We start from the raw sequence: 51521 nt of genomic DNA, 5'->3' as shown, positions 1-51521 counted from the left end.
CGACGCCCAACTCCCAGTGGGCCCTTACCCCCCCTCCCCCCAGTCTGACACTGACAGTTCATATACACATATGATACATGATAGACCCCAGCGAGTGATATTTGTTCAACTTTCCATTATATGACAGCTCAGTAAAAGATTAATTATTAGCAGGTGAGAAGCAGGAAAAGGTGCAGTGTACACAGAGACGTCTGATTCTGCTTATCTGGCACATCAGAGGAGCTGCTGCATTGGGTTAACTGCTGGATGGTCAGGTGCGATGAGAACAGGGCAGCCAGGTGCCCCCCCCGCCCCACGGCCTGGCATCCCTTAGCCGTCTGTGTCTGCCCCTGTTTGTCATCCCATTCTGAGTGGAAGGGGGGGATCGGGTCACATGCTGAGAGCCAGCCCAGAGAGCAGAAAAGAATGAGGTTGTAATGAGATCCGGGAGCCCCCTCCCTCCACAGCCAGGAGTCATAAAGTGCAGCAGACACTCACAGAGGAGCTCCAAAAAACTTCTGCTCTTCAAGAAGGAGCCGCACAGAAAGGGGGTCTGAGACGGTTCTTATGGGGGACCTGGGCTGACTAAAAGAACATTTCATTGTGAAGAATTCACTTTTATCCTGTGCAAGTGACGGAGCCGCCTGCTTGGCTGGGAGTCATCATACAGCAGGGGAACACGCTTGGGAGCACAGGATTTCAAAGTTTGGGGAATAATAGGAATTGTCACTTATTCTGCACCTCCATTGATGGCCAGCATCAGGGTGGGCATCATGGTGGAGAGCTGGGTAATACCCTCATTACTGTGCCTGCTGGTCATGAGTGCGACGGGCCTATCCCTAAACCCCCAGGTGAATACCTGTGAGGCGAACGGCAGTGTGTATTATGTTGGAGAATGGTACTTTTTGGATTCAGATCACTGCACACAGTGTGAGTGTACCCCGGAGGGCCCAGCCTGCACCAGGACAGAGTGCACAGCCCTACCACCTGCGTGCATGCATGTCAGCCACTACCCCACCGACTGCTGCCCTCGCTGTGAGAAGATTGGCTGTGAATACAGAGGAGAGGTGTACGAGCTTGGGGAGCACTTTCAGGTACCATCACTCTGCTTTCATAGTGCCCTAAAAATTGGGCATCCTCTGTGCATTCTGCACTGTACCCTCTGCACTTTTTACATACTGGGCATACTCATGGCACTGTACCTCCTATATACATGAAATCATCTCCATACACTGCACCTACCGTACTTCCTGCACACTAGGCATCCTTTCCACACATTACACTGTGCCTCCTATATACATGGCATCCTCTCCACACATAACATTGTACCTCGTATATACATCACACACATAGTACTGTACCTCATATATACATGGCATCCTCTCCACACGCAGTACTGTACCTTATATATACATGGCATCCTCTCCACACACAGTACTGTACCTCATATATACATGGCATCCTCTCCACACATAACACTGTACCTCATATATACATGGCATCCTCTCCACACACAGTACTGTACCTCATATATACATGGCATCCTCTCCACACATAACACTGTACCTCATATATACATGGTATCCTCTCCACACACAGTACTGTACCTCATGTATGCATGGCATCCTCTCCACACACAGTACTGTACCTCATATATACATGGCATCCTCTCCACACATAACACTGTACCTCATATATACATGGTATCCTCTCCACACACAGTACTGTACCTCATGTATGCATGGCATCCTCTCCACACACAGTACTGTACCTCCTATATACACAGCATCCTCTCCACACACAGTACTGTACCATCTATATACATGGCATCCTCTCCACACGCAGTACTGTACCTCATATATACATGGCATCATCTCCACACACAACACTGTACCACATATATACAGTACATGGCATCCTCTCCACACATAACATTGTACCTCATATATACATCAAACACATGCATGGCATCCTCTCCACACACAGTACTGTACCTCCTATATACATGCATCCTCTCCACACGCAGTACTGTACCTCATATATACATGGCATCCTTTCCACACACAACACTGTACCTCATATATACAGTACATGGCATCCTCTCCACACATAACATTGTACCTCATATATACATCACACACAGTACTGTACCTCATATATACATGGCATCCTCTCCACACATAACACTATCTCCTACATGCATGGCATCCTCTCCACACATAACACTGTACCTCATATATACAGTACATGGCATCCTCTCCACACATAACATTGTACCTCATATATACATCACACACAGTACTGTACCTCATATATACATGGCATCCTCTCCACACATAACACTATCTCCTACATGCATGGCATCCTCTCCACACATAACACTGTACCTCCTATACACAGTACATGGCATCATCTCCACACATAACACTGATCCTCATGTATACAGTACATGGCATAATCTCCACACACAGTACTGTAACTCATATATACATGCATACCCTCCAATATGACCCATTCCATTAGGTACAACATGCTCTGTTTCTGGACTTCCCTGTCAGTGGCAGTTACAGAGGTGGGGCTGCAGCACAGTCCAATATGCAAAAAGGGGAGCCACACCTACTGCCATCTTAAACATCACTGTCCTGGACACACTGGCAGTTGATGTGACCCCCCCTCTTTGCATTTTGGACTGTGAGTCCAACCTCTGTAACTGTCACTGGCAGGGAAGTCCAGGAACAGAGAATTTTGTACCTAATGGAATGGGTCATGTTGGAGGGTATGTACATGGCATCCTCTCCACACATAGTACTATCTCCTACATGCATGGCATCCTCTCCACACATAACACTGTACCTCATATATACAGTACATGGCATCATCTCCACACACAGTACTGTAACTCATATATAAATGGCATCCTCTCCACACATAACACTGTAAGTCATATACATGGCATCCTCTCCACACACAGTACTGTACCTCATGTATGCATGGCATCCTCTCCACATACAGTACTGTACCTCCTATATACAGTACATGGCACATGGCATCCTCTCCACACACAACACTGTACCTCATATATACAGTACATGGCATCCTCTCCACACATAACACTGTACCTCCTATATACATGGCATCCTCTCCACACACAGTACTGTACCTCATATATACATGGCATCCTCTCCACACTCAGTACTGTACCTCATATATACATGGCATCCTCTCCACACACAACACTGTACCTCATATATACAGTACATGGCATCCTCTCCACACATAACACTGTACCTCCTATATACATGGCATCCTCTCCACACACAGTACTGTACCTCATATATACATGGCATCCTCTCCACACTCAGTACTGTACCTCCTATATACATGGCATCCTCTCCACACACAACACTGTACCTCATATATACAGTACATGGCAGCCTCTCCACACATAACACTGTACCTCCTATATACATGGCATCCTCTCCACACATAACACTGTACCTCCTATATACATTTCATCCTCTCCACACATAACACTGTACCTCATATATACATCACACACAGTACTGTACCTCACATATGTATGGCATCCTCTCCACAGATAACACTGTACCTCCAATATACAGTGCATGGCATCATCTCCACACACAGTACTGTAACTCATCTTGGGCCAGATTCTCTAAGATTCAAAAGTGATAAAATGGAGAGTGATAAACAGCCTGCCAATCAGCTCATATATACAGTACATGGCATCATCTCCACACATAACACTGTACCTCACATATACATTGCATCCTCTCCACACACAACGCTGTACCTCACATATACATGGCATCCTCTCCACACACAACACTGTACCTCATATATACAGTACATGGCATCCCCTCCACACATAACACTGTACCTCATATATACATGGCATCCTCTCCACACACAGTACTGTACCTCCTATATACATGGCATCCTCTCCACACATTACACTACATCATATATACATGGCATCCTCTCCACACACAACACTGTACCTCATATATACATGGCATCCTCTCCACACACAGTACTGTACATCATATATACATGGCGTCCTCTCCACACATAACACTGTACCTCCTATATACATGGCATCCTCTCCACACATAACACTGTACAGTACCTCATATATACATGGCATCCTCTCCACACATAACACTGTACCTCATATATACATCACACACAGTACTGTACCTCATATATACATGGCATCCTCTCCACACACAACACTGTACCTCATATATATACATGGCATCCTCTCCACACACAGTACTGTACATCATATATACATGGCATCCTCTCCACACATAACGCTGTACCTCATATATACAGTACCAGCGATTTTCAACCTTTTTCAACTTGCAACACACTAAACAAAATTTAGGCACAGCATCAGTCACCCCACAGGAAAAAAAAAAAAACATTGGGCCCCCACAGGAAAAAAAAACACCCATTTGCCCTCAAATAAAAAAAAAAAAAAACCCATCACACTGGTCCTGAGTAAATGGGATCCACTCCACCAGTTATTCCCCCCTCCCCCATATGGGGTTCAGTCTAAAAGTTGTATACCCCTCCCATTGCAAAATGGGTGCCATCCAGAGGCGGAACTACCATTGGCGCAGCAGGTGCATTGCATTGTGGCCCCTGAGGACTAAGCGGCCCACTGCTGTGTGGCATGTTGAGAACTTAGGTTGGAGTGGAGGAGTGGGACCCAAATTATATTTTTGCATCTGGGCCAAACACTCACCAAAGTTCTGCCACTGGTCCCGTCTTATATACCCCCCACCCCCATTTCAATCAATGCCCGCTCCACTAATATATAAGCTGACTAGCAAAAGAAAATGTAGACTAAAGAGTAGATAAAGCCAGTATAAAACCTGCCTGTACAGTAACTCCAGCCCAGAGCTTTATATGACTTTTTTATGACTCTAGAACCACAAAATGCAGTCAGTGAAAAGCTGATTAGTGATCCACGTAACAACAGTACAAGGGACATCCCCTCCGCAGTCTCCCAGGAGGAATGCAGCTATGTACGTTATCTTGCCAAGACTGCTCACAGTAGCCACAGTTCATTGATATGCAAGATGTATATATTCTATTCTGGTACAGTTATGGGGGCGCATTTATCATCATAGAGCGATGCCGGCGCTGTGACATCGCCGGACATCGTATTGCGCTATTGTGCAGTACTGCCGGGATGTATCAATGTAAGGGCGCAGGGAAAGGGCTCCGAAATCAGCCCGTCCCTGCGAAGCCCTGACCCGGAAGCCGGGGGGTCTGCGCATGCGCGGTTATGCGCTGACCCCCGCCGACCCCACTTACCGCACTGCCCAGCTCGGCAGTGCGATCCCGCAGCCATAGGCTACAATGGGCTATCGCCATCCCAGAATGGCGATAGCCCAGGGATGCGAAGCCGGGCTGCCCAATGTTAATACATCGGGCAGCTTCGCATCCCCCATAGAAACCTATGGGGGATGCTGCCGGCGGCGCTGCAGGGGGGATCGCAAATATGGTTTGATAAATGGGCCTGTTAATGAGATGGGATGTTGGAGGGTGATTTAGATGTTGCTTCCCATTCCCTCTACCACCAGTGTGCATTCTCATTATCCTTATTACTATGACATTTTCCTAGTACAAGAGCGGCGACTTGTAGTACAGGGTTCCAGCAATACCAAGTACTTGGGCACAGTACGGAGCAGGACTGCCATTTGAACGTGTGTGGCCCGACACTGACAAAAAAGGCTTGTGAAGGGTGTGGGTCAAAGGCTCAACACAACTAAGGTCGACATGCATTGGGTCGACATGGGCTTAGGTCAATACCTGAAAAAGGTCGACATTGGTTTTGTTTGTCCCAAATGCCGACACGGACATTCACTGCGCTCACCCTCACTTTGGGCACGGTGCCTTCGCTACGCTGGGCACACTATTTTATTCTCCCTTCATGCCCTAGTGCAGGGGTTCCCAATCTTTTTCGAATCACGGCACCCTAGAGTATCAGAATTTTTCCACGGCACCCCTAGAAACAAAAATATATATAGAAAATTAAGTAGATTGTGTTTATATTCATTTCTTAAGTTCATTTATATAGTAAAGGGCAGGATTTGCTTCTGATTGTACACATATTTATGATTGACAGACACCAGCACTGGTTTTGTCCATAAATAATTGATCATAAATAATTTGAATTGGTTCTGGACCACCAACCCATGGCACCCCTGCAAGTGTCCCGAGGCACCCCAGGGAGCCACGGCACACAGTTTGGGAACCACTGCCCTAGTGGATGGTAGGGCATGAAGTACCGCCTGTCGGCACATGTCGGCTCAAAAAAAAAACCCTGAAAAACCCATGTCGATCTTTTTGATTGTCGACCTTGCCCATGTTGACATAAAGCTTGTGTCAACCTAATGCCCTGTCAACATAAGCCCGTGTCGACCCAAGCCCATATCGACTGTCGGTGGTTGATCGAATGCATGTCGACCTTAGTCTGTGAAACTGCACTGGCTTCACTGTGACTGGCAGTGACTTCTTATTGGCAGTCCGACCTGCCAGTCATCAACGTAGTACCATTGGAAGGTGTTCCCTCCCTCCGAGACGCCTCTCTAATGGGCTGCTGAGCGTAAACCCCTAAACCTGGGGATTGCGTGTGCGTACTGCACACACACCAGTCCCTGTACCTCTCATCTGTATTATACAGGCACCGGGACCATGATTTCACTTCTATGTGCTGTTGCCGAAGCAGCCCATAGAAGCTGGCCACATGCGCAGTACAGAGGTTTGTACTGCACACAGTGTCAGACTGGGGCATGTAGGGCCCACAGGGGAATGCACTCATAGGGGCCCACCAAGGGGCGTGGTCTTTTGGAAGGGGCGTGGTCTTTTTGAAGGGGCGTGGTCACTCGACCAGAGAGGAGTGTCTAAATTTCCAAGGAGCCCCATTGCATAGTATATAACTAAAACTAAATGTGCCTTTCAAACAAGACCAGTTTCACTCATGCAAACATGTTCAAATAACTACAGAGATAAAGTGGATATCAATAAAATATTTTATTTATACCGGCAACCATATATATATGTATATATACACATATACACACACATACATATATACATACACAAAGGTACAAAAAAATTATAAATGACAGCATTTGAATTTAAGCACACATTAACCATAATTGCTGTTTTATCTCACTGTTTTGGACATATTTCAAAACAGAATGGCTGATATAAAACACTGCATGCAACTCCTGGATAATAATAAGATTAGAACCTATATATAAAACTGAACATTGACTGTTCTACCACTAACACATGAACCCAGCAATGAAAATCCTGTCGTTACCGATAGGGAGTACAAGGTTTATTGCTATCCTGTAACAAACAGTAGTACCCTGAATTATGAAAACTGACTAATTGGTCACAACAGCTGATGGCCCAATAGGCCAAATAAGTGACTAAAAGTCCCCTAAAATGTATACATTACATTTATTGAAAAAGACATGTGGACGGTAAAGAAACTTGCACTGCACTACAGTACTGAGACTATGAAACTACTCGCATATCACCACTTTGAGGAAGCTGCGGATATAAGAGGTCAGGCGTTGTAACGCATAAAAAGTGATAGTATGATCATGGGAAAAAAACAAGACACTTATGCTCCGTACCTGATCACTATGAGACCTGCAGGCCGGAAAATCTCCCCAGGAAAAAAAAAAAAAAAAACAGCTTTGCACAAATAAGGAGGACACAGAGCGTGGACACTGGCATAGGCGAATCTAGGGGGTGGTCCGGGGGTGCACAGGACCACCCATTAGCCCATGTTGTAGCTGAGGACCAGGGCTTTCCAACGAGCCCAGCACCGTGTCTCTAGCCCCCTGGGAACCGGAGATATGGCCAGGCAAAGCTGGAACGTTTTTCCTATAGGATAACATGGGACACGCTAATTCCGACCCCCACCCAGTTCAACGGCTACCTGTTCCCCCTTCGGCATCACTGAAGCTCGAGGTTGATCTCAGTCGAACCCAAATCGCTGGGCCTTCAATCTGATACCAGGCTGGATTCATATGGGTTAATTGGTTCCAGGGATATTGAGGTTAAACCGTTTTTTTTTTCATTTCTTAAATGTAATTTCATGGTTGTTTATGTTCTTTGAGGGCAGATTTCTCTGGAACCAAACAGCCCAGTTTCACGGGACCAAAATCATTCGAAGCCAACTCAAAAGTTCTTCAATATGATACTGGTCTCATGTAAATGGGTCAGTTGGTTCCGAAGATATAGCTGGTTGGTTAAAGGGGAGTAGGGAGAGGGGAGTGGTTGTCTCTCCCCCTCGCACCAGAAAATGCAGGGACTAGGCTGGTGTATAAGGGGTCAGCGTGGGAATGTCCCTGCATAATCCTGGGACCATATTCCCGGGGAAATCCCTGCATTTTCTGTTGTGAAAGGGGTATTATTTCAAACAGCCGTGACCTGCAGTGCTCTGAATACAGCCGGGCAGCCCCCTGCTCTCTGCCCAACTGTCAATGACAGTCACCCCTGCAGCTTCACGCACAACAACAGCGTGCACAATATTTAAAATGTCCTCTCGGCTAGAGGGGACACCAGGAGGGGAGTGGGAGCGTGCTCTGCGCTGCGCTCTGCTCCTCTTCCCATAGAAGCAGCTTCACCGCTCTCCATCTCTCCCTGCAGCAGCAGTGAAGGCTCATATAAAAATTTACAGTAAGTGGCACTTTTGGGGGCATTGCTTAAGGGATGCTACAAGTGGCATTATGTGGGGGCATTACGCATAATGTGTGGCTTAATGTGTAAGGGGCATTACGGTGTGCAGCATCATGTGTAAGCGGCATTATGTGTGCAGCATCATGTGTAAGGGACATTATGTGTGCAGCATCATGCGTAATGGGTACTAGTGTGCGCGGCATCATGTGTAATGGGTACTATGGTGTGCGTCATCATGTATAATGGGTACTATGGTGTGCGGCATCATGTGTAATGGGTACTATGGTGTGCGGCATCATGTGTAATGGGTACTATAGTGTCATCAAGCAAGAACCCCCTAGCAATGAGCACGTAGGTAAGCAGCACTTATGTGGCAAATATGTAATGGGCATTACGGTTTGTTATATAGTATGTAATGGGCATCATGATGTGTGGCACAATGTGTAATGGGCATTATGGTGTGTGGCCTTATGTGTAATTGGCATTACGGCATGTGGCTTTATGTGTAATGGGTATTACGGAGTTTGCTAAAATGTGTAATGGGCATTATTACTGTGTATGGTCTAAAGTGTAATACCACACCCCTTTTTGTGATGCCACGCCTCCTTCCCATGAGGCCACGCCCCTTTTTTGCACGCGGCTGCGCCGCGCAAAGGTCCCCCTACTGTTATATCTAGATCTGGGACCACCCATTACCATAATTCTAGATTCGCCTATGGACACTGGACAGTATGCACCAAAAAGAAGTACAGCATTGTTGCCATTTAAAGCCTGGCCAGACTACAGTTTAGGGTGCTTTTTATTCTAAGACTGCATGCAACTCCTGGAATATAAAACTGAACATTGACTGTTCTACCACTAACACATGAACCCAGCAATGAAAATCCTGTCGTTACCGATAGGGAGTACAAGGTTTATTGCTATCCTGTAACAAACAGTAGTACCCTGAATTATGAAAACTGACTAATTGGTCACAACAGCTGATGGCCCAATAGGCCAAATAAGTGACTAAATGTCCCCTAAAATGTATACATTACATTTATTGAAAAAGACATGTGGGCGGTAAAGAAACTTGCACTGCACTACAGTACTGAGACTATGAAACTACTCGCATATCACCACTTTGAGGAAGCTGCGGATATAAGAGGTCAGGCGTTGTAACGCATAAAAAGTGATAGTATGATCATGGGAAAAAAACAAGACACTTATGCTCCGTACCTGATCACTATGAGACCTGCAGGCCGGAAAATCTCCCCAGGAAAAAAAAAAAAAAAAAACAGCTTTGCACAAATAAGGAGGACACAGAGCGTGGACACTGGACAGTATGCACCAAAAAGAAGTACAGCATTGTTGCCATTTAAAGCCTGGCCAGACTACAGTTTAGGGTGCTTTTTATTCTAAGACTGCACGCAACTCCTGGAATATAAAACTGAACATTGACTGTTCTACCACTAACACATGAACCCAGCAATGAAAATCCTGTCGTTACCGATAGGGAGTACAAGGTTTATTGCTATCCTGTAACAAACAGTAGTACCCTGAATTATGAAAACTGACTAATTGGTCACAACAGCTGATGGCCCAATAGGCCAAATAAGTGACTAAAAGTCCCCTAAAATGTATACATTACATTTATTGAAAAAGACATGTGGACGGTAAAGAAACTTGCACTGCACTACAGTACTGTGACTATGAAACTACTCGCATATTCTGCCTCATTCACATCCTTGAGTGGTATTGCTGCAGTATTTAGTGAACAGCAACTAAAACTTAAAGAAGGAGGTTTTTGAGGAGGGAAGAAGAGTGTGCAAATTTGTCAATGATCTCATCACATACAAAGCTATTTGCTATGTCCCTTTCTATATTGAGAAGCAGAAATGATTCTAACAGTTCTTGTCCTATCATTGATCTCAGTCGATTTTTGACTATTTTAAGTTTAGAAAAAACTCTTTCACAAGATACCTGTGTACAAGCTAATGTAAGGAGAGTTTTGTAAACTACAAATAGATTTGTATATGCAGCAGAGTGCAAATTATGATTATACAAAAGCCTGTAGCAACAGATCAGGCAGTTTTCACATGCATTATTTTTAATATCCAAGGGCAATATGTCCTCATCATCGTATTCTTCTCCAGTAACATGTGTTACCTGTGGAGAATCTGGATTTTTAAGCGCGGAATAATTCTCCACAAAATTAAGCAGCTCAACTTTAAGTAGAACAACGTCTACCTCGGCCAAATCAGCGACTGTTTTCAGAGCTTCTGTTGGGATCTCTCTCTGCCTCACTTGCTCAAACTGCCTAGGGTCAAAGTAGTTTAAATCCCGAATGATACTTTCATTCTTTGAAAACCTTCTATCAATACTCTCAGATGCTTGATCAAGTACAACATAGAAGGTCTTAATTTCAAAAGCTCTAAGGGAGTCTGCTATAGGATCATCTTGACATAACTCACCAGGCATCATTTTTTTTTTGTTAATCCTTTTTTGTGGCAGACTATTCTCAACTTCTGCACTAACAGAAAGCCTATCAAGAGAACTATCCATATTTTCAATAAATGAATCTACTATTGTAGTGAGTTTAGAAAATGAAGGTCTAAGCTTCTGAATCTGATTTTTTGCAATGCCAACCATTCGCCAAGCCTGTAAAATATCAAGACCAGCAGTCTGCAGATAGTCTGAAACTGGACTCACAATTTCAAAGATCTGCATAAACAGAAAGGAGACAAGTAGTGTTTCGTATCTTGTCCAAGCATGGAGCAAGTACTTTGCCTCACTAGTGATTTTATTTTCAAACTGTGGAGATAGTGAAATGTACTCCAGACAATAAAGTAAGATGCTGTACAATTCATTAGATTGATCAAAAGATGACCCAAAAATTGTACCTAATGCCCTAGGTTTACTCCACCAGCGTGTGTCACCAATTTTCTTTAGCCTGGAAAGTTTTTCCTGCCCATGTCGTTGTTTGGATACCTGTTCTGCCCACACAGATTTTGTAGGATTCAGAAAAAAAACATGCTGTTTTCTCCAGAAGCCCAAATAACGACTTAACAGTAGTGACACATTGAGTAATATCTACAATTACCAAATTTAGAATGTGTGCATAACACCAAGTGTACACAGCCTTACATGATTCATTTTTGATGTGTGCCTGTAATCCGTTGTAGCACCCACTCATGTTAGCAGCACCATCAAAAGAGCACCCAATTACGTTACCTATGGTCAATGAAAACCTCTGTAGTCGCTCCTTCAGAGCTGAAAATAAGGCTTCACCTGTTGTACTTTGGACACTAACCAGACCAAAGAGTCTCTCATAGACCATACCATCTTTGGTATACCTTAAAATAATGCTACATTGTTCAACAACACCTATGTCCTGTGTACTATCCATTTCCACACTGTATTTCACAGCATCTTGTACATAGTGGCTAATTCTCTCCTTTATCATATTTCCCATTATTAGGATCAATTTGTTAATGGTTGTTTTGCTAAGAAATGTTACGAGTCCTCCCCTTCCTTTAGACCTTTCATGACGTTTTTTCCTGGCCTTGCTTTTTGCTACTGCTATCTCAATCTGTTTTTCAAGGACAGAATCAAATTTGGCTAGAAGTAGAACCAATTCCAGAAAGTTACCATGGTTGACTTCACTGTCAAACAATGTATGAGCAGCCTCATCCTTCCCCCTATAAGCAAGGCATTGCCTAGCGATGTATAGTATGATAGCAATCAATCGACAGATTACCATGCGATTGTGCTGTACTAATTCTCTCTTTTTGTTGGCTAAATTTACATTAATTAAAGTTTCGATGTCACTTCTTTTGTCAGCAGATAAATATGCATTCACAGCTACATGGTGCAGGTTAGATTCCTCATGTTCCCTAACTCTGTCATAAACATGGTCCTTATTAACCTGCCATCCAATAATAAAATTACTCTTCCTATTACCACAAAATGCCATACATGTGGAACAAAACATTTTTTCACTGTCAAGACAATAAGACAACCATTTCCTTTGAATGGCACTTCCTCCAGGTACATGCCTATAGTAGACCTTATGTGCCTGGAATGGCAGTGTATGGGTAGCATCTGAAGATGGCTGCACAGGATGAGCTTTCATAAAATGTAATTTAACAGAAATACTGCATGATACTTCAGGCGCATCAAAAACATTACAGTTCTCAGATAAAGATGGAACAATGGTAAATGATATCTCACAGTCTGTCGAACCGTCTGAATCCTCAGCCTGGGCTTCAGTGACGCTGGCAGTACCGATGTTTTCTCCGGAGCATTCAGGTTCACTTGGCTCAAGAGATGGCATTTCACCGGCACTTAATACTGATGCTGCAGCTTCCTTTTCTATTGTTCCTTCAGAAACATTTTGACCCGTTGATTCTCCAGCAGCATCTGCACAGATGTTCTTTGGCTGCCATAGCTTCAGTTGGCCTGGTGCATGTCCTGCTTCTTTAAGACTCTTTTGTGAAGCCTGCAGTCTTTTTACAGAGCCACTTTTATATTTTTTCTTTTTTGCCAAGTCCTCTTTGTCTTGTGAAGAACTTTTCTTTGAACACATTTTATAGTGCCTAGCAAGAATACAAACAGTGTTATTTGTCATATGAAATAGGCCATATGTAGATACATTGACAGATATCCAATGCTGTCCCCCATTAACTAATTCTTTATATATCTTCTAAATATCCACATCACCCCTTCCTCCTTCTAGAGCAACTTATCTTGACAAAATTTACTTAATTAATGCAGTATAGTTGTGCCCTATTTTATAAACCATAATGGTTATGTACCATAATAGTGCCCTGGTTACATTATACCACAGTGCTCAAGTATATTATGTCACATTGTAGTGGCCCAAGTTAACAATATGCCACAATGTACTGCTGCAAGAATAAATGTCACATGGCACCCTCAATTCATGTTATGCAAAACAGAACTTAGGTCCTAATTCTGATCTGATCGCAGTCCAAATTTGTTCGTAAAATGGCCAAAACCATGTGCACTTCAGGTGGGGTGTGCTGAAACTGTAATATAAAATGAGTGTGTAAAAAAAAGCCAGTATTTACCCTGCACAGAAACAAAAAGAAAACATCCAAATTTAACTCTGCACATGTTACATCTGCCCCAGCCCCGCCTTCAGTGCACATGCTTTGACATTTTACAAACAAATGTGTACTGAGCACAGATTATAATAAGTCCCTGACTGGGGGAGAAGTGGCAGCCAATCCCCCTATAAACTGCACTGAACCTATACGGGTCACAGGATCGCATAAAATATATGTTGATGGTGTTGCCATTCACTATTGGTGGGAAAAAAAAGAAGCCAAACCATACCATTGTATAGTTAGCATTACAGTTATGAAATGGAAAAAGTACCAACCAATAAGCTTTTGATATTTTACAAAAACATGATTGAGACATAATACATACCAGAGGTGTAACCCAGGCTGGATGAGTCCAGAAGAAGCAGGATGAGGAGGCTGGCAGGGGCCGTATGAGGCTGCTGGCAGAGGCCGGATGAGGAGGCTGGATGAGGCCGGATGAGGAGGCTGGCAGAGGCTGGATGAGGAGGCTGGCAGAGGCCGGATGAGGCTGCTGGATGAGGAGGCTGGCAGAGGCCGGATGAGGAGGCTGGCAGAGGCCGGATGAGGCTGCTGGATGAGGAGGCTGGCAGAGGCCGGATGAGGCTGCTGGATGAGGAGGCTGGCAGAGGCTTGTGATGCTTCTCAAAAAGTAGGATTGTCCAGCTGAAAATAGAGATCAGAATGTTTAGGAGGTTGAAACATGTAATCATTCAGATCATTCCCTATTCAACTGGAATTTACACACATACCAGAAGTCACCGTGTAAACCAGAATGGCAGAGGCCGCAGGAGGCTGGCAGAGGCCGGATGAGGAGGCTGGCAGAGGCCGGATGAGGCTGCTGGATGAGGAGGCTGGCAGAGGCCGGATGAGGCTGCTGGATGAGGAGGCTGGCAGAGGCCGGATGAGGCTGCTGGATGAGGAGGCTGGCAGAGGCCGGATGAGGCTGCTGGATGAGGAGGCTGGCAGAGGCCGGATGAGGCTGCTGGATGAGGAGGCTGGCAGAGGCCGGATGAGGCTGCTGGATGAGGAGGCTGGCAGAGGCCGGATGAGGCTGCTGGATGAGGAGGCTGGCAGAGGCCGGATGAGGCTGCTGGATGAGGAGGCTGGCAGAGGCCGGATGAGGCTGCTGGATGAGGAGGCTGGCAGAGGCCGGATGAGGCTGCTGGATGAGGAGGCTGGCAGAGGCCGGATGAGGAGGCTGGATGAGGAGGCTGGCAGAGGCCGGATGAGGAGGCTGGCAGAGGCCGGATGAGGAGGCTGGCAGAGGCTTGTGATGCTTCTCAAAAAGTAGGATTGTCCAGCTGAAAATAGAAATCAGAATGTTTAGGAGGTTGAAACATGTAATCATTCAGATCATTCCCTATTCAACAGCAATTTACACACATACCAGAAGTCACCGTGTAAACCAGAATGGCAGAGGCCGCAGGAGGCTGGCAGAGGCCGGATGAGGCTGCTGGATGAGGCTGGATGAGGAGGCTGGCAGAGGCCGGATGAGGCTGCTGGATGAGGAGGCTGGCAGAGGCCGGATGAGGCTGCTGGATGAGGCTGGATGAGGAGGCTGGATGAGGAGGCTGGCAGAGGCCGGATGAGGCTGCTGGATGAGGAGGCTGGCAGAGGCCGGATGAGGCTGCTGGATGAGGAGGCTGGCAGAGGCCTGATGAGGAGGCTGGCAGAGGCTTGTGATGCTTCCCAAAAAGTAGGATTGTCCAGCTGAAAATAGAAATCAGAATGTTTAGGAGGTTGAAACATGTAATCATTCAGATCATTCCCTATTCAACAGCAATTTACACACATACCAGAAGTCACCGTGTAAACCAGAATGGCAGAGGCCGCAGGAGGCTGGCAGAGGCCGGATGAGGCTGCTGGATGAGGCTGGATGAGGAGGCTGGATGAGGAGGCTGGCAGAGGCCGGATGAGGCTGCTGGATGAGGAGGCTGGCAGAGGCCGGATGAGGCTGCTGGATGAGGAGGCTGGCAGAGGCCGGATGAGGCTGCTGGCAGAGGCCGGATGAGGCTGCTGGATGAGGAGGCTGGCAGAGGCCGGATGAGGAGGCTGGCAGAGGCTTGTGATGCTTAAATGATACCTGCTAAAATGTACCATGTATGAGCAAAGATAAAACAATCTTAGGGCCCTACACACGGAGAGATTGGGCCAGAGATTCATAAAGGGAGATTCAGCATGAGAACTTTCTAATCTATGACACTGAAATTTCAGATGACTTCAGGCCAGGGAATAAAAAAGTATTCAAAATCACTTAAAAACATTTGTTGTATAGTGTCGTAGACCCATCAACATAGGTTTCAAATGATGGGTTTAAAAAAAACATAGGCAGATGTATTAAGCCTTAACAAGAGATGAATGCAAGGGGGATAAGGAGAGATAAACGTCCAGCCAATCAGCTCCTTAATGATTTTTTTCGAACACAGGCTCAGGCTGTAACATGGCAGTTAGCAGGTGATTGGCTGGACGTTTATCTCTCCTTATCCCCCTTGCATTTATCTCTTGTTAAGGCTATTTGAGGTATGCAGTGCGTTGGGCCGCCCATAGGGTTATAATGGGGCCCCGCCCTTGGTCAACTGCCTGCCCATCAAGTCAAAGCACTAATACGGCACAGCACACACAATGAAAGCACTTTACACACACACCGTGACATGTACTCACTGTCACCATGGGGTCTCATTAAGAAATAAGCACCATAGAGTGGACCCCTTTCCAGTTGGTAAATTCACAATGACAGAATCGGTTTCATTTCAGATCCAGCATCTTTAATTTCTCCAAATTGGAGATGCTGGATCTGCAATGAAACAGATTCTGTCTCACTGTGTGGGCAGACTGGCAGAGCATTGGTTAGTCACAGTGCCACTGACAAGAAAGGGGGGCAACATTGCAGTGGCAGTTAAATACCTGCTGCTGAGCCTGGCTACCTAGCTAATCCCTTAAAAGCACCATTAAAGTCTAATCAACCTAGTTGTTTGATCTGGTGCGGTGCTGCAGCCAGCAGGGACTATCTGACTTGGCTGAGCCAAGTCAGATAGCCCCTGCTGGCTACAGCACCAGTGACCAGATCAATCATCATAATAAATGTAAATTTGTTTAGCAGCCAGGAATTACAAAACTGTATCTTCTTGACTCTCATACTGCATACAGTTAACAGCTAGGTCTGACAATGTCTAAAGCACCAATATCAAGCACACTGTGACTACACCACAGACACAACAGAACAGACTGAGGTCTGAGGCTGAGCCAGCCAGTGACCTTCCCTACCTAGGCTAGGCAGACAGGGGGGCAAGCTTACTAAATATCTCTCTAACTGCTCTCTCTGCTGTAATTAAAACACCATAATAAAATTAACAGCAGCACCAGGGCAGGCCATCAATTCAGACTGTAATAAAAAAAAAAGCTAGTAGGCAGTGACAGTCTGCCAGTGCCAGGCAGTCACTCACCCAAGGTTGAAGGCAGCACAGCAGCACTTGATCTTGAAGCCAGCAGCCAGGTCACGCGTTGTTGAGTGAGCCCCTGCTGCAGTGGGTGCTGCTATTTATAGTACTGGTGGGCGGGTGGCACTAGTTCTGGCGGGAGTCTGGTGACTGGTCACGGGTTTCTGCCCAGGACCAGATTGATCTGGTGCAGGCTGGCTGAGGCTGCCTGCAGATAGAGGCTGAGCGCGGGAAGCAAGCGCGGGAAGAAAGCGCGGGCAGGTCCACAGTCTCTGGTGTCACTGGAGTGTCACCTGACCTGATGATGCGGGCGGGGCGGCTGCGGAGTGTGGACGTCTGGGGCTGGGCGGCGTGGCGTCGGCCGGCGTGTGACGTCAACACGCAGTCACGTGACGCACTGTCTGTGCGCTACTCCGCCGGCGCCGTCCGCCGATGATGCCCAGCCCAGCGAGCGGCAGCAGCTGCCGCCTGCTGTGACGTGACCTGGCTGCCTGTGTCAATCACCGCAGGGCAGGCAGGCTCAGCCCGCCCTGCGCCTCAACGCCGCCACCCACAACATGCCGCGCGACCGCGTAGAGCCTAGAGGACGGACTCGTCACTCGTCACTCGAGGTACACTCACATCAGTAGCTGACGGCAGGCGGCCCCTCCCCCTTTGAAAAGTGGGAGGGGTTACGATTGAATGGGGCCCACCGGGGAATCTCCCGGTGCCCCGCCAGGCCAGTCCGAGCCTGACTGCACATGCGCCAGTGCAGTACAAACCTCTGTACTGCGCATGCGGCCAGCTTCTATGGGCTGCTTCGGCAACAGCCCATAGAAGTGGAATCATGGCCCCGGCACCTAGTGTCTGTTCTGTGTCTCCGAAACACTGCCATCTGTTGGCAGCGAGTGAAACTACATCTTTCTCTCTCACACATGCACAAACACAGAGGCAATCACAAAGTAGCAGAGTAGCTTTCGAAGCATTTGCTTCGGGCAGGCTTACTAGTACTAGATAACTAGTATATGGATTACAGAAGACACAAGGAGCTAGTACTAATACTGGTTAGTGCTGCAATATTATATGATTTAAAGAAACACAAGTATTTAGCACTGAGGTGCAGATTTATTAAGCCTGGTAAAGTGATAAATTGTCTGTTTTTTTATCACTGGCTAATCAGCTCCTAACTGGCTTGGTTTAAAAAATGACAATTAGAAACGAATTGTCTGAGACCACCGTCCACGCAGATGCGTTTAGCTTAGATCTGGAGCGGACTATATATTTGGAGTATGTTGGTTCCTCAGAACTTGTGCTTTAAAAAGTTTTGTTTGAGTATACAGTATAAGGCTTTTTGGAAACATTTCTCCTTCCCATGGGGGTAGCGTGTGAGGTTTCTGTCTGAGCTAAATTTGGACAGAAGTTAAATAAGGACAGCGAGAGTCATATTAGCGTACACTTATTTTCAGATGTTTCCTTCACAATAGAATCAGCTGAACGATAGAAGTATGAATCTGGTCTGCAGGGGATCGTTATCACTGCACCGATCAGTATGTGCAGACTATGGTGTCTTATAATGATTGTAAATAAAAGATTCAAAGTAGAGAAACTGCGTGAACCGGTCCCCAAAAAAGATTACCAGCCCCGAACCTGTGTACCTGGCCTGGTAATGGAAAATGGAGGGAATACCAGTGTGGAGGCCCCCCTGGTTTTACAAAAACCAGCACCGGGCTGAAACAGTTGGGTTCGTGAAGAGCTAATTGGCTGAGAGTCAGACCCTCTCAGCCAATCAGCAGATGCTGCTATAGGAGCAGTTGCTGATTGGGCTCAGACCTCCAGGGCTGGTTATGCTTTATGGGGGAAGGTGGGGGCAATATACTTAGTACATTTGAAAACCTGTTATTTACAGGATAGTACAATAAAGCCTACTCAGATCATACTGATCTGTGCATTTCTACAGACAAACCCGATGCCCACAGATACCTATTTACTAAGGGCAGTATTCAATGTGATTATTCTCCGTGCATGGCGAGCGTTTTTTTTCGCTCGCCATGCACTCGCCGTGTTTTTGCAGAGGTTCTCCATGTTTGGATATTCTCCGTCACGGCACTTTATACACTATTCAATGTGACTGATACTCGCCGCCCCTCGCGGCGAGTATCAGCCAATCCGGCGTATGAGGTGACGCCGCAGGGAGCCCGAGGACGGTGGCAGGCAGGGAGATGGAAGTCTCCCTGCCTGCCCCAGAACGTATGTGGGGGGGAGGTGGGCTCCCCGGGAGCCAGGCAGCACAGGCTGCCCCCCCCCCGGGAGAGCCAACAGGGGGCCGGGTATTCACTGCACCCGATTGTGCATATGTAATGATCGGGTGCAGTGAATATATGAATATCTAATGAGCAGCTCGGCTCCCAGGCCCCCTGCTGGCTGCTCTGTGTAAAAAATATATATATATATATTTTTTTTTTATTAAATATATATTCATGTGCTATAAGCACATGAATAAAAATAGCATGCCCTTTCACAGATTAAAATTCCTGATTTTTTTACACCAAAATTAAAACAAAAAACCTTTTATTGTAAAAGTTCATATTCCAATTCTCCATGAAAAGATGGAGAATTGCTACACAGAGAGACACGGCGAAAATCACTTAGAAAGATGGCGAGAAGTGCACGTTGAATAGGGTTGCTCGCTTTTGGAGAGCAAAAGTCTCCGTCCAACGCGAGAAAAGCACAAACTCGCCATAAAACACAGAGAATTTTTCTCATTGAATACTGCCCTAAGTCTATTACGCTGTGATTTTTGTCCAATTTGGATTCATTTGACAAACAGGATTCTTAGTAAACATGTAAAATACAGGATGTTTGGCCCAATGGTGCATTGTGGAAAGGGCCTTACTCAGACCTGATCGCTGATGGACGATTAAGCAGAGCCCTGTGATCAGATAGCCACCGCCCATGTAAGTCTACAAATGGCTTGCGAAATCTCGCCGTGCAGCGGCCAGCAGCAAATCCAATCGCACTGAATGTCTTAGTCTGTGCCAGTTTGCATATCCCTTACCCTGCCACAACTGCGCAACAGAATCAAGGTTGATCGAGGCCGGAGCTGACATCACATGCCCTCCCTGATAACACCTGCGTTTTTTCTGACACTCCCAGAAAACGTCCGGATGACACCCACAAAAGGCGGCTTCTTGTCAGTCAACTTGCAAATAAATTCATCGCATATTTTCGGAGATGTTTGGCCTCGTGCGTACTGCGATCTGCGCGAATGCGAAGTCTTTCGATAACCGGGGTCTTGCCAGTTACTAGTAGGAAGTAGATCGGGGTCTCGCCAGTTACTAATAGGAGGTAGACCGGGGTCTCGCCAGTTACTAGTAGGAAGTAGATCAGGGTCTCGCCAGTTACTAGTAGGAGGTAGATCGGGGTCTCGCCAGTTACTAGTAGGAAGTAGATCAGGGTCTCGCCAGTTACTAGTAGGAGGTAGATCGGGGTCTCGCCAGTTACTAGTAGGAGGTAGATCGGGGTCTCGCCAGTTACTAATAGGAGGTAGATCGGGGTCTCGCCAGTTACTAGTAGGAGGTAGATCGGGGTCTCGCCAGTTACTAGTAGGAGGTAGATCGGGGTCTCGCCAGTTACTAGTAGGAGGTAGATCGGGATCTCGCCAGTTACTAGTAGAAGGTAGATCGGGGTCTCGCCAGTTACTAATAGGAGGTAGATCGGGGTCTCGCCAGTTACTAGTAGGAGGTAGACCGGGGTCTCACCGGTTACATGTAGGAGGTAAATCGGGGTCTCGCCGGTTACAAGTAGGAGGTAGATCAGGGTCTCGCCAGTTACTAGTAGGAGGTAGATCAGGGTCTCGCCGGTTACTAGTAGGAGGTAGATCAGGGTCTCGCCAGTTACTAGTAGGAGGTAGATCGGGGTCTCCCCAGTTACTAGTAGGAGGTAGATCAGGGTCTCGCCAGTTACTAGTAGGAGGTAGATCGGGGTCTCGCCAGTTACTAGTAGGAGGTAGATCGGGGTCTCCCCAGTTACTAGTAGGAGGTAGATCAGGGTCTCGCCAGTTACTAGTAGGAGGTAGATCGGGGTCTCGCCAGTTACTAGTAGGAGGTAGATCGGGGTCTCGCCAGTTACTAGTAGGAAGTAGATCAGGGTCTCGCCAGTTACTAGTAGGAAGTAGATCAGGGTCTCGCCAGTTACTAGTAGGAAGTAGATCAGGGTCTCATCAGTTACTATTAGGAGGTAGACCGGGGTCTCGCCTTCTCTGGGTGAGTTACTGTAAAGTGTTTTATTATCTGTGAAGGTCATTAGGATCAATTTCCCTCCATTGTACTTATGTGTTTAGTGCCCATTAGACAGTGGGAGAAAGTGCCTGATTGCCACTGCTATTAGTGTAACATTTACACCTCGGTGTCAGTTACTGAGCCCTGGGGGCTGCACATACTGTAGTCAGTGCTCGTTATCTTGTTGGACTCCTAACGAGGCAGCTGTTCAATGTAGGGAATTAAACACAATCATCTTTTCAGTCAGGGCTGCCATTAAAAATTGGGGGGCCCATTTTAAAAGAGCCATGTACTATGACATTCGTATTATTTGTAGTTATTTGTGCATATTTACTAAGTGCGACAGCTTTTGATTTTCAGCCGAATGATGGCTTGCTGCACTGATAGTGACAATTCTTTAGGATGTCATATTGAGAGTTGACAGCAACCGATTCCAAATGCAAATGTCACACCTGCACTAAACTCCAGACCTTTTACCTGCTTAATTGATTATAAAATAATGAGGGAACACACCTGTCCATGAAATTTAATCGACTGTTCCATTACGTTTGGTCCCTTAAAAAGTGGGAGGCACATATAGAAACCGTTGCAATTCCTAGTATACACCGTTCACCTGATTTGGATGTAAATACCCTCAAATTAAAGCCGAAAGTCTGCAGTTAAAGCAAATCTTGTTTGGTTCATTTCAAATCCATTGTGGTGGTGTCTAGAACCCAAAATATGAGAATTGTGTTGATGTCCCAATATTTATGGACCTGACTGTAGCTTGGAGGAGTTTGTACATACTCCCTGTGCTTGGGTGGGTTTGCTCTGGGCACTCCTGTTTCCTCAGCTGGTTAGGAACACTTTGTCCACCTCTCTGCTAGGACAATGTAAAGGAAATTCTATATTGGTATTCTGAATAAAGACTATACGTGCTTATGGCAGGTCCATGGTCTCTCACACAAAAACAAGCGTGCAGTGCTGTTGTTTGCCATGTGCTGCAATGTGCTGACAGAGGGAAAACGGACAATATAAATGGTTCCCATATGAGTCCATACACTAAACTGTGCACATTCCATAGCCTCTACATTGATGTGTGCAGCACGTGCTGTACGTAAGGAACCAGTGCCAGGAAAACAGATCACTTCTATCTAGTCGCCTGCAGCTTCTGGACAAACAGTTGAGTCAGATCTAATCTAATAATCCGGGATGAGATGGGGGGGTAGTTACTAATGGACACGATTGTATCCATTCAGACAGGACGGCCACGGACCGGCCGCCCGGTTGCAGCCGGATCCCACCACTGGAAGGGACGGCTGCCGGGCTGTGGCCATCCCCTCCATTCTAACCTGCTGTGTGCTGCACGGCTTCCTGGCCGTGCGGGATTTCGCTGCCCGGCAGGAGCCGGAGTGTGTGAAATAGCCCTTACTGGATTTACTCCATAGTCATACAGTAGTACTGGTGTTTCTACTACATACTGGGCCTGGAGTTACCCCATAGTCATACAGTATTACTGGTGTTTCTGCCCCTTACTGGGCCTGGATTTACCCCATAGTCATACAGTATTACTGGTGTTTCTGCCCCTGATTGGGCCTGGATTTACCCTATAGTTATACAGTATTACTGGTGTTTCTGCCCCTTACTGGGCCTGGATATACCCCATAGTCATACAGTATTACTGGTGTTTCTGCCACTTACTGGGCCTGGATTTACCACATAGTCATATAGTATTACTGGTGTTTCTGCCCCTTACTGGGCCTGGATTTACCCCATAGTCATACAGTATTACTTATGTTTCTGCCCCTTACTGGGCCTGAATTTACCCCATAGTCATACAGTATTACTGGTGTTTCTGCCCCTTACTGGGCCTGAATTTACCCCATAGTCATATAGTATTACTGGGGTTTCTGCCCCTTACTAGGCCTGGATTTACCCCATAGTCATACAGTATTACTGTTGTTTTTGCCCCTTACTGGGCCCAGATTTACCCCATAGTCATACAGTATTACTGGTGTTTCTGCCCCTTACTGGGCCTGGATTTACCCCATAGTCATACAGTATTACTGGTGTTTCTGCCCCTTATAAGGCCTGAATTTACCCCATAGTCATACAGTATTACTGGTGTTTCTGCCCCTTACTGGGCCTGGATTTACCCCATAGTCATATAGTATTACTGGTGTTTCTGCCCCTTACTGGGCCTGGATTTACCCCATAGTCATACAGTATTACTGGTGTTTCTGCCCCTTACTGGGCCTGGATTTACCTCATAGTTAGCGGCACTTTTTTAAAAAATTCTTGCTCCTTCATCTCCCCAGGAGTATTACATGCAATGTATCTCATGTAAGAATAGCACATCAAGTACCAGATCATATGTGAGCCTCCTTGGGTGTTGTTGGGGGAAATTAGGTCATACTTGTCCTAAGGAAATTCGGACAAAGGTATAGAGGCCTTTAGAGCCAAAGGTATAAAGCTTCAAAAAGTGATACAATGGAGAGTGATAAAGAATCCGCTCCTACCTGTCATTTTTCAAACCCAGCCTGTGACATGACAGTTAGGAGCTGATTGGCTGCTTGTTTATTGCGTTCCATTGTATTACTTTTTGAAGCATTGGCCCTTAAAGTGATAAAATGGAGAGTGATGAAGTGCCAGTCAATCGGATCCTAACTGTCATGTCACAGGCTGGGTTTGTAAAATGACAGTTAGTGTCTGATCAGTTGAAAATGTATCACTCTCCATTTTATATCTTTTTGCAAGGCTTTGTACATCTTGCCCCTAGAGAGAGAAAGGGGAAGGCCACTTTGTTGTATTTTGAGTATTTTTTGGGGTTGTACGTTAGTTTTACAGTGGCAGGAAAGAACGGCAGGTCACCAGTCCAAGTGCAATCTGTTTTTTTTAGTTGCGCTCCCCTCATTGACTGGTAGTAAGCTGTATTACCTTGGTGCCGGGGGTAGGGGGGGCAGTAGCATCACCCGTGTGGGTGGGTAGTGTCGGTAGAGGGTGAGTGAATACCTTTGGTTGCGTTGGCATGTTTATGGTTAGGGTTGCACTCAGGGCAGTATCCGCCTGCTATGTCTACCTGGACATTGCAGTATTGGCTGATTCTGGACGTCCTTTCTTTGCCACCATACTCTTTACAGTAAATGCCATTTAATAGATTGGCTAACAGTTTCTGTCAAATTAGTGTCTTTATTTAATTACTTAAGTTGGGTATACACTGGCATATATATCGATGCACCATCGGCCAGTGCGTATGAGCGATATATCTGTAAAGTGCGTCATTCACATATATATCGCATCAGATGTGCAACACAGCTGATGCCCAATATATCTAAAGCATACTTGCCTACCTGACCCTCTCCATGAGGGAGAAAATGCTCTGTTCCTGGATTTCCCTGGTAATGTAGGATTGCCATCACCTGTGGTGAAATACCTTTCTTATCAATTACCTAACTCCCACAGGTTATAGCAATCATACATTACCAGGGAAGTCCAGGAACAGATAGTTTTCTCCCGCATGGAGAGGGTCAGGTGGGCAAGTGTGATATGGTGGTCTTCTGAAAACCACTATTTATATATTTACGTATTTCCCCTCTACACAGCCAGACGTAGCCTGAGAAATCATTGGTCTCTAGTGCCTCATCTTTTCTACTTGCCCACACAAAGCGGGTTCATGATAGCCATCTGGAACCAATACTATGTGGTATTTACAATGTAAAAAGAGTCATATCTGGGCTCTACTGGCCTCTGGTCCACTGAAACCACATGAGACGCCGGTTCCAAGAAATCCTGGTGACGCTGTGAAGCGCAGGGCAAGTGGCAGCGAGTCTGGACTTAGAGCTAAATATTTATGATCAGCAATCATTATAGAACTGAGGGAAACATGTAAATATTAGGAAATTACTAAACAAAAAGTTCAGGTACAGTATTCAGTGAGACGCGGTTACAGAATATTACATTAGAAACTTTTTTTACGAAGAATAACTTCCGTGTGTCAGTCCGTACGGTATTGATTTTATTGTACAGACAACGGCAGGTATTGTTACGCATGCCAGGTTTATCAGTGCTCCCTGTTAGGTCATTTGCTATCTGCACTGTGCTACCAGAGCTGTATATTGGCCCTTATTCAGGTTTACACAAAATCATTCAACAATCATGGACCATCGATTGATTTTTCAAGCGCTCGCAAATGTAAGACACTTCATTGGTGTCTTACATCTGCGAGTGCCTGTACAGGAAGCGGGAGGGCTCCTGACACTCTTAACGTCGCGTTTTCATGGGCGAATCTGCAGGCCCGCAAACCCACGCCCCCCCCCCCCCCCATCCAAACTGATGTGTGCCAGCAAATAATCTATTCGCCGTGACCGCTCACACATAGCGGCTGCACATAACTGACTATGCGCATGCAGGGGAGCGAATGAACCTGAATAAGGGCCATTGAGTGTACAGAACATAAATGAGAATTCTAGACGCAGTCATGGAAATTGACATTCTCTTACAATTAGTCGGGGAGGTCACTGGAATCAAATTCTCAGCCTGGAGCAAAGGTTTCCGGCCGGTTCCTAGGGGTCACGGGGCATCATAATAGGTTTGAACATGAACATAAGTGTGTTCTTTCATTAAAACAGATGATGTGGAATGTGCATATTTCGTGCTGTGCATTTAGAAGTAATGTAGCATGATATGAATATATACATGTATATATATATATATATATATATTTATATTTAGAGTATTATAGTAAAGGCTGAAGATCATTTCCATCTGTGGAGTCCTGCCCGGATAATGTCGCCCGGTCCTGGGTCTGTGTTGGTTGTCTTGTGGTTTATAGATCTGTACAGCAGAATAATATCCGGTGCAGGAAGTGTTTCATGGTTCCCTGGATCTCATTACCAGACTGTGAGCATCTGTGGGCCGTGGAGTAGACCGTTTGCAGGGAAAACATTCCCTAGATCCGTCCACCTGGGGCCCTACATAGTTCTGTCATCTTTCATTTCCATCCTCATTCCTGAAATCCTCTACAATGTCTGGCATTATAGAATCCAGCCTATGAGTATAAGGGTAGAAAATGCATACATTCCATCCTACTGCCCATACATATGTACTTCCGCCCCAGCCAGCAGCCAAGTGACAGGGAGGATCGGCAACGCGGCCACTGCACGCAAGGCTATGGGGGAGGGGGGCCACCCACCCGTACCACTGCACACAAGGATACAAGGGGGGCGCCCACCTGCGCTGCTGCATAACATAGCCGCCCGCTGCTGAATAAGAGTGCGGCAGCGGCACTAAGCAGAACATCGGAGGCAGTGGAGCCAGTGGGCCTTTAAGCCTGGAGCCCGGCGGCAGATGACTCCATTGCCTCTGGGAGTTCCGCCACTGCCGGGTACCACAAGCCAGTCCATCAGTACCTCACCCACTAGAGCTGCCTGGTCATCTATACTTGCTGTTATTGTGATGTGTAAACATCTGTTAGCAAGTTTTATTTATATAGCGCACTTTCTCCAACAGGACTCAAGGCGCTTGTATTAGCAATGAAGCGTTAGTAAATAATTGGCTGCCATTTTGCACCTCCAACAGACGTGGACCATATTACATAGGAGAGCGGAGACATACTCCATATTAATGCCCTTGGTATTGCAATGCTATGGAACAAGCACATACCAGCTAACAATATGTTTGTGCTCAGGGTGCAGGGGGGTAATTTGTACACGAAGCCTAAATTAGGTTCAGACTCTTCTTAAACGAGGCCCGTAAAGGAAATAATTCCTTCTTTTGCGTGTGACGATTGTTTTGTATGTGCAAATGATTACAAGAACATGACTGCAGCCATTATCCTTTTGATGTTCAGGTTTAGTGAGACCCACGGAGCGTATTCTGCCTGTCCTACGATGATCAATCTCCTGACAGAACATTGACATTGGGGCATCTTTTATCTCTGAGCTTTTCATACACAATGGATCTTTTATTAGCACGAAATCTAAAATGTACAAAGGAAGCGCGTGAGAGGAGGCCTGTGTTCCTTTCCCTTTGTGACGTACGACATACACAAGCCCCCCCCCCCCCAAAGGGCAGGGTTTGGGGAGAAAAGTTGTAATTAATAGCAGGGCTGTCTAAATGTGAAATTACCCAGGACTTCAAAGAGAGTTTTTCTCTTTTTATTTCCTCTATTACTTTACCCAACATTCCTACAACTGACCGCAGCCCAGCAAACTGCTGCTCGAATACGCCTTACACAGCAGTGTAGCTGTGTGCTGTACCGCTGCTGTTGTTACCATTCATGGCAGTCGCTACATAACATAGACATGTATGTAACCGCAGAGTGATGGAAGCCATGCTAATATACCGCCAATACATGTATGTAACCGCAGAGTGATGGAAGCCATGCTAATATACTGCCAATACATGTATGTAACCGCAGAGTGATGGAAGCCATGCTAATATACTGCCAATACATGTATGTAACCGCAGAGTGACGGAAACCATGCTAATATACCGCCAATACATGTATGTAACCGCAGAGCGACGGAAACCATGCTAATATACCGCCGATACATGTATGTAACCGCAGAGTGATGGAAGCCATGCTAATATACCGCCAATACATGTATGTAACCGCAGAGCGACGGAAACCATGCTAGTATACCGCCGATACATGTATGTGACCGCAGAGTGATGGAAACCATGCTAATATACCTCCAATACATGTATGTAACCGCAGAGCGATGGAAACCATGCTAATATACCGCCAATACATGTATGTAACCGCAGAGCGATGGAAACCATGCTAATATACCGCCAATACATGTATGTGACCGCAGAGCGATGGAAACCATGCTAATATACCGCCAATACATGTATGTAACCGCAGAGCGATGGAAACCATGCTAATATACCGCCAATACATGTATGTAACCGCAGAGCAATGGAAACCATGCTAATATACCGCCAATACATGTATGTGACCGCAGAGCGATGGAAACCATGCTAATATACCGCCAATACATGTATGTAACCGCAGAGCGATGGAAACCATGCTAATATACCGCCAATACATGTATGTGACCGCAGAGCGATGGAAACCATGCTAATATACCGCCAATACATGTATGTAACCGCAGAGCGATGGAAACCATGGTAATATACCGCCAATACATGTAGGGGAACTTGTTTCCTAGCACGGCCACACCGATTTACATCGGGGTGGTAGTGTCGGAAAAATCGCGTTGATCGCATCGCATGCGATTTGGTCGCATGCGATGCGATCGACGCGACCGACCTGATTTTTTGATTGAATCAAATGTAAATCGAGTCCCTGGGACCCGATTTTACATTGGATTCAATGTAAAATATTCCCTAGACCCCCAAATTTAACAACGTAAATCCCACCCCACGATAGACGCCAACCCGAAGCGTGGCGAGCGCAGCGAGCCCGCGAGGGGCGGCGGTGCTTGTCCTCCGACCTTTTCATTCCCCTACTATCCACGTCGGCGTGGAGTTGAGAATATATAGTGTGGCGAGCGCAGCGAGCCACCGAGCCCGAAGCATGGCGAGCGGACGCGTATAACTTCACAGGTATACGCTCGCTGCGCTCGCCACACTATATATTCTCCACGCCGACGTGGATAGTAGGGGAATGAAAAGGTCGGAGGACGCGCACCGCCGCCCCTCGCGGGCTCGCTGCGCTTGCCACGCTTCAGGTTGGCGTCTATCGTGGGGTGACGACGGGGCCATATATAATGTGAAATGGGTCATATTGGCCCATTTCACATTTTTCACATTTTTTTCAATGTGAGATGGACTTAATCAAGTCCATCTCATCTTGTGTATCCAATACATGTGTGTAACCGCGGTACTTGTGAGTTATCCGGGCTCCCGATTTTTTGATTGTATGCCTTAAGTTAAGGCATACAATCAGATGCGATGCGATGCGATATCGCATCGCATCGCATCGCATCCGACCATCGGATGCGATGACCCAATTTTTCCATAGGAATCAATGTTAAAATGGACTGAGTCCATTTTAACATGGAATTCAATGGGAAAAAGGGGTCCTTTTCATACCCCTACTATCCAAGTGGGCATGGAGTTGGATATAAATCTGTGGCGAGCGTAGCGAGCCACCGAGCCCGAAGCGTGGCGAGCGAAGCGAGCCCCGCGAGGGGACGGTATTCCGTGTCCCCTCGCGGGGCTCGCTACGCTCGCCACGCTTCGGGCTCGGTGGCTCGCTACGCTCGCCACAGGTTTATATCCAACTCCATGCCCACTTGGATAGTAGGGGTATGAAAAGGACCCGATTTTCCCATTGAATTCCATGTTAAAATGGACTCAGTCCATTTTAACATTGATTCCTATGGAAAAATCGGGTCATCGCATCGCATCCGATGGTCGCATGCGATGCGATGCGATGTCCCGATCCGACCCGATTTAAAAATCGGACGCCCGTCTGGTTTCCGTCACTTTGCGGTTACGGTACTTATGAGTTATCCGGGCGTCCGATTTTTAAATCGGGTCGGATCGGGACATCGCATCGCATCGCATGCGACCATCGGATGCGATGCGATGCGATGCGATGACCCGATTTTTCCATAGGAATCAATGTTAAAATGGACTGAGTCCATTTTAACATGGAATTCAATGGGAAAATCGGGTCCTTTTCATACCCCTACTATCCAAGTGGGCATGGAGTTGGATATAAACCTGTGGCGAGCGTAGCGAGCCACCGAGCCCGAAGCGTGGCGAGCGTAGCGAGCCCCGCGAGGGGACACGGAATACCGTCCCCTCGCGGGGCTCGCTTCGCTCGCCACGCTTCGGGCTCGGTGGCTCGCTACGCTCGCCACAGATTTATATCCAACTCCATGCCCACTTGGATAGTAGGGGTATGAAAAGGACCCCTTTTTCCCATTGAATTCCATGTTAAAATGGACTCAGTCCATTTTAACATTGATTCCTATGGAAAAATCGGGTCATCGCATCCGATGGTCGGATGCGATGCGATGCGATGCGATATCGCATCGCATCGCATCTGATTGTATGCCTTAACTTAAGGCATACAATCAAAAAATCGGGAGCCCGGATAACTCACAAGTACCCCATGCTAATATACCGCCAATACATGTGTGTAACCGCAGAGTGACGGAAAACATGCTTTTATACCGCCAATACATGTATGTGACCGCAGAGTGACGGAAACCATGCTAATATACCGCCAATACATGTATGTAACCGCAGAGTGACGGAAATCATGCTAATATACCGCCAATACATGTATGTAACCGCAGAGTGACGGAAACCATGCTAATATACCGCCAATACATGTATGTAACCGCAGACTGATGGAAACCATGCTAATATACCGCCAATACATGTATGTAACCGCAGACTGACGGAAACCATGCTAATATACCGCCAATACATGTATGTAACCGCAGAGTGACGGAAACCATGCTAATATACTGCCAATACATGTATGTAACCGCAGAGCGACGGAAACCATGCTAATATACCGCCAATACATGTATGTAACCGCAGAGTGATGGAAGCCATGCTAATATACCGCTAATGGGAATGACTTAAGGTGGCCATACATCAGAAAGACAGGTCTGATTGTGACCAATTTCCCTTCAACTCCCCGGCAGTCCTTGGTGGTTTTTGGATACACAATGTACTCACAATCCAACGTACAATCCATCTGCTGCAGGATTGTATGATTGAAGCTTCGTTTAAATAGGGGGCTGGCCTACTAGGTTCAAAAGGATAGGAGTACCAAAAATCCATTTTTTTAATTTTTTTTTAATTTACAGTTTGCCGCAACTACCAAATTGCTCACATCTGCTGTGTTATGCCGTTATTAAATAGCCCGAATGCAGCAATCCTATGAAAACTGTTTTCAGAGTAATGACAGAATCCACCGCTCTCTTCAGTCGCCCGCCCGTCTGCCACATGAAAACCTCTGCGGGTCCCAGCGTCTTCGCTGCCACGGGCTGCCCGGAAGCTGCACCTCTCTTCTCTGCTACTCAGGGATGGAGTGTCACATGACCCTGGTTGTGCAAACCAGACTTGTGCTAGAAACACCACAGCAAACAGTGACAAAAGGAACTGCAGGAGTTTTCAAAGATAGAGGGTGCTAGAATGAACACTACAAACTGATCTGACGTGCAGCGCGTCAGATCAGAAGACCAATCCTCCAACCCCCTGGGGCCGTCATCGTACGATTGTGTGCACACAAACTGCATACAATCCATCATACAATCCATTGAGATTGTATGATTGCGTGCAATGTCTTTCAGGTGTATGGGGGCCTTTACTTATATGGGGCCTACAAATAGGATTAATGACCTGGGAGCCTCGCCCAGTGAATAGACCATTTCCATTGGCAACTTAAGTCATTAATCTCTGCTTGGTTTTGATTTGCTAACACTTTAAATGTCACTAGCGCTTGTGTAGGTATGTGCAGGGCTATTTTTCAGCAGGCTCCAGCAGGAACTGAGGCCCTTATTCTAGTTCACTCTTTCTTACAAAATATTTCTTAGATGGACAAAACCATGTGCACTGCAGGTGAGGCAGGTGTAAAACCCCACCCAAATCTAATTATCTCTGCACAAGTAACGCCTGCCTCACCTGCAGTGCACATGGTTTTGTCCATCTAATAAATATTTTGTCAGAAGAGTGAACTAGAATAAGGGCCTCAGTTCCTGCTGGAGCCTACTGAAAAATAGCCCTGGGTATGTGCATGAGAATAATCCTGTAAATAATCTAGCGCTGAAATGTTCTTTAACTAGAAGGAACTACGGAGTGAATACAGTATGACGAAACTGGTGATTCATTTACTATATAAACCTATAAGTATATAACGGACTACTCGCTATTGTACAATTACCCATCATTGTGAAGCGATATCTACATTGTCAGGCGATATGCAGTAGGCACACTCCACCCACTGCGTTATGTGTTATTGCTAGATGTGCCACTAAGGTACTGCATGGGTGATTTATAATCATAGGGTTCCGCGTAATTAGGGTACTAGCAACTGCTGAGACATGGTCTGTGGTATATCAGAGGGGGAATCTGTCACTTGGTTGTAAAGTCCTTTGTCCCGGCCACCCCTGTCTCCCAACCCTTGACCTGCTACTCACCATCTTAGTTCCCTACCTTTTGCCTACGAGACTCCACTGGAGTATTTGATCACTCCTACCCCTGACAGGTAGGTAAAGGAGGCATTACTGGCTATGCAATAATCACCTAACGATGTTAGAGGCTTGGCATTGGCACTGGGTTCAAGAAAAGCTGGAACTCGCTGTCTGCACCAACGCAGATCACTAATCCCCATAAACTACATGTATTCTGCTTGGAACCCATTTCTTCCCACTCTGTACTTTGTTAGGAATGATGTGACTCTAATTCCTCAGTCTGTACACTCGCTGATTGTCCTCTGGTACCACCATCTAAACCATGCATGTCCAACCTGTGGCCCTCCAGATGTGCTAAAACTACACATCCCAGCATGCCTTGCCACAATTTGGCTATTAGGGAATGCTAGAATGATGGCAATGCATGCTGGGATGTGTAGTTTTAGCACATCTGGAGGGCCGCAGGTTGGACATGCCTGTGCAAATACCGGCACTTATTCAGATCTGATCGCAGAACAAATTTGTTAAATGGGCAAAAAATGGCCAAAACCATGTGCAATGCAGGTGGGGCAGATGTAACATGTATAGAGAGAGTTAGATTTGTGTGAGTTATTTTGTTTCTGTGCAGGGTAAATACTGGCTGCATTATTTTTACACTGAAATTTAGATTTCAGTTTCAACGCACCCCACCCAAATGTAACTCACTCTGCACATGTTACATCTGCCCCACCTGCAGTGCACATGGTTTTGCCCATTTTGAGAACAAATTTGTACTGCAATCAGATCTGAATAAGGGCCATAGATGCAGAGGTAGAGGCACATAAATCTACAACTGGGAAGCCTTGTCACTTGCAGGTGGTGTTGGGTGGGTGGTAAAGGCAGGTGGCGATGGCAGCGGCCTCCAGCACTGTTTATGATTGGTTAATGCTTCTATGTACATATATTAGCAGATGTTAGCTCCCCAACCCACACCCCAATTCCCACTTTCCTCCCTTTCAGGTGAAACTGTAGAGCTGGCGTCTTAGAAATTGGACAGCCGCCACCTGCATTAAGTACAAGGATGCCTCTGTAAAGGCCCCCATACACTACAGCAATTTGGGCCGCTTTCACCTGTTCCCGAATGCCTCTGATGTCCCCTCAGGTCCGATACACAGTCACGTATGCATCGGACCTGAGTCCATACTTTCCTACTTTTGAAAACTAGTTTCAGGGAGATTATAGTTGGTAATTGAGGGGGCGTGTCATTCTCCACCCAAAGGGCGTGTTTAGTTCCATATATGGAGAGATTGTGAAAAGAGATTGTGAACGTGGCCCCTAGAAGCGTGGGTGTGTACTGTTACATCTGAGAGGAATCTTTTAAAATGACTGATATCCAAATGTAGATGAGCCCCAAAGCAGTTAGTAAGGGTTACTATCTATACTTGGTAAAGTGCTGGGAAATGGTGCTGATGATTCAATGTAAATGTATCTATCTCTCATTCCTTTTTTCCCCAAAAATGTGACACTGTAATGTGGGCTAGGTGACATGAGGGAGATTGCTAGACCAATGAGGGAGAGAGGGAGATTGCTGCTATGTCAGGGAGTCTCCTGCAGAATGCAGGAGGGGAGGTAACTATGATGTAACAGTGTAATGTGGGCTAGGTGACATGAGGGAGATTGCTAGACCAATGAGGGAGAGAGGGAGATTGCTGCTATGTCAGGGAGTCTCCTGCAGAATGCAGGAGGGGAGGCAACTATGATGTAACAGTGTAATGTGGGCTAGGTGACATGAGGGAGATTGCTAGACTAATGAGGGAGAGAGGGAGATTGCTGCTATTTCAGGGAGTCTCCTGCAGAATGCAGGAGTGTAGGCAACTATGCCTGAGTCGGAAGTCGGACCTGCATGCAGGTGCGGTCACAAACCCTCTTCCAGGGAGCTTGGGTCGCATGCAACACATCACATGCATAAGCACCGCAATGCGATGTATCCCATGCGATCCTGCCGCCCGGGATTGGCTGGCCATACACTGCTGCGATACATTGTAGTAGTGTATGGCCACAGTAAGAGACATCGCCTTATGGGAGCCGTCCAGAACCCACCGCCTCAGGCGGCTAATGATACCGATGGTATTGGACTTAACAGAAAGTTCCTACTTTGTTTAAATATATGCGTCATTCTTAAAGAGTTACCTTGAAATAATATGTCATTAAATGCATCCTTCCTTTAATGTTCTAGGGGTTTTTATTTCGTATTTCTGCTGAGTTTATTCGCTATTTTGTTAGCGGAAATCACAAGAACTGACTGGGTATTATAGATGTAAATGCCTTATTAGGGTAGGTGCAGTGTTATTGGGGAGACCGGTGTTGGGGGAAGCTGCCTGTCTGATACGTCTATTTATAGGGATGACCTCTGTCCTGGTCCAGAACCTCGGCCAGGGGAACTACAAGCCAAATAAGGATGTTTTCCCTCCCTGGTTATCCTCAGGCCTGCGTGATGGGGCCGTGTGCAGTCACTGGCAGGGAAACGGTTAAAGTGACAAGTTTTACCGATTACTAATTTATAGACTGCACCTGGTAATCAGTATGCTGTGACACTCCGTCATTAACCCTTTACACCTGCCCTAATATGTAGGCATTTGTTACCCAGCACATTCTGTACATTGTGGGGTTTAAAAATGACATTATGCAGATTGAGCAGCTCTCAGCTGTTCCTGGCGATAGAATAACCGATCGCCGCTGTGCGCCATCCGCCAGAAGGGGCGCGCGCGAGACGCTCGCATGCACCGTTCTGTTGGAGTGCCGCCCTCCGCTGCCCCCCCAGGTGATGACAATCATAAATTAAGATGGAAGTCCACAAACAGAGCATTCTGTCCCTCCTGGAGAGGGAAAATGACGAATATTAAGCCCACTCCATTATCCAACCGTCCCCTGTGTATAAAACACCCCCTACCTCCCTGGAAGTCATTTACAACGGACCCTTCATTCAGCTCAGTACCCCCTTCCACACGTTAGTGTTCTCCCTCCCACCACCTGTGCAGTAAAGGAGTAATTAGCAGAAGTTACTGCTCCAGGTCCTACATGTTGAGTGGAAGATAGAGCGCCCCCTGCCACCCGTGGGACATCAAAGCTGCTGCTGATAGCACCCACCACCCCTAGGAGGGGAGAATGGGTAAGGGCCCCAGTGCATTGCTTTGCCCTGCTGTTAAGGCGACCCTGTGTGCCAGAAGTCAGTCCTCTCTACCAGCGTGAGTCAGGCCACCTCTGATGTGCCCCTCTGACAAGCCTGCCCAGAGCCACCCGTGATCTGTACAGAGAATCCCTGTGATGGCAGAGTAGGGAACGCCATCAACCATCGATGATTTGAAATCATTGATGGTTTCTGTCCGATGTTTAATACTTTTGCCATCAATGTGGTAGAACAAGATGGTTTCACTGCATCGAAGGCAAAGGAGAACCGATGTTTTTTTTTTCAAGGTGCCGGGACACGACACCCGAGAGCCCCACCCCCAAGTTCTGACAGGCCCACAGGCCATTCAGTCAAAAATAATGGATGACCAGTTAAATGATGGTTAAATGATGGTTATCCATCAAATAGTTTAATACTATCGATGGCTGGTTGCAGATTCACCATCGATGGCGACTGCACCGATGGCCACCCCTACGGCAGAGCGAGCTGCAGTGAGAGGTGTGAGGCCCGTCAGTTATGCAGGGACTAGTGTGGGGCTGAACTCTCAGTATCTACAAAGCTGGGCAATTTCACACTAGTTCCTGCAGACTCCGGTTCTGGGTGAATGTCGTAGAGGGTTTCTTTAAAACAAGAATGTGGGAGTTCAACCGGTGTATGAGTTGATTGTAGGTCAGTGACTTTCTTATATTCGCATGTATCTGCTGTGATCTCCCATTGAGGGCTGTGGACAGTGTTAGAGGAACGATTTTTGATTTCAAGTATTTTCTTTGTAGACAAAAGTAATAGGGGCGCATTTATCATTCTATAGCGATCCCGGCGTGATGACAACGCCGGGCATCGCATTGCGGTATCATGCGCGGTTATGCGCTGACCCCCGCCGACCTTTCTGACCGCACTGCCCTGCTCGGGCAGTGTGATGTGTAGCCATAGGCTACAATGGGCTATCGCCACATTAGAATGGCGATAGCCCAGGGGTGCGATGCCGGGCTGCCCGATGTTAATACAAACCTATGGGGGATGCGGCCGGCGGCGCTGCAGGGAGGATCGCAGCAGGGATCGGAGATTCCTGCTGCGGTCCCCTTAAATACATTTCAGGGATACATAATATTTGCGGTTAACCCCCGAAAACGGGTGTTTTCAGGGGTTTAGCCGCAAATCTTACTTGATAAATGGGCCCCATAATCATGGGGGCAGATGTATTAAGCCTGGGAAAGTGATAAAGTGGAAGGTGATAACGCACCAGCCAATCAACTGTGTTTGCAAAATGACAGTTAGGAGTTGATTGACTGGTGCGTTATCAGCTTCCACTTTATCACTTCACCAGGCTTAATACATCTCCCCCCAATGGATCGTATAGTGAAAAACTCATGTTGACCTTATTCATGTCGACCATGTCTATGTCTAAGTTTGTGTTGACCTTTTGTCAATTTCGACCATGGGTATGTCGACCATTTCAAGGGGTTACATTTATATGGTAACCGTCTACATCAGGGCAGCATCACTGACATTAATGAGCGCTGACACACAGCCGCCTCCACCTGTGGACCGGTGCAGCGCCCGTAAGCCTTTGATCTCTGTCTCCCCAGGTGGATGTAATGACAGATGAGATGTATTGCTCTGAGCCTGGGCCAGGAGCACCGATGTATTGCTCTGAGCCTGGGCCAGGAGCACCGATGTATTGCTCTGAGCCTGGGCCAGGAGCACCGATGTATTGCTCTGAGCCTGGGCCAGGAGCACCGATGTATTGCTCTGAGCCTGGGCCAGGCGCACTGATGTATTGCTCTGAGCCTGGGCCAGGAGCACCGATGTATTGCTCTGAGCCTGGGCCAGGAGCACCGATGTATTGCTCTGAGCCTGGGCCAGGAGCACCGATGTATTGCTCTGAGCCTGGGCCAGGAGCACCGATGTATTGCTCTGAGCCTGGGCCAGGAGCACCGATGTCTTGCTCTGAGCCTGGGCCAGGAGCACCGATGTATTGCTCTGAGCCTGGGCCAGGAGCACCGAATAGCAGTGATTATGACTTGGTAGACACAGGCCGCTGACAGCCATCATCTGTCTTCCAGCTCCACGATTATCGGCTACTATAAAAGCTGCCTGTTAGCCATTGTGCGTCATGCGTATGGCTCTCATTACATATCCCTGCATCAGTGGCGTAGCTACGTTTTGGGCACCCCCCGCCGCTGCCCCGCCAAGCACCCCTACCCCGCCGCCCCGCCGCCCATGCAAACCCCCCTCAATCCCCCACAGCCTTACCTATCGCGCTGGTCCCGGCGGCTCCGTTCTTCTGCTGAGGACCACCAGAAAATGGCCGCCCCCATACAGCAGACAGTTTCAGAGAACTGTGTGCTATATGGGGGCGGCCATTTTGTGGTGGTCCTCAGCAGAAGAACGGAGCCGCCGGGACCAGCGCGATAGGTAAGTCTGCGGGGGATTGAGGGGGGGTTTAACTATAGCACCGCAGCCCCTGGCGCCTCCACATGCACAGCGCCCCCCCCCCACGCGGTGGCGGGGGCTGCGGTGCTATAGTTATGCCGCTGCCCTGCATTCCATACCAGGAGCCGATGCAAGGACAGGTCATTAGATGGAGCACAGATCCGGGCTACAATCTGTATATTATACCAAGATGTACCTATGACATGTCAGCACTCTCCAGGCTGCAATTCATTATTCTTTTATACCATCCATGTATACCATCCAACCATGTGATCTCCCATTGAGGGCTGTGGACAGTGTTAGAGGAACGATTTTTGATTTCAAGTATTTTCTTTGTAGACAAAAGTAATAGGGGCGCATTTATCATTCTATAGCGATCCCGGCGTGATGACAACGCCGGGCATCGCATTGCGGTATCATGCGCGGTTATGCGCTGACCCCCGCCGACCTTTCTGACCGCACTGCCCTGCTCGGGCAGTGTGATGTGTAGCCATAGGCTACAATGGGCTATCGCCACATTAGAATGGCGATAGCCCAGGGGTGCGATGCCGGGCTGCCCGATGTTAATACAAACCTATGGGGGATGCGGCCGGCGGCGCTGCAGGGAGGATCGCAGCAGGGATCGGAGATTCCTGCTGCGGTCCCCTTAAATACATTTCAGGGATACATAATATTTGCGGTTAACCCCCGAAAACGGGTGTTTTCAGGGGTTTAGCCGCAAATCTTACTTGATAAATGGGCCCCATAATCATGGGGGCAGATGTATTAAGCCTGGGAAAGTGATAAAGTGGAAGGTGATAACGCACCAGCCAATCAACTGTGTTTGCAAAATGACAGTTAGGAGTTGATTGACTGGTGCGTTATCAGCTTCCACTTTATCACTTCACCAGGCTTAATACATCTCCCCCCAATGGATCGTATAGTGAAAAACTCATGTTGACCTTATTCATGTCGACCATGTCTATGTCTAAGTTTGTGTTGACCTTTTGTCAATTTCGACCATGGGTATGTCGACCATTTCAAGGGGTTACATTTATATGGTAACCGTCTACATCAGGGCAGCATCACTGACATTAATGAGCGCTGACACACAGCCGCCTCCACCTGTGGACCGGTGCAGCGCCCGTAAGCCTTTGATCTCTGTCTCCCCAGGTGGATGTAATGACAGATGAGATGTATTGCTCTGAGCCTGGGCCAGGAGCACCGATGTATTGCTCTGAGCCTGGGCCAGGAGCACCGATGTATTGCTCTGAGCCTGGGCCAGGAGCACCGATGTATTGCTCTGAGCCTGGGCCAGGAGCACCGATGTATTGCTCTGAGCCTGGGCCAGGCGCACTGATGTATTGCTCTGAGCCTGGGCCAGGAGCACCGATGTATTGCTCTGAGCCTGGGCCAGGAGCACCGATGTATTGCTCTGAGCCTGGGCCAGGAGCACCGATGTATTGCTCTGAGCCTGGGCCAGGAGCACCGATGTATTGCTCTGAGCCTGGGCCAGGAGCACCGATGTCTTGCTCTGAGCCTGGGCCAGGAGCACCGATGTATTGCTCTGAGCCTGGGCCAGGAGCACCGAATAGCAGTGATTATGACTTGGTAGACACAGGCCGCTGACAGCCATCATCTGTCTTCCAGCTCCACGATTATCGGCTACTATAAAAGCTGCCTGTTAGCCATTGTGCGTCATGCGTATGGCTCTCATTACATATCCCTGCATCAGTGGCGTAGCTACGTTTTGGGCACCCCCCGCCGCTGCCCCGCCAAGCACCCCTACCCCGCCGCCCCGCCGCCCATGCAAACCCCCCTCAATCCCCCACAGCCTTACCTATCGCGCTGGTCCCGGCGGCTCCGTTCTTCTGCTGAGGACCACCAGAAAATGGCCGCCCCCATACAGCAGACAGTTTCAGAGAACTGTGTGCTATATGGGGGCGGCCATTTTGTGGTGGTCCTCAGCAGAAGAACGGAGCCGCCGGGACCAGCGCGATAGGTAAGTCTGCGGGGGATTGAGGGGGGGTTTAACTATAGCACCGCAGCCCCTGGCGCCTCCACATGCACAGCGCCCCCCCCCCGCGCGGTGGCGGGGGCTGCGGTGCTATAGTTATGCCGCTGCCCTGCATTCCATACCAGGAGCCGATGCAAGGACAGGTCATTAGATGGAGCACAGATCCGGGCTACAATCTGTATATTATACCAAGATGTACCTATGACATGTCAGCACTCTCCAGGCTGCAATTCATTATTCTTTTATACCATCCAGAACTGACTATGAAAAGGACATTAATATATACGTGCTCTGCTAACACTACCAAGCTCTGGTTATACTGGGCCAGCCCACCCGGATGCACTCTATTTACACAATATGCATCTCACCACTAAGGACTTAAGTCAGAGTTTAGGATTCGCTGCACACTCGCTGTATTCCGGAGGGCTGGCTGCCACTCGCTCTCCCAGTATTCAATGTCGGAGGGGCTTGTTGCCCCTCGCGGCGAATCTTAACCCCTGCAGCGGACGAGCGTCCGCTGCAGGGAGCCGTGGGATGGTGGCATGCAGGGAGATGGAAGTCTCCCTGCCTGCCCCAGAACGTATGTGGGGGGGAGGTGGGCTCCCCGAGAGCCAGGCAGCACAGGCTGCCCCCCGGGAGAGCCAACAGGGGACCGGGTATTCACTGTACCCGATCGTGCATATGTAATGATCGGGTGCAGTGAATATATGAATATCTAATGAGTGGCTCTCGGCTCCCGGCCCCCTGCTGGCTGCTCCTTGTAAAAAAAAAAAATATATATATATATTCATGTGCTATAAGCACATGAATAAAAATAGCATGCCCCTTGATAGAATAAAATTCCTGATTTTTTTACACCAAAATTAAAACAAAAAACCTTTTATTTTAAAAGTTCACATTCCACTTCTCCATGAAAATATGGAGAATTGCTACACGGAGAGACACAGCGAAAATCACTTAGAAAGACGGCGAGAAGTGCACGTTGAATAGGGTTGTTCGCTTTTTGAGACCAAAATTCTCCGTCCAACGCGAGAAAACCACAAACTCGCCATAAAACACAGAGAATTTTTCTCATTGAATACTGCCCCTAGTCATGGTCCATATGGCCGGTAATTGATGCAAAAGAGAAAAAAAATGAAAGAGTTAAAAACCCTTATGTCTATCATTTGTATGTCCACAGTCGACATGCTGACCCTTTGAACTTACCTTTTATTTGTCGGCATATTGGACATCTGTGCCTGGTTAACCAAAAAGCTTACTTTTTTAGGGAACGGGGTTGTGGGAATGGACCAGTGCACAGGTTGGTATTAGTTTTTATGATAAAAGGGTTGAATATCCACATTAAGGAATAATTACTAGGATGAGTGTAAGTCTCGTCCTATTGCTTATTGATTGTTGTGGAGGTGCTCCCTGGAGAGTAAAATAGAGTATTTTGGAGGAAGAAGGGAAAGACTCTGGGGCGCATTTATCATTATATAACGATGCCGACGTGATGACATCGCTGGGCATCGCATTGCGGTATCATCTGATACCGCTTGGATGTATCAATTTAAGGGCGCAGGGACAGGGCTCCGAAAGGAGCCCGTCCCTGCTAAGCCCTGACCCGGAAGCCGGGGGGTCTGCGCATGCTCAGTTACGCGCTGACCCCCGCTGACCTCTCTGACCGCACTGCCCTGCTCGGGCAGTGCGAAGTGTAGCCATAGGCTACAATGGGCTATCGCCACATTAGAATGGCGATAGCCCAGGGGTGCGATGCCGGGCTGCCCGATGTTGATACATCGGGCAGCTTCGCATCCCCCATAGAAACCTATGGTGGATGTGTCCGGCGACGCTGCAGTGATATATAATATTTGCGGTTTTCGGGGATTAAGCCGCAAATCTTACTTGATAAATGGGCCCCTCTCTCTTTGTTGGGGCACTCTTACTTGGAAAAATACAGAAAATTCATAAATAATCCAATGGATTTTAACAAGAAGAAACTACAAGGAAAACCTAATCACAATATGGTTATTAGGATAATTAGTGACACACTATATTAATCTAGTATATGTAAATTTAAATTGATTTAAAAAGATTTCTTGATTCGTAAATTTTTAAAATTAAGCACTAAACATTGACAAACAAACAAAACCAGACAGGTACATATATAACTTTAAATTTTTGTGAGCACTTTAGTATGGAAGATGGGTATGATCTTCAAAAATCACACGCCCTACCACAAACGGTGATAGGTATGTTATTCAGAAATCACAATTCAAAAAGAGCATGTAACAGCATAGGCACTGAGGGACAGTTTATCGGTATGTTTAGCAGACACTGGGCCTTATTCTAGTTCACTCTTTCTGACAAAATCCTTCTTAGATGGACAAAACCATGTGCACTGCAGGGGGGCAGATGTAAAATGTGCAGATAGAATTAGATTTGGTGAGTTATTTTGTTTCTGTGCAGGGTAAATACTGACTGCTTTATTTTTACACTACAATATAGATCTCACATTGAAGAAAAACCCCACCCAAATCTAACTCTCTCTGCACAAGTAACATCTACCCCACCTGCAGTGCACATGGTTTTGTCCATCTATGAAGGAATTTGCCAGAAGGAGTAAACCAGAATAACCCCCACTGTAACACGTTTGCTGATTGTACTAGTGAAACCACACTAGTCAGTTATAAGTAACAATACATGATCATTGCAATAGGCCTATACATTTCTAACCAGTTTTAAATACAAATAGATATATATCCGATACAATGTTAATGGCCTAAGAAAAAACACTGTAACAGTAATCTCCCGTTTTTTTTGGTTAATCTGTCCAATCTTCTCTAGCCACTCTTGCTGTTAAATCGCACATGCATGGTATACGTTCCAACTCTCACTATTTCAAAAAATCTCTCACTTATCTGAAAAAGTGATCTGATGGTAATGGATTAAATCGTACAATAACGGTTTAATTACACCAATAACTTTTTGTCCAATGACTTTTGTCCTGATTCAGACCTGAAACAGGTCTGAAACAGGACAAAAGTTCAGCGGGTGTTCAGTGGGAGCTGGCCATGCAGAGCTGGGCATAAGGGAAAATACTGTACCCCTGTCATCAGGCAAACCCTTTCACCTTGTAGCAGGTAGGTGTAAGTAGGTCCACAGGTGAGGATGTAGGTGTAAGTAGTGCCACAAGTGAGGATGTAGGTGTAAGTAGTGCCGCAGGTGAGGATGTAGGTGTAAGTAGTACCGCAGGTGAGGATGTAGGTGTAAGTAGTGCCACAGGTGAAGATGTAGGTGTAAGTAGTGCCACAGGTGAAGATGTAGGTGTAAGTAGTGCCACAGGTGAGGATGTAGGTGTAAGTAGGTCCACAGGTGAGGATGTAGGTGTAAGTAGTGCCACAGGTGAGGATGTAGGTGTAAGTAGTGCCGCAGGTGAGGATGTAGGTGTAAGTAGTGCCGCAGGTGAGGATGTAGGTGTAAGTAGTGCCGCAGGTGAGGATGTAGGTGTAAGTAGTGCCGCAGGTGAGGATGTAGGTGTAAGTAGGTCCACAGGTGAGGATGTAGGTGTAAGTAGTGCCACAGGTGAGGATGTAGGTGTAAGTAGTGCCGCAGGTGAGGATGTAGGTGTAAGTAGTGCCGCAGGTGAGGATGTAGGTGTAAGTAGTGCCGCAGGTGAGGATGTAGGTGTAAGTAGTGCCGCAGGTGAGGATGTAGGTGTAAGTAGTGCCACAGGTGAGGATGTAGGTGTAAGTAGTGCCACAGGTGAGGATGTAGGTGTAAGTAGTGCCACAGGTGAGGATGTAGGTGTAAGTAGTGCCGCAGGTGAGGATGTAGGTGTAAGTAGGTCCACAGGTGAGGATGTAGGTGTAAGTAGTGCCACAGGTGAGGATGTAGGTGTAAGTAGTGCCACAGGTGAGGATGTAGGTGTAAGTAGTGCCGCAGGTGAGGATGTAGGTGTAAGTAGTGCCGCAGGTGAGGATGTAGGTGTAAGTAGTGCCGCAGGTGAGGATGTAGGAGTAAGTAGTGCCGCAGGTGAGGATGTAGGTGTAAGTAGTGCCACAGGTGAGGATGTAGGTGTAAGTAGTGCCACAGGTGAGGATGTAGGTGTAAGTAGTGCCACAGGTGAGGATGTAGGTGTAAGTAGTGCCACAGGTGAGGATGTAGGTAGGTCCACATATGTTACACATGCAGGTGTAGTGCGTCTCAACAACTGTGTATATGGGAGACTACTATACACATAATTTCTGTGCACGCTTCTTCCGAGCAATATATCCGATTTACTTCCATCTCTGTATCAGGCCTATACTGTATTTCTACATTTAAGGTACATAGCAAAAATGGTCAACTATTGTTGTTGTAAAATGTATTGCAATATGAATATGGCGCCATCTAGTGGTCATATTATACTGATCACAATATCTACAATATTTATTTATTTATTTATTAACAGTTTCTTATATAGCGCACACAGATTCCGCAGCGCTTTACAGAGCATAGTTATAATCAAAAACACATAACAAATTACATTACAAGACAGTTTAGGACAAGTACATGGTTAATATGGATAGTTGCATCAGGGGACAGGACACTGAAGCAATCATCAGGGTGGCAGTGGTTTATATATTCTAAGAAAGGCACATGAGGAGAGAGGGATCAGTATGAAATCCCGGCGGTCGGAATCCCGACGGTCAAATACCGACGCCAGAATCCTGACCGCCGCAATGCCGACAAGGGGGGCCGTGGATCGATCCCGACCCCCCCCTATTGTGGGCTCGCTGAGCTCGCCACGCAGCGGGCACTATTTTATTCCCCCTCTATGGGTGTCGTGGACACAAATCACAAATCAATACACTTCTGATACTGCAGCGTGTTTGTCACTTGCACTTTAGGTCCTAATACAGATCTTTTACTGCACCATTGTGGGCAATTATTCCACATGCTGTGCTGCGGCTAGTGCTGACCTTACAATGCCTCTGGTGTATCTCTGCTGCAATGTCTGTTGGCTTATCATTAAATGTCTCTAATCTTGCAGCCTTCTGAGTGTGAGCAATGCACCTGTGACGTGGATGGGATCGCCCGCTGCCTGGTAGCAGACTGCGCTCCTCCGCCATGTGTGAACCCCGTGTATGAGAAGGGAGAGTGCTGCCCCAGATGTAAAGACGGTCAGTATGTACTAAATGTCTTTATGTACCGAGAGAGGAGACAAAGTCAAAAACATTTTCTCTCAAATAGAGATATAAATAGAGTAATATATTTTTAGAAGCGGGAGAGGAAAAATGCAAGTGTGCAATGCCGGAGGGAAGAATAGGGCGTATGGCAGGGTGAGTGTGACCTTTAGTCAAAAGCAGTTCTTAGAGGAGGAGCTGACAAACCTGGCAGGTGACCAGTCCCTCTGGTTTTCCATGGGCCACAATTCCACCTTCCCATTGGAGGCCCAATAAGCCTCTCGCCCTGAAAGCAATGGACCGGCGTGAGATGTTGGACCTGCTTACACGTCCAACCTCGACCCATTTCCAGCGGCGGGGAACAGAGTTGCATGTGATATATCACATGCGAATGGACCACATGCGATGTTTCGCATGCGATACTGCCGCCCGGTAAGGTCCACAGCGGCGGTCAAGGGGGATCGGATGGCCATACACTGCTGTGAGACATCGCAGCAGTGTATGGCCACCTTAAACCAACATTGCTGTGTTTTTGGATAATATAACCAACAAGGAACCTTTCATCCTTGCCATGGGGCTGAAAGACTATGCAATATGTGTCAATTAACCTCATGTATTATCCAAAGCGATTTAGCAGAAAGCACATGCATGGCCAGTGGTCTCCTGTCACATTGTCGACATCTTCAGAATATTGACATGGTCACAAAGTGAAATGTTGACATTCTCAGAATGCCAGCAGTTTGGCATCATAGGGAGGGTTAGGCACTAGCGGGACAGGAAGTCAGGATTAGACACTAAAGGGAGTTCTAAGGTTAGGGAAATTAGGGAGTTAGGGGAAGAAGATTCACCGGAACACCGCTCATTAGACATCTACGCTGGAAATGCTCGTCACGTGATCATTAGGACCCCGGAGAAGACAACAGGGGCACCCCTTCCATTGGGATCAGGTGTCACCTGGGTAGCTAAGCATGTTGACATTTGTATCATGTTGGCAAAATAGGGTTCAGTCATGTTCATAGTAGGATATATTATTGTACTATTGTAGTGATCTGGATGAAATTATATATTAATATAGGGTCAGGATAGTATTATATGATCCGTCTTCTTTCACTGACCTTAATGTTTCCCTGTATAGGTCCCAATTGTTACTCTGACGCCGCTCAAAGTCGCGTCATCCCCGCCGGTCAGTACGTCTGGGTGGACGCCTGTACAAAGTGTCGGTGTCACGATGGGCAAGATGTCGGCTACTGGGAAGGTAACCGCTTGGCCAAATGTGAGAAGACAAAGAACTGCCATGCGGAGGAAGACCGGGAGAACTCGTAGAGGACAGAGGTCACTAGACGGACATTGCTGATCACTCTCCCGCTAGCTATAATACTAATCTCTGAGTGTAGCACTGTACACATGGCCAGACACATAGAGGACTTTGTGTGACATTCATATTACTCCTAGCATCCTTTATCTGCTGGTATCAGTCTTCTATCAGTCATATGGTGGCACAGTCTATGAACCATCCCTTGTACAATGTTCTCCTTCTGTCGCAGTGATTCTGGAACCGGCACCTTCTGCACCAAGCAAGAACGGGACTGTAGACACAGTCATTTTAGGGACACAGGTAGAGAGGAGGGGGGGGGGGGGGGGGGGGTTTGGTGGCGCCAGATGTACAGTAGGCCAGAGAATTATTTGGGAGGTAGAATCATAAAGCCAGAAGGAAAAGGTGCACAGGGATTAAGATGAAGCTGAATTCTAACAATAAATGTAAAGTATTATTTCTATGTAGAGATGGTTCCGTAGGTAGAAGACACCAGAGGCTCTTCGGCTGAGTTTTAGGGTTTTAAATTAACAAATTTGTTTAATCAATCCATTATACATTCTAGTTATTATATTGGGTTGTTGTGGTGTTACCGGTACACACCTGGATCATACATGTTACCTATTTGGGAATTACTGGACTGTCATCGTACGTGTCATAATAATGCCGAAATTTCACGATATCTGTGAATGGGTCTTGGCTTAGAACATATCTAAGATACCTTAACGCTTGGTACACACTTTTACTATCCCTCTGCATAGACACAGTGGTAGAGTAGCTCAGTGTGTACAAGCTTCTATGGGACTGGGAGGTCAACCCAACAAACATTAAATAGTGCACAAGATGCGAGCGCTTGATCCCGGCCATTGCAGAAGCACCATACGCCGTTATCAGCTAATGCTCCTGCCACGGTACAGAATACACCAGTGGCAGAACTCTGGGAGGCAATGGAGTCATCTGCCGCCGGGCTCCTGCTCTCAAGGGGGCACCTCTCCTCCACTGCCAGTTTAAATCCATTAATTGAAAGCCATCAAAATTGCTTCTGTGGCTGAGTTCTGAAATATATGTGTTCTCTCTCTCTCCCTCTCCCTCTCCCCTATAGAGAGGCTATATATATTTTGAATAATGTGTGTGTGTGGGGGGGGGGGCACCAATTTTCATCTTGCCTCCGGGCAACTGGGACGAACTTACGCCACTGGAATACACATCTATACAAGTGTCAGATGGGAGGAAGATTCAGGGGAAATCTGAGGAAGAATGACTTCACAGAAAGAGTAGTAGATAAGTGGAATAGCCTACCATCAGAGGTGGTAGACGCAAATACAGTAGTACAGTATTTAAACATGCTTGGGATAGGCATATTGGTATCCTTACAAATAAATAAGGATCAAATATGGTTTAAAAAAGGGGCAGACTAGATGGGCCAAGTGGTTCTTATCTGCCGTCAAATTCTCTGTTTCTCTGTCATCCCGTTCACCCGGGTGTGTACCCAGTTTTAATCCCAAGAAATGTGGTGATTTGGAACTTATGACTACACATCAAGGGGTGATAAAGCATTGGTCTTACTACAAGTCCGATAAGGGTAAATGTACTAGGGTGCAAGATGTCAAGAGGTGCGGGATTTTGTCCTAGAATGGCTGCAATTATTTCAGAGGCAAAAGCAAAATGATTGCGGCCATTCTCGGCAAACTCCTGCACCCCCATCTTCTTGCACCCCATTACATTTACCCCGTGGTCTCTTGCTGTGGAATGCAGAGTGTATGTAGGTCTGGGAGTGTTTCATTGGAATGAGGTTGTGAAATGCGTTGGGTACATCTGGCCTTATGAGAACAAAGAGAAATTAGTGAGCTCAATTATTTACCCAGGGTAACAGACTGGGAATGTTGCAGGTAGAGGGGGTGCGAAACCATTTTTCCAATAAAACTAGACTGTTATAGTCCCATTCGTCTCCGTCAAAATTTATTGTTTTTTCCACCGTCACGCTTTCATTGTAGGGGTATGACGTTTCCACTGGCGGAAAGAATGTGATTCCTGCTTCAGGATTCTGAGATCTAGTGTTTAAAATGGAACAAATGTCAAACGCTACAGAACTGTTAACGCTAAGTGATAAATTATTGTTAAACATTAACTGATTATGATGGTTACAGTAGCGCACGCAGGGGGGGTTTCTGAGTACCCAGAAATCCCCCCAGGAGTTTAAGGGCCCTAGGCTGAAAGCTGAGGGTCCCCTCTTTCCATGGGTACAAGAATTTTAAAAATTGGCCCTTGGGAACCGGAGATATCTGACTTCAAAGCAGTGGTCCCCATCCAAGCCTGTTAATTGCTCTTCCCAGTCAGATATTTCAGGTTGTCTCTGACTTAGAGTTTTTCTGAGGGTATATTCCAAAAGCTGGGACTCTCCCGCTTTGAGGAACACTAGTAGCTTGTCTCTACTGTTCCCAGAACCAGAGATATCAGCCTTCCAGCAGCTAGTTACTACTCCAGCTCCACACACCTGGTATGTAGTTTTATATACTTGTTGGCAGATTGCTCTGCCTCCTGAACTCTGATCCCCTAGTCCCCAATACCATTTGGTAGGTGGGATTCTCTAGTTTTTAATTCCATTACAATCTAAGAAATCTATTTCCAGGAACTGGAGATATCTGCAGTCAAGCAAGCTGTCCTCCCACCAGAGAATTATGTATAATAAGCCCACTCCACTATACACCCCTCCTCTGCGTATTACACATCCTCTACCACCCTGGAAGTTATGCATCAGGGCCCCTTCATTCAGCCCAATGCCCCCTTCTCCCACCCCATCTCCCACCATCTGTGCAGTAAAGGGGTAATTAGTGGAAATTACTGATCCAGGCCCTACATGCTGAGCGGTTGATATAATACCCCCTACCACCCGGGGGACATCAAAGCTTCCCCCACCCCTACCGCTGGAGGATCCGTAGGTGCCCCAATACATTGCTATGCCCAGGGGTCTACACGGCTGTTGACGCCCCTGTATGTATTAATATATATGTATGTATGTGTGTGTGTATATATATATTATTATTATTATACATTTGGTCTATCTATAATACTTTAACTGACCCGGCATATACTGGGTCACCTAAGTGTCAATCTCTGTGCTTTGCTCCGCCCCTCTGGAAACCCCCTTCTGAAAATCCTGCGTTTGCCACTGGGTTAGATTGTCTCTATCTTCTGTTCAGTGGCAGAACTTGTGAGTGATGGGCCCAGGTGTATAATTTGGACCCTCTCCTCCACCCCAACCCAAGCTCACAATATGCAACACGGCAGAGGGTGACAAGGAGAGGCAGAAGGTGACAAGGAGGCAGAGGGTGACAGGGAAAAACAGCGGCTGACAGGAAGAGGATGGCATAGTCCTCTAAAGGCAAGCACACAGCTTTGGGGTACAGATTCGCTCCCAGTGCTAAGCAGATATTTCCAAATGCCAGCTGGCCAAGTCAGTTACATTAATATTAATAAGAAGAATGATACACACTGAACATTATGGCATCACCTATTACCGTTCATATCTGTACTCCTTAATAACAAGATAGTTCTGTCAACCACTCACTCAAGAGCATCGCTGCTTAGTGACATCTACCTGTTTATCATCATACACTGTGTTCTTATGTGTGGTTCCATATAGGAGGCCACAAGACACCTTTGGGTGGTTCAGAATTCGGTCCCTCGGCTGATGGTGCGTGCATTCCTTCATTCAATAATAGCTATATGTACAAATTCGCACATCAGCAATACTTCTTGTGCATCCAGAAATGTATTGCACACCTTTTGTGCACACTTATAGCAATGCTTGGCTTAGCCGCGGTGCGTACACTTCAGGAATAGCGTTTCATGCTGGCAACACGAGAGCGAGTATGGTGTCTGCGCTCACAACTATATAACAGCTACGGGTACTTGTTTCCTAGCACGGCGCCCAGATTTTCTACGTACGCTAACGTAGTGAAATTGCATCGCATGGGCCATTTTAGTGCCGTGCGCTGCGATACGATTTTTTAATGTAATTTATTCACTGCTCTGTATGCCCCAGGGGATCGCATCGCACCTCCCGCAAAATCTCATGCGATCGCGTGCGATTTTATAGGGTGTGCGATATCATTACATTAGCTATAGAATAATATCATTGTATTACTATCCACGCCACCCCGAAGCGTGGCGAGCCCTTCGAGGGGCGGCGGAACGCGTCCTCTGACGTTTTTATACCCCCACTATCCACGTCGGCGTGGAGTTGATTTTATGTAGTGTTGCCGAAGCGTGGCGAGGGGACGCGGGTTACTTTACATGTATTACGCGTCTCCTCGCGGGGCTCCCTACGCTTCGGGCTCGGTGGCTCGCTGCGCCACACTATATAAATTCAACTCCATGCCGACGTGGATAGTGGGAGTATGAAAACGTCGGACGATGCGTTCCGCCACGCTTCAGGGTGGTGTGGGTAGTGGGGGGGCCTAAAACCTCTTGGTATGTCATACAATCATATTATTGTAGAGAAGTGAATAAATTACATAAAAAAATCGCATCGCACGGCACTAAAATGGCCCATGAGATGCGATGTGATTTCAGTACGCAGAATAGCCCACTAAGCAATTAGCTTAGTGGGCGCCGTGCTAGGAAACAAGTACCCAGTTACATCATGTAAGGTAGTGGAAGTAAGCAGGCAGGGGTGGTATGCAGGCAGGAGGTGATATGCAGGAAGAAGTGGAATGCAGGAAGGGGGTGGTAAGCAGGTAGGGGGTGGTATGCAGGCAGGGGGTGGTATGCAGGCAGGAGGTGGTATGCAAGCACGGGGAGGTAAGCAGGCAGTGGGTGGTATGCAGGCAGGGTCGGTATGCAGGCAGGGGAGGTAAGC

The 51521-nt window shown here is 47.0% G+C and overlaps 1 protein-coding gene across 1 annotated transcript; it reads left to right on the top strand.

The window, feature by feature from the left end:
* Positions 1–233: 233 nt before the first annotated feature.
* On the top strand, positions 234–48602 carry LOC146026631 (von Willebrand factor C domain-containing protein 2-like). Its single transcript, XM_083157449.1, has 3 exons — positions 234–1073; positions 45216–45345; positions 46484–48602. The coding sequence occupies exons 1-3, from the start codon at positions 729–731 to the stop codon at positions 46669–46671; spliced, it is 663 nt and encodes a 220-aa protein (XP_083013575.1). The 5' UTR covers positions 234–728; the 3' UTR covers positions 46672–48602.
* The last annotated feature ends 2919 nt before the right edge of the window (positions 48603–51521 follow it).

This window comes from Crinia signifera, chromosome 8 (genome assembly GCF_055691185.1).
Source record: "Crinia signifera chromosome 8, ASM5569118v1, whole genome shotgun sequence".
In the NCBI taxonomy this organism is placed as follows: Eukaryota; Metazoa; Chordata; class Amphibia; order Anura; family Myobatrachidae; genus Crinia; species Crinia signifera.
This window is presented reverse-complemented; position numbering and strand designations above follow the sequence as displayed.

Coding starts and splice junctions, on each gene's coding strand:
- LOC146026631 (XM_083157449.1), top strand. CDS start 729: ATGGCCAGCATCAGGGTGGGCATCATGGTGGAGAGCTGGGTAATACCC. Junction 1,074..45,215: donor AGCTTGGGGAGCACTTTCAG/GTACCATCACTC, acceptor CTAATCTTGCAG/CCTTCTGAGTGTGAGCAATG. Junction 45,346..46,483: donor CTGCCCCAGATGTAAAGACG/GTCAGTATGTAC, acceptor TTCCCTGTATAG/GTCCCAATTGTTACTCTGAC.